The sequence below is a fragment of the Meleagris gallopavo genome, chromosome 3, assembly GCF_000146605.3.
Source record: "Meleagris gallopavo isolate NT-WF06-2002-E0010 breed Aviagen turkey brand Nicholas breeding stock chromosome 3, Turkey_5.1, whole genome shotgun sequence".
In the NCBI taxonomy this organism is placed as follows: domain Eukaryota; kingdom Metazoa; phylum Chordata; class Aves; order Galliformes; family Phasianidae; genus Meleagris; species Meleagris gallopavo.
This window is the reverse complement of record NC_015013.2, coordinates 43497953-43570041: the sequence shown is the minus strand read 5'-3', so window position 1 is coordinate 43570041 and position 72089 is coordinate 43497953. Positions and strand designations below refer to the sequence as shown.

Sequence of the window (72089 nt, the reverse complement as noted above, 5' to 3'; positions counted from 1 at the left end):
TCCCTTAAAAGCTGTTTTTCCTACATGAAGCAAGTTGGAAGTTGCAAATGAACAAGCAATGCTAGACACCAGCGAGCAGAAATGCTGTTCTGCTTCTTGTGACAGCTGTAATTTTTTTTAATGATTCAGGTGGCTGATGTGTAGCTTTAAGACCAGGAAATGACATTTGCCTTTCAAATCAAGGATATGCCAGCCTGGAGAATTAGCTACTTGCCAGTCTGAAATAGGAAGGGATATGGGGATAAGCAGCTACCTGTGGTTTGTCAGGTAAACTGCTTATGGGACAGCAGGGGTTGCACAGGAGAGCAGAGCAGGAAGGAGGAGGTTAAGCACACATAGAAATTCTGTGTATGACCTTAAAAAGAATCACATTAATTAAACATAGGTTCCTTTCTAGTCTAATTAGCAACTCCAGTGACATAAAAAATGTCTCATGTTTCTACTGGGCTCTTTAGAAACACCAGGGCTTTTATCTTCCCATACTGCTGCTGGTGAGGTTGGGGGATTTTTTCCACTCCCATTACTCCATCACTTTCGGTAATTACTAACATAAATCATAACATAAATAATGGGTCTATGGTCATTCTGAGGTTATTTTAAAAGATTCTAAGACAAAATAGAAAGCCTTTTCAGAAGGTCTGTGGCTCACTCCATGTCTGTATGGTAGCTGAATTATTGCCTCATGAATAATCAGGGCAGGAGAAGCCTTGAAAATTGTCACACAAATTAGTTTAAGGGGATCCAGATGCCTCTGCTATAGATTCTCCTGACAAGGCTGACAGAGATAGAAATCATAGAATCATAGAATGTTTTGTATTGGAAGGGACCTCAAAGCCCACGCAGCCCCCACTGTGCCATGTGCAGGGCTTCCCCTCAAGCAACTCAGCTGCCCAGGGCCCCATCCGACCTGGCCTTGAGCGCCTCTAGGGATGGGGCAACACAGCTTCTCTAGGCAGCTGTGCCAGCACCTCACCATGCTCTGAGTAAAGAATTTCTTCCTAGTGTCCAATTAAAATTTCTCCTCTTTTCTTTTAAAACCATTCCTCCTTGTCTTATCACGCTCAAACTGTGTAAAATGTTGGAACACCTCCTGTTTGTTAGCTCCCTTCAAGTACTGGAAGGCCATAGTGATGTCTCCCCAATGCCTTCTCTTCTCCAAGCTGAACATGCCCAGCTCCCTCAGCCTGGTAGGAGCGGGTATGCACTACCCATCCCAGCACCACTTCCGTCTGTGTAGAGGAACCCCCATGTATACAAGGTGTGTATCTTCCCCCCTTACTCTCCCGAATATCTGGAGCCCCCAAGCTGCCTCGTGCTCCCTTTGGAGGTACCACATCTCCTGTTTGATCTCTGTTCACCTGCTTTGACTTCCTTTGAAGTAAATCACTGCAGCCTCACAGAGTACTATTAAGCAGTTGAGTACATATAATTTTCATATGAAATGACAGCTAATGTCTTTTCAGTCTCCACATACCCCAGCCTGCTTTCTGGAGAGGCTTAATGGCTCTGAGCAAAGTCTGCTTCCCTTCCCTGTTTATCATCCTCTTATCCATCTTGCTGGAGGATGAGACACACTGCCCTCAGGTCTGGGTGAGGGAGATTACTGCCCTGCTATTGGTGTCTTTGAATTAAAAAAAATCAACATCTGTTGCTCAGAATGACTTTTTTTTTTTCCCTTAGCAGAGCAGAGATAGGACTTTGCCTTTCATTACTCATTCTTTTCTGGTGCACAAACACCTTCTGAAGGCGCCAACCAATATCAGTATCATCTGAAAAATTGGCAACAGAAATCCTGAGAACACTCAGTGATCAGGGCAAGATTTTTTGGGTGAGGGATGGCACAAACCCAGCAGGACCTCTCCACTTGGAGCTGGCACAAAGGAAGGCACTGCTCTCTGAGGCAGAGGAAGGACTGGGGTCGCACAGACCCAAGAAGCCCTTCAGACGTTCCCTGGTCTGGCAGCCACCAGATATGGGCTGGAGCTGCAGGAGGTCACGGGTTGGGTGGCACAAATTCTCCCCTGATTGTCAGCTGGGAACAGGCCCACCATATCCCAAGGCTGGTCTGCAGATGGTGGACTGAGATCTGAGAAGGGAAAAAAACCTGCAAATAGATGGATATCTTAATAAGAAGAAAAAAAGTTGTTTGGATATTGAGTTTTACACGTCTCTTGCTGGCAGTAAGTCTGGCTGAGCAATGTAAGCAGATACCACACTAGGGGAAGAGCGTAGCTAGGCTGCACAATGTGAATTTTATTAAATGCCAGGACCAGTAAATTTTGTTTTGTCTTGCTAAATCCCAATCTTTTTTTAATATACTATAATGGGATTTTTTAATCTCTACAGTAAAACTTTAGATGAGGTTTACACAGAAACTGTCGTGGACATGGGTACATTCCTCATTCTGCAGCTGCTTCTCTCCCTGCTGTAATCCCTCTGGGTCAGACTGCAGCACAGAGAGCTGCTTGCAAGTGGACAAGCTCATCCCAAAGGCACTGCTCAACTGGCTTGGACTTCTTGTGGTTTTGGTTGGAAGCAAACTGGCCTCAAGATACCACGCTCTGCAAGTAGGCACCATTTTTGGATGCTGAAAAAGCTGGAACTGGTGATAGGAGAGGAGCCACCCATAATTTTATCTCCCAAGAACTGCAATGCCAAGTTCTTAGGCAATTAAGAATATAAGTCTCACTGATTTCTTTCTCATGTAAGTGGCTTAGGTAACTTAGATGCATGGGAAATTTTTATCGCAAGTCTCCTTCCAGTACCTGACCCATAGGGAGTTTATAAGCAGGAGGGAACCAACATGTTTACATGGTCTGAGAGTGGTGGGACAAGGGGGAATGGCTTTAAGCTAAAAGAGGGGAGATCTAGGTTAGATGTTAGGAAGAAATTTTCTACTCATCAGGGTGTGAGGCGCTGGAACAGCTGCCCAGAGAAGCTGTGGTACCCCATCCTTGGAGGCACTCAAGGCCAGGTTGGATGGGGCCCTGGACAGCTGAGCTGCTGGGGGGCAGCCCTGCCCATGGCACGGGGTGGGACTGGGTGGGCTTTGAGGTCCCTTCCAACCCAAAGCATTCTATGATTCTATTATTCTATTATTCTGACTATGGCTCCAGACTGTTAGTGTTTAAAACATGGACTTAATTCCTGATACTGTCTTAGAGAAGACATGCATTGTATTGTTCTCTGCTAGATTTTCTGCACACTGCAATGGTAGGACAGGAAAAAATCCACTTTGCATATATGAATGAGAGGAAGAACAATGAAGGCCATGATTTTGTCACAACTATTTCCATGACAAAACCAAAGACTTCTGAGGGGGTATTTTCTTAGTACAATGTCACCGTGTTTTGTCATGGAAATCACATCTTAGGCAAAATCAAAGCCCTGCCTTCACAAATGTCTGTGTTTCCCTCAGTCTGTGATGCTTCTGACAACATCAGAACTTCACAACTTGCACATAAAATGCAAGTTGAACACATCATGTTCTACAGGCTTCTTAAATGTTTTACAAATAGGAATGGATGTGCAGTTATATTGAAAAAAAAAAAAAAACTTATTAAAGGCATTTTCTATAAGGTAATAGAGCAATGCAGTAGCTAAGAGAAAAGAAGCAATAAGAATTGTAGAACAGCAGAACTAACACGTGGGAACCAGCATTCAGGCTGTGTTTAGGGAGTAACAGGCCTAATGGTGGTTTCCCTGAGATCAAGCCTGTGACCATGGCTCAGTGGAAGCAAACCGTGAGCTGTGCTGCAGTACGTGAGACCTCATGAGGCATAGACCTTGCCTGCAATAGTACTGACAGTGACAGCATCTGTCAGAATCAGCCCCTTTGGCTGGCAGGAAACCCAACACTGACAGAGCCATTCCCTACTGGACTTGTTAAACAGCCTTGAGTTTGCACAGCCAGAGCTTGTCCTGCCAAGGGTGACATCCTGTAATGGCAATGGTCCTGGAGATGATTTCCCCTAGAGGGTGGGAGTGGGACGCCATTCCTGAATTACACAGCCTTTTCACATCAGCAAGCAGAATCATTTTCAGAAGCTGGTATAACTTGTTCACGTGCAGCCTAATCTGTTCTAGGTGTTCTGTTCATTGCAGGGGAGTTGGACCAGATGGCCTTTAAGGGTACCTTCCAACCAATTCTATGATGATGATCCTACATCAGTATTACCATCTCCCTTTTACTCAGCAAATAGTGTCTCTTTCCAGCACAGAGCTAAATAATTTAGCAGCAGTGTTTCCCTGCTTTGCAGAATCTGGCTGAGCTCTCTGTCGGAAGGGCTCAGGGATAAGTGATTAGCAGCCCCTTGAGTCAACTTAATCCTTCCTGAAGAACTGGAAAACCTCCACCCGCTGTGGACCCCCTCCTGTAGGCCTGATCAGCCACAGCTGGCTCTCAGTGGCAGAGCTGGTTGGTGTAGATGGCCCAGACCGCCTGGTTCCTCTCAGCTGGGCAAGTTACCCAGAAACCACCCCAAAGCCGTGCAGAGGATCCCTCCAGTGCTGGTTCTTCAGGTTAGGCAGAGGCGGCTCCCCAGTGAAGTGGGATGGGTAAGGAATAAGTCCGCTTGTCACCTGAGGCCACTTCTGACCTGAATGCAATTTAAAAAAATTAAACCTGCCCCAAAATTAAATTATCAGTTGAGCTACTTAACAAGTTAACTAAATTGACTGTGACCTACCTAACAGAAAGCATTAGATATTTGGAAATACTTCTTTCTGTGGGAGTCAGGTCACACAGTAAAATCTAGATTAAAAATTCACACGCATTTCTCTGAAGCCTGTCTCGGGCTTAAAGCAGAGAACGGCCAATTTGAAAAAGCAATGAGACATTTTTAACCTTGACGTCTATCAGGTCAGCCCTGCAATGATTTGAGTCTCTTGTCAGGGCAGCAGACAGCACTGACAGATGAACTGATTAGCCTTGGTACATATTGCAGTGCAGACAGTAATTACAGCCTAGAAACGATAGTTTAAACAGAAAATAATACATTACATGCAGAAAGTTTGTTGCCAGCCGCCTGGAGGCAGGACCTCCACAGCTACTGCTCAGAAATAAAACACATCAGGCAACACACTGGGACTTCAGTCTTTCTTAAAACATAAGCTAAAGAGCAGCCATTTATAAACAGCTGATCCAGCCACAGAAGAGAACACAATTAAATGTATATTTTGAAAGCAGGGTTCTAAAAAAGACAGATAAATATATATATGTCTGCCTACCATCCATCTATCTTTGTATCTATCTATTAATCTACCTGTCTGTCTGTCTTTATAACAGAAAGTCTATTTTATCTTTTTACACCTACTTACAGGACTGTTCTGTATATGCATACGTACAGGAATAAAAGCAGAATCTTTGCATGGTCTATGGCACATCCTTCTCCAAAACAGGGCAGAGGAGGTGTTCTTCAGACCAGTGCTGAAGAAGACCAGCTGGACTTCTCCGTAGCTCCTAGCCTTGCTTCCTATCCCATTCAGTATCATTCAACTTTTAATTGCAGACTAGCACAAAGCTGTTCTTCGGAAATTAAAGAGCTGAGTCATCACACAGCGCTTGTTCCCCTGCTTTTAAACAGCATTTGTGCATAAAAGCTCAGCTTAGATTAAGAAGATAAATAAATGCAGAGCTTTACAGATAAGTTAAATGAACAGTGAAAATTGCCCTTTAATCTACTTAGTAGGTCTTTGTGATTAAAGTCTAGTATTTTTTTCTGTGCTGCTGAAGGAGTAGTCAAGGTGGTGACTGAAGAAATGTCTGGGAGATAGCACAGAAGTCATGGCTTTTTTATTTTGTTGTCACTTCTGTTTTAAAATCATTTGCACTGATAAATCCCAATTCCTTTTCCGTATCCGGTCAGATGAAGCATACAGACACTATCAAAAGATACGTACATTGGCTTTCAACCTTCATCACAGCCTTACCCTTTTCCAGCCAGCATCTGAGCGTGCTACCACATTTGTAAAGCCGCTTTTGATGCAGGCTTTATGCAAGTCTTAGCTTTAGGGAACAGCAGGCCACGAGCTGGCACATACATCAAACAGCATGCAAATCCTTCCCACTGAAGAATCGGTTTATAGTGTGCCACTGGATTGTAAAAACACAAAACATCTGCTAAATGCTGAAGAGCTATGGCAGCTAAAAACAGCCGCTCATGCCAGTAAGAGAAGATACGTTCTGTAAAACCTCTGAGACACCTATACCCTCAGAAGTAATATTCAAAAGACATAGGGAACAGTAATTAGTCCTCTAAATGCTTTGCACCGACTTAGAATTCAGAGAAAACATGGAGATATCTCAATTTAAATACAGTGAAATGGGGTTTAGTTCATCAATTGAATTTGCTGGGAAACAGCTCGAACAGGAGGATAAAAATTGTATCAGGCAAAAGATAGTGCTGTTCTCTGAAATTTTGGAAAGCTCAGAGGCAATCTGGTTGAAGCAAATGCTGTGGGGGAGGATGCATCTCTTGAAGTAGTTAGCCCCATATTTTCTAGGTGAGAAATGGAAATGAAGACTTTTGTCCCAAGTGAAATAAAGGAGGCTTTGTTTGCTCACCTTCCCTGAAGATGTGGTTATAAAAAAACAGACACCTCCAAATGTATTTCTCTCTTCCATTTAGTCCTGCCACACTTAACACATGACTATTTGAACACCACCCTCCCATGGGCTAATGAGCAACATGACTAACATCTGTCCCATAACTCATGTGCTCATCCTCTCCCTCGGGGAAGACCTGTGTGAAGTGGAGACTGTTTATTATGAATGCACACAAAAAATACTTAATTATACAAGTACAGACATGTAAATATAGGTTTTTTGGAGAGGGAAAGATGAAAGGCAAGGTGTCTCCACCTCAGAGGAGGGCATGCTGAGGTCTGAACTGGCCTTTGTTTCCGTGGGAACGAGGCAGTGGGGCCAGGAGTGCCCCAAAAGGGTCCAGTTCTGCACAGGCACCTCTGTGAGTTCACTTCGCGTAACAAGACTTTTTTACAGGATCTTGTACTTACATGAATGCAGGAACCTCTGTTCAACGCTGTGCTACCAGAGTCATCTACAGAAAAAGGAGCTGTTTCCTTGGCATAGGAAGATGTTGCCATCGTAATTAAATTTGAGCAAGCAGAGGCAGGAAAAGGGTATTTCTTTGTCTCTCCATTTCTGGCAGTGAGAGAAAGGGATTTACAAAGAGGTTTTTGGAACTTGGCCTCTTTGAATAGGAAGAATTTATACCCGCTCCGGAAATACATCAACACAGCAGCAGTACTATGTAAGGAAAGAACAACTTAACAGTTGTTTTCATAATGCGGTCTGGATGCCCTCTAATTAGCCGCATTTTGGCCATTCTCAGAGGTATGCGCTCTCTGTCAAGATGTCTTTACAATTTTTAAATTTGAGTGTGAACTGAGAAGTGGGAAATCTGCTGACCCAGAGGGCCAGAATGGCCAGCAGATTGGAGCAGGAGGGGTCGGGAGCACCCCAGGTGGAAAAAAGAATGGCTGACATATGAAACTACAGTCTCATGTCCCATCTCCAGAACAGACCAGAACAACCAGAAGGTCTACATCTGACTTTAAGTCTTTTTTTTTTCTCAGTAACTGTTGGAATTTTGAAACTGCTTTCCCAGTTTGGATGCTGTGTGAGCCCAGACAATGCTTACACTGTCATTTGCTTCTTGGGTGGTGATGGCTGCTGTTTGGCCAGCTGGGAAATGGAGGGGTTTAGAAGTTAAATGTTGTATTTAATGAGGTGTGGCAAGGCTTGGAAAACAGCACCTTCCTGCTCCTTCCTGTGCTGAGCTGAGATCGCTAGGCTGCCTTTGCTCTTACAGTGGACCGATGGCAAGGTTTAATAATAAATTCCAGAGTCTGTGTGTTTTCCCATGAAGCACAAAGGGGCCATCAGGTTAGAGAAGACCAACCAGTCTGCATGAGGAAAGCATTCCCCTGGACCTAAGTAGATCTCTTGATGTTGCAGAGCACTTTAACTGTTAAGTGCCTTAAGAAAAGTTACTGAAACGTGTCTTTTACAACCTAAAATTAAGAGCAGACAAGGCATCATGGCCTTGGTGTCACCTCCAGCCTCTATAAGGGGACTCTGCTCCTGGTCAAGGAGAAGACAGTGGGGCAGAGGTCTTAAAAAAAGCAGTTCAACTCCCAAGGAGAGAAGTTGTAAACAACACTACTGCCCCAGCTGCAGCTCCCTGGTGCCCAGATTCACTTCAGTCAGGCTGCTGCCCAGTGGTATCAGCATGGAAGCAGAGTGGAGTAAGACGTGTAGGGCAGCAGGAGTAGAAGTATTGGTGATCTGCCTGCATTAGTGTTCCCTGCTTCTTCAAAGAATTACAAAATCATTAAGGCTGGAAATGATCGCTATGTTCATCTTGTCCACCATGAACTCATTCCCACCATACCCAACCACATCTCTCAGTGCCACATTCACACGGTTCTTGCACACCTCCAGGGACAGTGACTCCACCACCACCCTGGGCAGGCTGTTCCAATTCCTCACCATTCTTTCTGAGATTTTCCTAATATCCAACCTGAACCTCCCCTAGTACAGCTTAATATCATTATTTCTTGTCCTAAAATCAGCTGGGCTTTGCTTTCCTCTGGGGGAAATGGTGGCCAAGCTACTCCTGCAAAATGAGGGTTGTCCTCAGAAATGAGATGCTGGCTGTAGCAATACCTGAGGGTGACTTTGTGCATAGAATGATCCTTTCATGCTGTCCTGATTTCAGTTGGGAAAGAGTTGTTTTTTTCTTCGTAGAGTCTGGTATGATGCGATGGGCTTTAGGAGAAAAACAATGTTTATAACACACCAATGTTTTAGCTTTTGCTGAACAGTGCTGTATGGAGCCAAGGACATTTTAGTTTCTCGGGTTCTCATACTGTCCTGCCAGCAGGGAGGCAGACTGGGGGAATCACAAGGAGCTGAAGGGACAAGAACAAGGACAACTGACCTAAACTGGCCAAAGGGATATTCCATGCCATATGACATCACTCGGAAAAATCTTGAAAAATGGTGGGAAGTTGGCCTGGTGGGCAGCTTTTGTTTGGGGACTGGCTGGGCATTAGCCGGTGAGTGGTGAGTAACTGCTCATGCATCACTTGTTTTGTATATATAATTATCATTATTATTACCTTGTTTTTTTTTTTCTTCCTTTTCTGTTTTAGAAAATAGATTTATCTCTGCACATGAGTTCTACTTCGGTTTTTTTCCCCTAATTCTCTCCCAGTCCCACTGGAGTGTTGAGCAAACGACTGTGGGGTGCTTAGCTACCTGCTGGGTTAACCCACAACATATGCCTGCCTCATGAGATCAAAACTTTAATTTTAAAAGAGATGTTTCTAAGTAATACTGATATGGTTATGACTGAGCAGCTGTGCCATTGCAATCATACTCTCCTCCAGCATCTACACCAGGAGGATGAATTCTGCCCAGAAGAATGAGGAGAGTAGAAAAATCACACTCTGAGAGTCCTGTATATTATCTAATTTTGCTTGATTTATTAAAAAATGAATTCTCCCTATTATTCTCAAATGTCACCTCTGTGTTTCTTCATAACGTTTCACTGAAGTTTTAAACATACAAATTAGAAATAGGAAGAAAGCAGACACTGAATATTACAGATTGCTTATTCCTCTCGTGATTCAATAGCTTTTCTCAGTTGCACTGTTTGGGATCCAGAATTGCTGGCAATTCAGTCATTTCTTTATAGAAATAGGATTTTTTTTCTTCCTTGCTCTTGCACACCAGCTCTCCACCCGATGTATAGCTGAGGCACTTGAGGGGTTTGGACAAGTGGACAATACAGGATGATGGCCAGGGAGGTTGCATGACATGCAGAAACCCACTTTCCACTGAGCCAGCAGCTGCAGGCATTTGCTGCAGCTCAGGCAGCAGGGTCCATGTCTGCTGCAGGACAGCAGTGGCATGAGAGCAGGGGACAAGGCCACATGGGTCTGAGAGACACTTCTCACAGCTTATGAGATTTGTACCCAGGCTACTCATTAGTGGTGTCCTAATTCATTTTGCACTGCATTTTAAAAGAACAAAGACTATATACGCTCTGCTGAAAAGAAACACAACTGACTTGGCACATCTGAAACCTCCATCACTTCATAAGAAATGAAGTGGCAGAGGATTTAACTGTGCCTTTGGAAGCTGTGGTGATGAAATTAGGACCCTAGCAGATGCCTTTATTCTGCTGCTGTTCCTCCTCCCAGGTGCAACCCTCTTGTCCATCCAGGCACTTGTCCAGGCACTTCAATTCAGTACAAACTCTGAGAGGGGGAAAGAAAGCAGCACAGAATGGGGCACAGTCAGCCACATCTGCAGGACGTGCAATGCAAAGAGCAGGGTTTATCTAAAGCTCTATTCCCTTCCATTCAATTTCCAAACATAGCCAGAGGGACAAATCTTCCCCATTTTCATCATGATTAAAAGGTTAAGTTTTGATGAGAGGTATTTTAGAATCACAGGAAATCTGTATCCGATTTGCAGGGCTTTTTGTTCCAGGAACTGCCTCCTAGACTGTTAAATATCTATCAGTCTTGCATTATTTCAGTTGTGTTATACTAAATTTGTGATAATTCAGTGTGACAACAAATGCTTTTCTATAGTTGGGCCATTAGCCCAAAAAATATCTTGCCTTGGGAATGAAAGACACTTTGTCGAGGGGGGGGGAGGGAGAGGTTTCCACTGGAAAAAAGAGAGAAAGAGAGAAAGAAAGAAAGAAAAGAAAGAAAGAAAGAAAGAAAGAAAGAAAGAAAGAAAGAAAGAAAGAAAGAAAGAAAGAAAGAAAGAAAAGGAAGAGAAAGGTTCAAAGTGTTCCCTGTAGTCAAGGATAGTCAAGAGAAATGCTTTGAAGACTAGCTGAAGTTCCAAACCTTTTAAACAGTGGTAGAGCAATCCTGTTTCTTCAGTCAGCTTTGCCAAGGAACGGTTTTCATGGGCACCCACTCATCCTGATCCTGTTACAGGATTCTGGTTTCAAAAAGGAATAAGGCGGAATTATGGTGGAAAATACCATTACAGACAAACAGGTTTTGATTTTTGTTAACTCTTGATAAGAGCAAATGCACTGTTTTAAGGGATTACTTAAATACAAAGATATCACAGAGGCTCTGTGTTCTGAGAATATCATAACTATAAATAAGCATAATATCAGAAATAATACATCTAGCTATCACAGGAGCTCTCCCCCATGAATCAGAGAGAGGGGAGTGCTTAGTCCCACGGAGGTTAACATCTGGGAAAGTGCTCAACTTATAGAATCCACTGAATGACTGGCAGCCCACATTAAATTTGTTGTCTTGAATCAATTGAGAGACCCCACAAGGGATATTATTCTGTTTGGCCTTGAGCCACTCACTGGAAAATGTGCATATTGGAGGTGAAATAGTATTGCATATATTTGTCTTCTAAACATTCACCATATGCTCTCATAAAAAATAAGCACCAGCACCATTATAAAAATAAATTGTTTATTGTGTAGCTGTTTTCTTTAGGCTTTGTTTCAAATCCTCAGTATACAACATAAGTTCTATAAACATTTGTCAGATACTAGATGTTAAATGAGTTTATTCCAAATCTTTAGAAAGCAAGCCTTGATAGACTGAATGCTTGTTTGTACATTGATTGTGCTGATTTATGTAATTGCAGTCATGCTCCAGTCCTTCAGCAGTTTCGGTTTCTTTCTGTCTGTCTTAAACTAATTTGTAGTGTCTCAGTTATCATAAACAAAGGTAAGAAGAGACCTCAGTTCTGTTGGCATTAATAAACTTGTAACTCAGAAAAGTAGCACAACCTATTCTCAAGTTAATAACATCTTGTGTGGTCTATAGAAAGCTGGTGAGACAGACTGAGATTGTGAGCTGCACAGAACATATGTACAACTGCTATCTACTAAAACAATGTGAGTGTTTTAGTAGCTCCAGCTGCACTGAGTAGCAACACCAGAAAAACACTTTAATGACCTCAACACCTTGGCTACACAAAGCTAAAAGATGCTGCAGGGTCTCTGTGTGTGAGATGTCAAGGCAAATAGAAAGAACTTTCACTGTGGATAGGCTTGGCTTATGTTAAACTCCTACGTTACTCGTAACCTTGTCTCTGAGTCTTGTTAAAATAAGATTTGTTTGGTTTGCACATAATGTTTGGAGTGAGGGGAGATGTGAATGATAAAGAAACTCCATGGACTAATGGAGCAATGTCTTCCTGAAGCAGCTTGCAGTATGCCCAGCCAGAAGTGAGGAACTGACATCTAAGGGCATAGACAAGGATGACAGGTGCTGAACAGAAAGTCATGGATGCATGTACTTTCAGACAAGAGGTACTTGTATGAAGGAGCAGGCATTGTAGCTATTCTTGGAAGTAGCAGACAGTAGAGATAGTTCACATTTTCATGCAGAAATACAGAATGTCAAAGTTTTCCTTTCTGAAGCACTTCTAAAAGTTATCTACAAAGATTGGTGGGAGGCTGAACCCCAAACATCAGCTCCTGTGAGAATGAAAGGCAATTTTGTCTACCAGATGCCGAACATCTGGGCCACCTTATTACAAAGGATATTGGCTCTCTTTGAAGGAAGCCTCTAATGGACTCTGAGAATGTCTTGCTGCAAGTTTTAAGACATGCTTTGGGTGAAGAGTGGGCAAGGGCCATGTCTTGGGAAAAGAGATGCTGCTTCTTCCCTTCTACCTCTTCCCTTAAGTACAAGTAACAAAGCTTAAGACTTCATAAGTCTTTCTGCATGAAGTCAGACTAGGAATGCTTCCATATTTCAGGGGGAAACTTTCCTTTGCAGGACTTGTAGCCAACCTCTCACATCAAACACATCATATCAGTGTATTGTGCCTTGTGCTTGGCGGTTTTTGTTACTGTGATTCTTGACTTCTGGCACTGTTCTTGGAAGGCATTTCTCCTCCAACACAAGGTAAGAGTTCAGAAGCAGAGAAACAGGTGTTTTTTAATAAAAGAGGGGAGGTTATCCCTTAGAGGAACATTTTGCTTTATTGCACGATGCTTACTCTGCAAATTATTTGATATTTTTCTTCTTTTGTTCACCCCATTACTGAGAAGGTTCCCAGAAAAAACACTAAGAAGGATGGCTTGGGAACATTATCTTGAGGGGCAAATACTTGCCTACGTTGGTTCTGTTCTCTTTTTATTGTAAAAGATATTTTTGCTTATTATGGATACTAGCCACGTAGTATCTCTTGGTGCATTATTGAGCTAACATGTTTTACTTAGTATTCTCCTAATTCTCTCTTGAGAGCTTAAGTACTTAAAATATTCAACATCAGAAACAAAACAAAAACAAAACAAAAATCCACAACCAACAAAAAGCCCAACAACACTCAGATTTCAGAGCAACATCATTAGTAGAGATCAGATGATTTGCTTTGGGTCATCTGAAATCAGCATATGAATTGTCATATAGTCAAGTCAATTGTTAAAGTTATTGCATGGACTTCAAAATATGATGTTTTCAAACCTAAGCCAGGCAGATGCCTGTCTCCAAAAGGTGCTGTGTAGGTGACTTGATTTCCCAAGTTAGTCATCATTCTTGTGCCCAAAAACAATATTCGATCAGGAAGATTGAATGGTATTCCTGTACTTAAAGGGAGCTTATAAACAGGAGGGAGGCCAACTTTTTACACTGTGTGACAATGACAGGACAAGAGGAATGGCTTTAAAATAAGAGATTTTTCATTCAGAGGGTGGTGAGACGCTGGCACAGCTGCCCAGAGAGGATGTGGTTCCCCCTGGCCCCCCCCCCTCGGAGGCACTCAAGGCCTGGTTGGATGGGGCCCTGGGCAGCTGAGCTGCTGGGGGCAGCCCTGCCCATGGCATGGGGTGGGACTGGGTGGGCTTTGAGATCCTGAGTATTTCAAGTTCCTGAGTGGTGAAACAGAAGGAAAGAAATGGAGAAAAGATGAAACTAACCCTGGAAGGAAGTACCTTGAGCTATGAAGAGCTGAAGAAATGTTTACTTGATCTTCCTATTTCCTACAGAATGAAGACAAATAGTCTTTACAAATTTACCAGGAATGCAAGAGTGATTCACTGCACCAAACTGCCCTTGTGCAATCATGAAAACAAAATCTCTTTGAAAATGGAGAGAAGAAAAGATAAAGCAAGAATCCGAGGCTGGCACATAGAGCAAGGAGATCATCTCAAAAGACTAGGAAATTTGTGTGCAGCTATATTTATCTTCAATTAAATCTCACTTCTATCCATTTTACTCTGTTGAGAGGAAGGAAAAAACCACAGCTCTGTAACAGACTGAAGTACCTACTCATTTCCAGAAACATCCATGAGGTGAACATTACGTGATGAAATGTTCTCGGCATCAGCGCTGCCTGTATAACAGAAGGTGCACAGGGATTGTTCCAGCAAATTATTCATGGGCAATAAATAATGTATAACATGTCTCAAAGGCAAGGGAAGTGCACCTCTCTGCAATGTACACAAAATTTTGATTCCAGAAGGCGTTCTTACTGTGGTTTGTGTTATTTTTTTCTCAACATTAGCTAAATTTGGATAAGTCTGGCCTTGCATAAGGTTTTCTCCACGTCATCTGACCATTCCCCCATCTACTACATGAGCTGAAAGAAAACACATTTTCTTCTTGATCCCGACTGCGCTAGGATTTATTAAGTTAATATATAACCAGGCTTATTTGTTAGCTCTGTATGTACATGTGTTTTCCTGGGGGTAATATTGTCTCCAATACAATACTTCTGTTGGGATTAGTGGCAGTACTAGTGTTAACAATGTCTGTTATAGAGCAGGCTCCATAGTAGTAAGTACTGTATCAGCCTCATATAAAATATGCTCTCCGACTCTGGGAGCTTATCGACTAAGTTATGATAAGTTGCAGCTGGCTGATGAGGTAACAAGTGAACAAGATATCATATCCTAATTAAAGGAGTTGGCTTGCTTTCCACTTGGCTACTGTAGTAAAGGGAGTTATTCGGAAAGCTGCTCATTTTCCTACCTTGTGTTTATATAATCATTGCTGATTTCTCAGTGCAGTTCTTCCCCCCACACCCCATGAAACATGGGAAGGTCTTTCTCTTTCCCTTTTAGAATGAGGTTGGCAGCCTGGGTAACTCAGGGTGAGTTTTATTCTTCTTCATTTCAGGTGATGTGTTTACCACATTCTGGACTGGTCTGCAGACAGCCCCACCTTTCTTATTCAGAAACATGCTAGACTAAACTAATGGGTACTTTTGTCTAAGATTCCCAAAAGCTATTTCATTTTTATTATCTTTACAGCAGTTGAGAAGTGAGGTGATATAGTTCAGATACTCTTTCAGAGGGACAAACAAACTTACTTTGAAGACATAACTGTCCTGTAAGAAATTTTTCCAGTAGAAAGCCTCTAATCCAATTTTCCATTTCTTTAAGGCTCTCAGATATTAGGATTTATTTTGCCTTTCTGTTTATTTAGTACATCTAGGTAAGGAAGTGGGAGTTCTTTTGTACACCAATCTTAATATATTATAAATCTTGGCACAAGTATTTGAACAGTGTCTGACTACTCTCCAGAATTAAACTGGTAATCATGAGCAGAGCAGGCTTACAATTGTGAATTCTAAACTATGCTTAATCCAAACCTCATAAATGCCAGTGATTCACCTAGTAAAGACACAGCAACAATAATATATAACCAATAGAACGGAACAGAGTACAGATTTTTCATTTGAGAATACATCATCTGAATCACCCCATTTAAGCATTAAGTGGGTTGATTTTACAGGTAATTCCAGAATTTTTCAGCGTAGATGCACTGAAAAGAAAAGGAAAATTTATTTAACAAAAAGACAAAGTGAGTTGATTTGTTTTAACCATGAATTATTTGTTAATATTGAGTCATCAGACTGCAGCTGTAGACATCCAGGGCATTTTTGAGTTTTCAAATTTGTCTTTTATGAGTGTTTTGAAGACCTTTTCTCTTGCTGAAGGGCACACATGCAGTTAATGAGACTGTTGTCTCATGCTATTGTTACCTACTCCATGTTCCAGACTACTCTCCAATTGACTTGTTTTACACTCCAAACTTAGGAAAGTGCAAAGTAATTGTCATGCCTGGTAATATGAAATATCAAACTTAGTGGAATGTAAAAGTTTGAAAGAAAGGTACGCCTTTTATTAGAACAATGAAGTACTTCAGGTAGTTTACTTTGGTGGAACTGCTCTAGGAGAGAGTACTCCCTGGAAGAGCTAGATGGAAAAAGTACCTAATAAGTCGTTATACCTAAAAGTTATCAATGGAAAGTTAGATGGTAACCAGTAAGCATGTGCCTCTCCCACGTTGATAAGACTTTTACCTCTCCAAGACCACAAAATGTGTGACCCATCCTTTGCTTGTTCTAATAAGTCAGCAGATGCAAAAATACTTCCACAGGTTTCAGATATATTTCTAAGACTACATTATGGCAATCTACCATGAACAGGGTCAAAGTAAGAATTTTGATAAGGATCCAGTTTGGTCACTCATAGAATCACAGATATCAGATATCTTCTCAGTTGGCACCAAGTTCATTCCATCTCTGCTGACTGGGTGAAAAAAAGGCATAAAATGCGGCTCTTCGAACCACTGGCACACTGAACAGAAATAGTGAAAAGGCTAAAGATGATGATACTCCACACACAAATTTCAGACTAGGCAGTCCTTGGTCTCATTTTATCTTCTCACTCTCTATGCAAGCCTTGGCACAGCAGAATAGAGAGGCTGTGGGGTCTCCTCTTGGAGATCTTCAGAAGCTACCAGCACATGGGCCTGGGCACCTTGCTCTGGGTGGCCTTGCTGGAGCAGAGGGTAGGTCAGACAGACACAAGCCATGCTGCAGTTCTGGGATTTTGTGAAATGAAACCTCCCACCTCGTATTCTCCCGATTTGATTTTTCTCTCCTGGACTAATTGCCATCACTTAAATCTTGCCATACCTTCAGGCTACAGCATCACACCTACTCATTAAAAAGAGCAATCATATTAAAATCATCTTCTGCAGACGTAAAGACTGTGACTAAGTAACCTCTAATTTAGCACAATACTCCTATTTTTCAAATGACATGACAGCGCTAAAAGAAACTGCTGCTGTAAGCCCTTGATCAAACAAAAAATATTCTTATACCTCCATACTGTTTTTTTTTGGTCCGTCCTGGTGTATTCCATGAAGAGTTGTCATAACATTACCCAGGTAAAAAATTCACCTGGAAGATTTAACATACTGCATGAAAAACAAGCAGTGTTCAGCTAAAAACTGTCAAACTGGGAAGCTGTTACTCATAATGGTGAGCAGCTGCAGTAACTGCAATGATTCACACGAGTCAGTCACTGCTCATCTATGCTAGTAAAGATTTCACAATTTTGCTCAGAGCCCATGGAGACCTTATAGAAGATTTCCAACTCCTGATGTATGTGGTATGGCATGCTTTCGGAGAACAGATGCATGTGCTGCAGAGAGAATGGCTGGTCACAAACAGACAAACTGCTTTATTCAGTGTGACAGTATCCATGTTCCCGAGTACTCTTCAGCACTTGCCAGATGTTGTCAGTTCTCTCTTCAGAAGATGAAAGGACTAAGAAGATACATAAATCATAGATGATAAGAGGATGCGACTACAACCCTTGGGCCTGACAGTTGATATTAGGCTGCTCCCATGCCTTTGCCATCCTCAGTACATTGCTCTCCACAGGGCCTAATAACAGATCCTCCTGGTTTTCACACTCATAGAACAAATTCAGCTTGGCATGTAATTTACAAAGAAGTAACATACTAGTATGAGAATGAGCTTGTACCTCAGGAAAGTCAAGATTTTGAAATGAATAATATTTTTTCAGATGCCGTTGAGTTTCACAGCGCTTTGAAGTACAGATCAATCTGCCATGTATCAGTGGGCATAGAAGAGTAGCAGGACATGGCTCCCCAGCATGTTTTATCATTTGTTCAGACAGGTTAATTAAAAAATTCTTACTGAAATCTCTTTTGTGTGCTCTGCCTGTTGGTCATAGCCAAGAGCATTAGCATGAAATACATACTTATCTAGAAATATGGAATTTCATTATAAAAATGAAATCTATTTGTCCTGCAAGATCTGAAGCAACATTGGAAAACCTGGATTTCGTGTTCAGCCCTGAAGAAAACTGTGCTGGAGGGTGTGTTCTTCCTGACCATTCCCTCCCTTCCTCCATCCCGTTTAATGTGTCCTTGAAATTCCTTAGAAAAAATGACCTTAAAGCTAAAAGCTCATCATTTCATTTTGAGAATGAAATGCATCAACATAATGATACTACTGTGGCTCCACCAGCGGGTGCTTCTCATTGTCTGAGTGCTAGGGAATCTTATTTGCTATTTGTGAACCAGTAAACCCACTAATAAAGCTATGATCTATGCAAATCCCTTTAGTATACAGCGTTCTCCTCTCCTTTTCCTAATTCTTAAATATGTTTTACAGAGGAAATCAGTGCATGTTATGTATGAAAAAGGAGTATGTCACTCCCCTTATAGAAAGGGACAAACTGAAATTTCAAGAGAACTTGACTATGCTTTTATTTTAAAACAAACTTCGGATTTAATGTACCAAGTTACCTTTTTTTTTTCCCTTTTGTGCACTAGATATCTGAAGCCTGTTGACCTCTGTATGGGAGCTGGTGAATCACAGCCTGAACCTCTGATTGATCACCTGAGGCGAGCAATGAGTCAGCCACGGGAGCACAGGTGAAGGCAATTCTCCTGTGCTGCCGGAAGGGGTGGAGCCTGGCTCCACCTCTCCTGGACCAATTTAAGAGCTGACTGCCAGAGGGGAAGGATCTCTTTCTGGAGATTCCTTCTCTGGAGTTTTATTGTGAGCCCAGGATACAGGTAAGCTTTCTATCTATTCTTTTTAGTATAACAGCTGCTTAGCCAACCTCTCTGGTGTATTTTGTAATTATAACATCTGTACATTTATTGACTATATGGCCTCCTATCGCTTCAACACAGTGTCTCCAAACAGTCCAGCCATAGTCTCCAAATCTTAAACTTACCTTTCTTAGCTGTTTAGAGGTATGGTTCTGCTGATATGTCTGTCAGCTGAAACAGAATTAAGTAGGTAGTCTAGCAGCTCTTTATTTATGTCCTCAAATGTTTGGCATAAACAGAATTTCTCAGTGAAACTAGACAGAGCTAGGAGAATTCACCTCATATAACATCAGATGCAGTATAAAAGGGTGCATCTCACGGAAACAGAAGCTTTCAAGCTTATTTTTCCAAGCACAGAGCTGAGGTAGGGAGAACAGTATCTGATCCATCACCCCAAGGAGTATGGTTGAGGTTTTGCCCTTCACTGGGAACTTCTGATGTAGCAGCGAGATGTCTGGGGGCTGGCTGACTGAGGTGTGTCAAGTGTGTTGAATGTGTTCATGTGTCTCATCTTCAAGTGAGATTTGATGGAAATGTACATAATTCAAAACTAATCCAAGGATAAAAATAATTCACCTGGGGCTCAAGGTATACAATATATCAAGGTACTGTTTCTGAGACGATAGATTAGCCCTACATCAAGTCTAATTCCTCTCATACATCCATTATTTGTGTTAAAGAGACATTTTGCAAGTGAAAAATGAAAACATACACACCTTGTGCAGCAAAAGCTTTTCTCTGCAGGGTACGGTGAGTAGGGAATCTATCTTATTTCAAGGAAAGAAGAATCAGCATGGCTCAGATAGGGACAGATCCATTTTACTTCCCTGAAACTTGAAACAAAGACAAGAAAGAAGTCAGTGGAAGGGAATAAAGAGACACTTCAGGAAACTTAAGCCTACATTTTGTGCACTGTGGTGAGTTCAGAGAAGCAGTGTGCTTATCTCTGTGATGACAAATGACGATTAAATGAAGATATTCACCAGAAAATTCCTTCATGTTCCGTGATCTGAAACACACGCTGAACATTGTGGAAGTTGGCTTAGCACTTCTGGCTCAGTGGAAGGAAAGCCTGCAGCTCTGGCAGCATCAAGGAGCTAAACAAAACTAAGTCTGGAACATCCTCACTCTCATGCTTCCAGATTGGCTGAAGTCTTGCATGGAGCCTGTTCCCATGCTGAGATCTGTGTTTTCCATGGAGAAAGAGGCACATCTGGCATTGGGTGCAATCTGGAGCTTCCCAGCAGCTTCTGAGACTCTCAAACTTTTTGGTGCTCTTATAGCACTTAAAGCTATGGCACTCTGCACAAGTAGAAAACTTGCTTTAATAAAAAATATGGATAATAGGTTTTATTTTCATGGCCAGCCGCTGACTCTAACAAGGCATGCTTTCATTTTTGTGAAATGCATTTTGGTTTTGGGAGAATCCAGGAAATCCTACTATGTAACTCCCCTTTCTAGTTTCTTACCAAGGCCATGCTTCAAGGTAGCTCCAGGTTTAGCTTCAGCTATTCCAGCTGCTGCTTGAAAATTCATCTGTGCACAAATAAGCCTTTGGGGTGATCAGCTGAAAATGGAGTACATTAAATAACTGATAATTGAAGTTATTTAAAAGTAGTTTATGCCTGCAGGACTGGATGGGGCAATGGAAAGGAAGTTCAACAGATGGCACCAAATATAATCACTGCTTCTTATAGGTCTAGTTCATGGGAAAACATGGAAGATTTCTTTCAATAGATACTGAAAATTATCCCTTCCTCTCCTCATCCACATCCTTGTTTTGCTCCATATATGAGTTGCACAGGTTTGGGCTTCTCTTCCTCTCGATCTACTCTCCAGCTCCTGCCCATCCCTCTCTCCCAGCAGTGCACAAGGGCTCGAAGTCCCACTGCTGGCCTCTTTAAACAGTTGCCTTTTCATTAATCCAATCTGTGTCTGTGTGTGAGTGCTTGTGCATGAGTCTAGACAGCTGCAACTTGGCAATCTAGCTTTGACATTTTTTTGGAGCAAAGTTTAACTATTGGACATTAGTATCCAATTCTTCCCCATTCAGGTTTAAGGAAACAGGAATTTGGCCTCAGTAACTAAGACTAACATGATGTTAATTACTGAAAGTAAATAATCCCCTGCTTTTGCCCAGGTATCCTTTTTCAATAGGTACTTTTCTTGTGCCATACACGTATACATGTCATTTTCATTAGTATTAAAAATCTGATTTGGCAAAAAGATTGTTTTTGGCCAAACAGGTCACATTATTAGAGATGGTCACCCTTCTTTCTCTACTCATATCTGCTGTCTTCATCTATGCTGGACCTCTACCTGTGGTTTTAATTCCTCAGTGGTTTTCTAAGATAAATCTCACTACTTCTTTCTGGACAATAGATTTTGATCACAATTGTTCTGACATGAGTTCTGATCAGCTGTGCATTGAATGCAGTTAAATGTGGGTATAATGAAACTATCATTTTTCTGATGCACAAAAATAAGGTACCACAGACATCAGAAATGGTGCACTGAGTCAAGCCATTTCTGTGACAAAGAGCAAGCATTAATAACAGAAGTCATTAGTGCTGATTTATGGATCTGTAGTTCTCATTTTCCAAAGGAAAAGCAGCCAGGAAAATGTCACATTTTCCAGCAATCCACATGAAGCCTCAGCATACTCTCTGAAATTTGGTATCTTTTGATTTTCTGATTCATGAGCTCCAGCAATCCCTAGCGCATGCCCACAGCCAAGAAGAAAACAAGCATCAGAAAACACCACTCTTTGCATATGTTAGTTGGCCATGTCTCATCACACTCAAACCCAATTCATCATCTTCCAGACACTATTTCATACCAACCATTTTGCTGTCTCTTTAATGCATCTGTCTGTTTATCTATTCTCAAGCACCATCTGCCTGTCCTGCTCTCTTGCACTGCACATGTTCACAGCTACTACACCTCCAAGGTGACAAATGAGCAGTCGAGCTAATTTCATTGGGATAAACAAGAAAGCAAGAGCCAGATGGAAAGCCATGGAGAGAGCCAATGGCATCGGGGGGAGAAGAGAGAGTGCTGGAGAAGAAATCACCATAACAACGGCAAGTGCAAAGAGAGGGTTCTATTCTGCCTATACCACTAATTGCTATAAATATTTTATTCTTGCCCTGTGGTTTATCCATATCCAGAGCAATGATTTACTGCCATATGGTATAGTTCAAGGCATTTTCTTTTTTCCCAGTGAAGTTTGATTGCCATTATTTTCATTGTTATTTTCATGAGGTTTAGGGGCTTTATTCTTTTTTTGGAGTGTGGACTATTTTCTTCAGACATTCATAGAGAAGCAGGGCTCGGGGGAGTTCAGTGTTATGAATTTGGAAATTACCAGTTTTAATTACTCTAAAGACACAAGCTGATGATTGATAATATTAATCCAGATCCTGCCTCTTGATAAGCTTTTGTGTCTATAACTCATTTTTTTCTATATGGTGCTTTCAGCACTGGCACAGCATAAATATTCTACAGATAACCCTGACTATTGTGGTGGAAGTCCAGTTGATCTCAAAGCAGTGGGATTTCACTGCCTGAAAAGATACAAAGGTTGTACCTGATAAATTAAACTGATTTGAAAAACACTTCAGTTAAACCATCGCAAAACTGAGTGCATGTGTGTGTATAGATTTAAAGCACTTCATATTGCTTTAGCTTACCTCAGCAAATGACATATCCTGAAGTGAGAGAAGATCGCTTAAGATGAACTAAATAGGCCTAAGTAGGTCTCAGCATGAAATGGCTTTCTAAAACATTTTAACTCTGTTCAGTGTAGTTTCATTCAATGTATGTTTATGTAGCAGAAGACAGGTATGCCTTACCTGTTGTATAGGAAGCTAGCTTAGAGCTAGAAGCAAATGCTTTGCCCAGGCTAATAAGCCCCAACTTTGCTTGAAAGGGCATGGTGCAGTGTTCCACAGAGTTGCCTGTGCTAGGTAGGCATTCCAACACAGCAAAAGCCGGAACTCACTGCCAAGGAGAATCTGATTTATAATTCCTAGTGGCAAATGAATACACAGCTAAACCAGTAGACTGGAAAACCTCTCAAGTTCACTGTCATCTCATCCAATAGCAGCTCACTAGTTTTACAGTACAGGCTCTGCAAATATTTTCTTTTACTAATAGGAATAGGCTAGGCACTTTCAAAATGTCTCTCCTTTTCACACATTATCAGTGTCATTCAGTGGTAATTGGTTTGTATTTCTCAACATGCAATATTCAGAGATAAATAAGATGTGAAAGTAACATTATCTAACTGAAAAATCCCTCTCCCCTTGCTTTCCAAAGTCCAATCTCACTGCTGTGTACATTCAGGGATTTCCTCAAAGACCAATCTATCTGCAACAGAAACTCATTTCAGGCTTTTCAGGGTAATGCTTGTCTGAAAAAAAAAGGCTCCATTTCCCAGCGGAGTGTTAAGTTTCACTTTGAAGATACACTTTCAAACCATCTCCCCTACACCTATGAGAGTCGTTCTTGATATAATACAAGTGTTTATTGTACTCATTCCCTTTTAAAATCAGTTTTAGCCTCTGTAAGAATAAGGGGTGCTTTGTTCTCATCAAACCAGAGATATTCCGCCACATGGCACGGAATCTCACTGTATCCTAGAAGGCTTTATGCTTTGTCTGCCTTCTTCTAAACACATGGCTCTCCATTAGCTTGCTTGACCAGCTAGCTTTTGTTATGTTAAACAATCATGGAAACGCTGAGGCTCTGATCCATCCTATAGTCCCTTCCAATTGCACTCAATGCTATTTGCATGAGAAGCAACAGTAGGACACAGTTTGATTAAATTTTGGTCATGGTATTATATGATGCGGTTGCACATTAAAGTGGAGGCCTGTGCTTAATGAACAGAAGGGTCCTTCCTCTTCTGCAGCCTACATTCCATAAAGGAAGGGCACTCATGGGGGGAAAAAAAAAAAAGAGCTTCTCAATAAAATCCTCATCAATGAGGAAACTGCATCCTTAAATTCTTAGTTAAGACATTTCTAGGAGGTGTGTTGCAATCCACGGACAGCAATGCCATGGTAAATCTTAATGCATGCTCTCCTAATTATAAAGAAAACAAATGTGGTTTGCCTGGAGATCCTACCCAAACCAAGGCCCTTAAATTAATGTTTTTGGGACTGAGAATACTGTGTGTCTATAAATCACTTAATGAAATTCATGTTCTTTGCAGATGGAATTGAAGTGGGAGAAATTTGCCATAAATTTAGCTGCTGTACATAAATGTCTGAATGTGGCCTGATATTGTAAGAAAGAGACTCAAGTTCTCCTTTTTTAAGATGTATCTATAATCTCTGTAGCCATGCTGTTTCAAGAGAAAGGACACTTGCCTATGCACAACTTAGTGAAAACTTTCCCCCTTCCATGAGGTGCCCTAGGCCCTGCAAATGGAAGACCCTGCAGTAAGTCACAACCACTTCTGAGTGAACATCAGAAGCTCCAGAAGATAACATTGGCCATTGCCTGCCTGATGGGGCCTCCTGCAGCCTGCCAGAATGACAGCACGCGAGCCAGACATTTGCATCACACATCTCAAGGTGTTTCTGAGGATCAATTTTGGCCCAGGCAGCCTTGGGTATGTTTATAACCTCTTGACGACTTCTTCCTTTTTTAAGCTCTGTTATTTCTTCTGCAAATAGTCTCCTCTGTCCAGTGATGGATAGACCTACCACTGGTGACCTTCTCTTCATTGCCAAAGTAGAAAAAGTCAGTGTACTCATTAAGCAGGAGAAACTTGCACACACACTGCTTCTAGCAATCAGTGCATATCCCAGATAAAATTACCATAGTCCACCTTCTCCCTCTGAATGTACAAGGCCTTTGGAGGAGCAAGCAGCTCAAGGGTGAAGGGTGAAGAAGCTGCACAAGATGCAGGTGCTCTGGAGAGAACTAGATCTTTCCAGAGATGTCATGACTGCCTGATATACAAAACCCCACGGAAAAAGCATTACGGAGCTTTAAAAATATGCCTGTGCATCCATCTCTTTGTTAATCTACTTTCCTTAATGTTGACTGCACGTCCTTGAGGATATTAGCCAAATTTAACCTGAAACAAGATACATGTCTTTTGGCAAGCTCAAAGACTGAAATTTATGTTATGACAAGAACCAGTGAAAATTCTTGAAGAAGATCTATTTCCAATATAAAAATCAGGTTTTGTTTAACCTTGTCAGAAGGTTTATTTGACTAAGATTTACACGAATACACATTATTTCAAAATTGCTCAGCTCTCAATTCAAAGTACAGTCTTAATAATATCAATCTTCAGCTTTTGCTGCATCTCCAGTCATAGATACTGGAAAATCTACTGTTGTATGTACCAGGTTCTGAAAATGAGCCATGCAAAACAAACAAACCAACAAACAGAAAACCCCAAAAATAAAAAACCCAAGCAAAATTCTGCATTGAAGCTGTGACTGGAAAGAGATGCCTGCTGCTGCACTCATACCATCTTGAGCCACCTTTATTGGAACTCTGTACAAATATTGCCATCCTCCAGCCTACAAAGCTGGGGAAGAAGTTCTGAGCTGGGATTGCCAAACTAAATAAGGTTATTTTTCTAGTGGTCTCAGCATCGCAGCTTTAACTTCACTATTCCTATTCTAAATCCTATAAGACTTTTGGACTTTCTCAGCTTTAATACCTCCAGCTAGAAATACTGCCATTTCTCACAACAGCTTTGCAGGGCAAAACAGGTTAACACAAGCACAGCATTTTTAAGATATGCATTATGCTCAGCTTTATTATTTAAATGCTAGATGTTTGGTTTTCCTAAGAAAAGGTACCAGGTCTCCTAAATAAAATACTTTGATGTACTTTATGGAAATAAAAATTTAAAAATAGGACACTAAAGACTTGCTTTTGACTATCTTTTATCTCTGAATGCTCTCAACAGTTAAGCACAGCTTCATTTAATTATGCATTACCCTAATTGCTGGGTACCTACCACGTCCATCTGTGTGCATTATAATGAATACATGCACCAAGGGCTTAATGAGTCAGACACCTGCTCAGATGAAAAAAACAGCCTAGAATTATCACTGATATAGTCATCCATACATTTAAGCTGCCCTTAATTTTAAAGGAGTGGCAGCACATGTTTACGTAAAAACAAAACGAATGGAACTTATTAGACTATTCCAGTCAGATTACATTAACAAAAAATCATCAAGTGTCCCCAGGACCATCCTCTAGCAACCTAACTGGAATGCATGCACCCCCATTATTTAACTGTGAGAGCCTTCAAAACAGGGCAATCCTGTTGGGAACATTCCTGCTAAACGTGCCTGAAAATTTGGAAAGGAGATGCTAGTTGACCTGGATCACAGTGATGACAGGGACTACTTTAAATGTGTAACCCCATAAAAAAAAAAATCTGCCAAGGTTTAATCTACCAGTCTAATTTCCTAGTGAGCTCAGATCAGCAACAGCATCTGTCTGAAGAGATGTGCAGAGTAAGGAAGCCATTTCAGTTCAGCTCCTGTTACAGAGATATACCATCTTCTTGTTTTTGTATCATCAATACAATTTTCATGCAATTTTCTGTTCTCAGAAAAATTTGACTATTAAGTAGCCTACTTTAAGTAATTGCAGATGCTCGCGAGTCAAGCATCCCAAACAGCCTCCTACGGCCAACAGAGTTGTCATGCTTGTGTATATGGTGACATTTCAGCAAAATACTGCAGGGGAATACTGAACAAAAGCATTGATACAACAGGATCATAAAAGCCTACTTCATAGTCAGTACGTAAACTGGCATTCCCAACCTCATTATCGTTTATGCTACTTGAAGCATTTAGCTGCCATTTCTCTCAAGGCCTTTTTAAAGCTTGAAGGAACACAGCTTCCAATACAGGCCTTTTTCAAAGCCTAGAGCAGATTTTGCAGCAGTCATTTCATACCCTCTTTTCCCCATTGGTGATATCCCTGTTGCCCCAGTCTGCCAGTACTACTAACTGGCATTCTTTAATTTCAGTTCAGCTCTACTACTACACAGCAAGTTCACTGAGCTATCTTCTTTTTCCATAACACCTTCTTCCTTCATCTTTCCTTCCATGTTTGCAGAGGTAGGAGAGTCCTGGTGAGCACTTTCTTCCCACTACTTGAATATTTTATCCTCTTCCTTCGATTAATACCAGCTTTAGATGCTGCACCTATGGGTTCTGACATTTCAGCAGCTCTCATGCTACAATACCAAACTTAAGTCCCTTTTTATCTTAATTCCTACTTGCTCCCATTCTGTCCCACTTGAAAGTCATATCTTTCAATGTGCTGAATCAACCTGCTGGCTTCCTACACCTTTGCACTTATACCAGTCTGATCATTGGTTACTAATGGGAAAAAGAAGCATGCTTTGACCACTCACATCTGGGTATGTTCTTCCACAACTACTGTTCAGACACAACTCCTGCTCTTCCACCAGAAAAGCCCTTAAGTAATTAATAGAAGTGGAAGGACTAACTGGGACTCTTGATATTTGGTAGGTTTTTGATATGAAAATGAGAGAGTACTGTTGAATTCTTGCTGGTACATGCTCAAACACACAGGTTAGAAATGTGTATGTGTGTACTTGATGCATATAAGTGTATCTACCAACCAAAATTATTATTCCTGTATCTTACTTCCCTTTTCACACATTACTCATTGCATTCCATTTTTGCATACTGTAATGCTTCTTTCTTTTATAATCAGAAACAGCATCTGTCTCAATATTACTGAAGTCTCAGAGGGGCTTTTAGATGTTATGTCATCACATTTTGTTTTAAAAGAGGCTGCAGAAATGGCTTACTATAAGATAACATGGGCAAGTGGAATATGCCTAAACAATGTTGTTGTTCCTTGATTTTATCTAGTAAGAGCACCGAAAGGTTCTATCACCATTAGATAAGACATTACTACCAAGAAGATGTATTTCAAGTATATTATTATTAGTAATATATCATCTAAACTTCAAACATTTAAAAAACACACCAAAAAAGTCCCTATTGTATTTATCACAGCACTTTCAAGAGAAAATATCTTGAGACAAAACAATCTGAAAAGCAAAGCCAACTTTTAACACTGAAATTAAACATATGAAAATACTGACAGCTGGTCAAAGATCAGCAGTTTTTACATTTCTATAAAGAAGTCATTCAATAATACCACTGTCTTAATACATGTTAAATAATTCAGACTTCCTCTTTAATGAGTGATTTGTTTTACAGAATGGATTTCCAATATTCAGCCTTTCATTGGCTTTTATGCAGCTATAAAACCATGACATAAATCAGAACACAATCCATCATGCAACATAACATTCTGTAAATAAGAGGCATAGTTTGGTTCTTATTCTTCAAATATAAAACTGGGTTACGAGCACTGAAGTTGGAATGCCAGTAACATACAGCTTTTCTTTTTTTTCTTTTTTTTTCTTTTTTTTTTTGTTGGCAGAAGAAAAAAACATCCACCTTTACTCAAAATTGAATGAGATTCTAGTCTGACGTAGTGCTTCCAGACTATGTATGCCACTGATAAGCCAGAAAAAATAAATCAATAAACAAATAAAATTTAAACTTTTAACCATATAGTATCATTCAAACATTATTTTTTTTTTAATTCTTGGCAGTCTTCATGTGTTAGAAATCCAACACTGGTTGGACATTGGAAAAGGTTTGACAGTGGGCACTGCAAAGGGCAGTAGATGAAAAGAAAGAATGGGCTGGTGCAGAAAGGACTAGGTTACTCAATGTACAACTGGGTATAACAGAACCTGGTAAGTATGATATTTCCTCTACTAAGGTTTCTATTTGCACTTTTATTTGGGACTGTAAAATGTTATTTACTCTACTGTTGCTCACACCCCTGAACAGCATGAGGAAATGAACTGTATTTCAAGTTGAATGAAGGCATTCTTCTTCCATCCCTACTGGCTCGGGGATTTCTCTCAGATGTGTATATATATCCTCACAAGCGTCCATACTGCTGAGGGACCCAGGCAGCTCAGTGCAAAACAGAGCAGAATACAGTCACTCTGTAAGCCCTTCTAAGCACTACACTAAAGGATAAACTAAGTTTTAGCTGTAACATGCATGCTTTCTGTATTGCATTAGCTTAATGGATAAAATGAGGAGGCAATTTCATCACAATAGCGACAGTCTTCGACACACTGCCTAATCCGAAGCCAGGTTAATTGGAATGAAAATCCTTTTTCTTCTGCCACAGAGGAGAACAGAAATATTTGGGCTTCAGAGTCCAGCATTCAGCCTCCTGTTGCCCTAGAAAGAGAGTTTTTAACTGGAGACTGCAGAACTTGTGGCAGAGAAAAGCTTAGGAACTGTTATGTCTTATCTAAAGAACTGTAAATAAAGTGAAGCTTAGCATAAATGTGCCTCAAGACAAGTCTGGCCCTACTAGAAATCTGAAGAATCAGCACATTTTTATGGAAGGTAAAAATTCCTACAGGACGTGAATGCAACTTCTTTTTATTACATTATATGTATATACTCAGCTGTACTGCTATAGACAGTATATAATGGAATATTTGCTACATGCTCAAGACTGCCAAATGTTTTCCATAACCCCTCTTTTTATTAAAATATTCCAAATACATCTGTACTGCACGAAATCATATGCTGCTATTTGGCATAAACTGTATCTTCAGACTGTTCTGCAGAGTTAAACCATGCCAAGACTGAAGTATTGATTGCTACTTATTGCACACTGCATACTAATAAATCCTATCCCTGTGTCCTAGCCAGCCGCATACATGCAACTCCAGAGAAATCACTTCTACATTTTAAGACTCCTAGCTATCTTCCATAATTATGTGAGATGAAGAAATTCACCAAGATCATTCATGCACAAACATGCAGGAAGCAAACCAACCAGCTCCACATGTCCAGCTCAGCTCACAGTACTACAACAGGGGCACCTGCACCAGACTGGACACTGTGTCCTCCCACAAAGAGAAAGAGAAAATTTTCTCAGTGGTCCATTATGAAAGCTAAACTTTGTACTGCAGTGCTCACACTACATTTTCATATGATTCTTTTTTTTTTTTCCCTATACTTAAGCAGACATTGTATTCTTCTTTTCTAGATAGTTACTGTTCTAATTGAACAAACAATCCATGGTTCTACGACTCTATTAAACTGTAGGGGACCACTCAGAAGAACAGCTCTTGCATGCTAAACTCTATAGACATACACCTGTGTTTCAGGAGGACTGACTCAGGAATCTGGTAATAAAGAGACTTTACTGTTAGATCACTCTGTCCTGTTAAGCTTAGGACTAAAAGTTGTTATCTTCCTTTAACTTCACTCTAAACATCACTGTTCTCCACCTAATTGTCTGAAGATGTACACCCACTTTGGAGCGACTATTAACATACTTGTATTTTGTCAGAAGTCTGAGATTTTGGTGTGAGTAAATGGAGAACGATGGAGGGATCATTTTCCAGTGTGTTACTGCAATTGACTAAATGTCTGAAGCAGCTCACACAATGGTATTTTTGTAACTATAACAATTGTCAAAGCTCAGCTGAATAATACTCAAGGACTAATTTAACCCATTGTTTCAAAAGCCTGGCTCTAATATTTCGTAAATAACGACATATTGATGTGCATTCTTAAATCCCACTGTGATCAATGGACCATAGCCAGGACCAAGATGGTCAGACCCAAGAGTTTTATTGAGTAATTCCAGCTCAGTTTTTAAGGACAGCTCCAGGTTCAGCCTATTCTAAGCTTCCCACCTGCAAATATATGTCAGTCACATGCACTGTGTCAGCTTTGTCTGCAGAATTTAATGCCTCAAAAGCTTGCTAAAATCCCTTTATCTTCTTTTTAAACTAAAAGCTTAATGCATTTATTCACTTATTTCTTTGGCTACTCACCCTGAGGTACCCCAGAATTCATCAGAAACTCCGATGAAAGTGGTAGAAATGAGAACAGGAGATATCAGAATGATCACCATGAGGAAAATGGTGACCAAGGTGTCACCTAGCATAGAGCTATGGCCCTGAAGTTTTACACTAGCTGCCCCCACACCTGGAGAGACAAAAGCAGGACTGTGGGCCCCAGGCCATAAGATACTATGCAAGGGTACACAGAATCCTGGAATGGCTTTGGTTGGAAGGGACCTCAAAGCCCACCCAGTCCCACCTCGTGCTGTGGGCAGGGCTGCCCTGGTTGTGCCAAGGATCACTCAGCAGCTCAGCTGCCCGGGGCCCCATCCAACCTGGCCTTGAGCACCTCCAGGAGTGCAGCACCACAGCTTCCCTGGGCAGCTGTTCCAGCGCCTCACCACCCTCTGAATAAAGAATTTAATTCTAACATCTAATCTAAACTTCTCTTCTTTTAGTTTAAAGCCATTCCCTCTTGCCCTATCACTACTAGACTATGTAAAAAGTTGCTCTCCCTTGTGCTTACAAGCTCCTTCAAGCACTGGAAGGCCTCAATGTGGTCTCCTTGGAAACTTCTCCAAGCTAAACAAGCCCGGCTCTTTCTACCTTTCTTCATAGGAGAGGTGCTCCAGCCCTCTGAGCATCTTTGCAGCCCTCCTCTGGACCCACTCCAACAGTTCTGCATACTTCCTGTGCTGGGGTCCCCAGGCCTGGACGCAGTACTCCAGATGGGGCAGAGGAAAGTGGGGCAATAACCTCCAGGCAAGAGCACCAGAGATCATCTGTTAAAGCTGAGGGATTACATGTGTTCCACGTGTTCTGGGAATGGAAATGGGTGTAGAAGTAACACGTCACTCTTTATCTGGCTCTTACACCTCTGACAAATAAAAACATAGCAACACATTCTCATCCATTTTGCGTGAAAACTCTGAGTGCTTTTCTACATGTAGCTGCTTAAAATTGCAAATTTGCAAAACTGCTTGTCATGGTGTATTTGACTAAAAAGAAATAAAAGCCTTGGAACTTGTGTAACTGCAGTGCTTTCAATGATTCTCACTATCTGCAATTTGCAGCTCTCTCTGTCATTGCTGATATTTAGTTCGTCTCTTTCAAAGCCCCCAGTGCATTAAATCACTTTGTAAATTAAAAGAAATGTGCTTTGTCCAGCAGACAAATAGCGGATAGGAGATCTTCCAGGGTAACACCAAGCCTGCAAAAAGCTTTTGAAATCTCATTACTCAAGCGCCTAATGGCCAGAGTAACAGTCGCTGTGCGGTCTTCTCTGTTTATTGTGCATTGTAGATGACCGGCACACAACACAACAACACTCACGATGTTAGTGGACAACTTGCCAGGTTTGATTCCCCTCAAATACAATTTTCCATAAACGTAGAAAACCAGTGCTTATGTATTATAAAAATACTGAATGCGGCTTTAGAGGGTTGACATACTGTGTATCACAGTATTTTTAAATACTATGCCCAGAGTCTCATCTCAAACACCTCACCTTGCTCACTGCTTGACATACTGTTTATAACATTTGTAATTTTTCCTTCATGTCTGTCTTGGAAATCTAAAGTAACATAAGCATGACCAAGGCTTGGATTCATTAATGGCTAATAAAGAACGAGTGCCAGCTGTTGCCTTGTGCAAATCAGGATACTGATAATCACTTTCTCCCTCACTCCTCCTTTCCATTCCTCTCTCTCCAAAATGAGGTCTGACTTCACACTAATGTGTTCTTGACAACAGACACTGATAGAACCAAGAACTTCAAGCTGCCTTCTGTAAGATCTGTCTGAAACATAGAACAGATTCAAACTGCATAGCAGATGAAAACATTACAACACATACATAATTCTGACCTCTTGAATTTCGTTTTCTTACCAAGCTGGGTTAAAAATTACTTCAGTATGCCCATTCCAAAATTAATACACTAGCATTTGGCAAAATGTACTGAGATACCACTACATATTTCTTATGCTTCCAGAAATGGAAACCGCAGAAAGACCAGTGGCAGCATTTTCAAAAGCACACATTTATCTACCTGTCCCAACAAGTCAGTAGTGAAGCAGTGAATGATTCCAACAGGGTAACTCCTGAATTTGGTTTGAGTCATTACCAAAAAAAAAAAAAAACAACAATAAAACCAACCACCCAGACTCATTTGCCTTGAGAGGTGTACGAGAGCAGGTGAGGAGCCATGGGCCTATATAGAGAGGAGATGCATTTCAGGCCCGGAGAGCTTTATGCAGAGCAGATGGGATCAGCAGGGATGAGGAAGCACATTTAAAGCCTCTGCTGTAGGGAACTACTAAGGGATGCAAATCTGAGCTCAGCTCTGAAGGCAGAACCAATGAGTCCACTCCCTCTGTTCAGAAAGAAGGGCTCTTTCTGTGTAGGCATATAGAGTGATTAAAACTGGAAACAAACTTTGGAACAAAACCAAACATCAAAAAATAACATTTTTTCTGTGAAGTGTTCTTATTTCAGGGAACTGTGAACAAATGTCTTCACATTCTCCATCCATTATTTATCTTCCAACAAGGAATCCGGCTGCTCCAACAGTCCCAAACACAGATGCTGAACTATTTATGCTGACTGAAGAAAGCGATGAATCAAGAGCTGAATGACATTTGTATAGAGGAGCAGGCTCAGAATCGTGACTTGTGAGCTGTATTATGCTGTAGTCCCCAGTGTCACAATTGAGTCCCATGGTCAGATTTCACTCTAATTAGGAAAGCAGTTTGAACACAGTGGTTTGCATCTTCCTTTGGAACTAACCAAAAGAACATGGAGAACTACCTTTGAAAGGCAAATGCACAGATTTGTTTTACTTCTCAGGTGTCAGATTTCTAGTTCAGCGGAGGACTTAACGTATTTTAAAAATCCACAGTTTAGCTCCCTTTGTTTGCTCCCTTTTTCACATCCAGCTCTTGAGACATTTGGTTCTTTTTACATGCTTTTGAGATTCACATGCATTCTTACTGACAAGAATGACCTTAAATTCCCTAGTGGCTGGGTGGCTCATCAGGACTTCTTTATGACTAATGAATTCTTCTCACTCTCTTAAAGTTTCATCATTTAGGCTATTGTTTCCCCAAGGATATGTCCTTGTGCATTAGAAAACTGCATGAGATCCTTCCCACATGTGCTGTGGCTGATGCAGCTGACCTCCAAGCACGTGGAGAAGCTCAGCAACTTTGTGTCTTGGTATCAGCAGTTAGCTGCTAAGCTCTTATACAGCTATAAGGATAACAACTGCTCAAGAGAGTACCCTGTTATTCCTCCTCTTTTTCTTCCTGTTCTTATTCAGTAGTGTTTATGGCAAAGTTATTGAATTTCCAAAAATAAAAAGCTATGCTTTGCTCTCCAGCTGAGAGCCATTAGATGCAGAGGGGATCTACCTGTGAAACTGTAGGTGGTGACCAATGGGGTTGATCTGCATCCTTGTTCTCACCTTTCTGCTGTTCAGCTGCCTCTGACCTCTATGCTACCTCAGCATTCCCATATATTTTAAAGGGAAAAAAAAAAGCTTTTTTGAAAAGGAGTGACCATGTTAATAGCAAAGATAATCTTTTCTTCTCAAAAGGCAATCTTTTCTTCTCTGTTCTTCCCAGAAAGTCCATTTGCTCTCAACACAAAAAGCTTTTTGTTTGTAAGTTTGAAAGTTTGTGAGAGTGAGAGTGAGGAAGTCAGGAGATGTTTAGGCTTTTGCAAGTCTTGAGTGATGACAAGTGAGAACAAATATTTTTCCATTCTCCTGGATTTACTTGAAATTCTGTGAAGTTCTTAAGGTTTCCTCTGAAAACATTGGCTGTTCGAAGTGGCTTTAAGTGACAAAATGCAATCCCTTTCACCTTTTTGATGACATAAAATTAAGTAATAGTTACGATTTTTAGAAGTGCCAGAAGAGGACATATCCTCTTTCCCCGTATTTAGCTGTTATACCAGCTTCTCACACTGTCTAGCACCTTGCCGTTGCTATTGTTAGTGGTTTTTAACATGCATTCTTTATGCCTCCTCCCTTCCTACCACAGATCTTCCTCTTTCCAGATGCCAAGCCTTCAGGCTTACACAGATTCACAGCTTAGCACGAGCGACCAGGGTTTGGTACAAATAAATATCGTTCTTCTATCGTTCATCCTGAGAGAGCCCCACTAGGGCAGCCCCGAGGAAGAGCTCAGTGTCTCCCACCACCCAGACCCCCTGCCCACCCAAATCCTGCTCCTGGGCCTGATTGCTGAAAACAACCCCCACCCCTGCTCCTTTCTGCTCTCTGTACACATTTCTGCAAGCCCATCCTCTGCCAGGCAGAAGAGATGCAGCTGACTCTGGGACATAGCCTATTGCTTCACAGGAGGACTGCTTTTCTGATCTAAGCCCACAGGTTTTGGGGCCGGGGGCTATCCAGTGACTTCTCTCTGCTGCTCTCATTAGTGATAAGGGATCAATGCTGTCCTTTGGGAAGGGAAACACAGTCCGTCTTCTCTGAGGAGTTTGCAGAGTAAGATGCTGGCTGATAGCTCAAGGACTTCTTTCAAGACATAACAAAGAGTTTAAAAATGACGGGTGTTTGTGTGGGTTTGGGCGTGGACGGGGAAGAAAGAGGCTTTGTCAGCCTTTATTCTTCATTCCTTCTTGTCTTTATTGCCCAAGCTCTCTAACTACACACAAATAGGAGCAGCATCTTATACACAGCTGCTGTTTGCTTTCTCAGTGCTGCTCGATCTTTGCTTCCAGCCACGGCATATGCAATTCACATCTACAGACCACTGACAACACTACAAAGGATTCTGGGAGAAGTCAAGGTCAAAATTAGCCGAGTCCCTTCAAGTTAGTGGAAGGATAATGAATGCCAGAGTGCTATCTTAGCCGTTCACAAATCGGTGCCATTAGCAGGAGAAAGTGCATACTAATCAATAAGTGTTGGCACTTAATGGCTCTGAAGTATTGGTGGGCTGACATTTACATCTGCTTACAGCATTGTAGGCACCCACATTTACTGTCTTCTATCCTGTTGGAAACCACCTATGTAAACTGTCAGGCAGGCACTACATAATCCTTCCAGTCTCAGAAATGACTCCTATAAAGATCTGTGTTGAAACCAATACATCTTATACAAGGAATAGGTGAAGAGGCGGAGTGCTACTAATTAAAAGGTAACTGTTATAAACTAAAATCATGATGTTTTCCTCATCAGATTTCCTTGTTCCTCAGAATATCACTCGAGGTATACACACGCCCTTCTCAACTTGAAGAGATGAGTTTCCAATCTATTCAGCACCTAAAGTGCTTGTGTTCCCCAGGTCTCCTGAGAAACTGGGTGCATCCTGGCCAGACAACTTGTCTACAAGCTTTCTAGTCTAGAGATGGCAAACCTTGCCTGGAATTCTTTGCCTCACTCAGTATGAGATATAGAGAGAGGGCACAGTGCAGTGGAAGTTCATGGTATTCACACAGCCTAGCATCAACACAGAATCATAGAATTGCAGGGGTTGGAAGGGACCTCAGGAGATCGTTCAGTTCAACTCCTCCCACATCTAGTTCAACCACTCCACACAGAAGCAAAACTCAGGTCGGGATTATTTACTACAGAAACCAACCTGTATTCAACCAGTCCAGAGTGTGCTTGCAACAAAAAAAAAAACAAAACAAACAAAAAAAAACAAACAAAAAAAAACAACCAACAAGTTCTACCCTGGCTACCACTGCAAACAGGCACCTAGTATGGCACTCAGAAGTGCCAACTGGTTTTGTTTGCTTTCCTGTCTCTGAAATTCATCTTTAGCAGAAGAAATACAAGAAATGAGGCACATCACAGAGCCTCTATACACCTACCGCAGGCCATTTACATTTATTTGAGATAAGATATCAATTATTGCCATAGAATTGAGCATTTAGCTTTGGGACTTTCCCTTGGACTATCTTGCTTTCCCATCCATGCACCCATTTTCTAAAATACAACATTTTTTGGGGTTGGTCAAATGAACTCTGGTCGCCAGATCCTAATGGTCACTGTACAGACATGGGCCTGGGCTCCCTGCTCTATGTTGCCTTGCTGAAGTGGGAGTTGGACCAGATGGACCCAGAGGGCCCTTCCTCAACTCTCCTGTGATTGTCTGATTTTGTACTCTAAGTGGAGGTACTCACTGAGTGACACAGTGCAGTAGGCACCAAATGTTTGGCACAGCTCTAGCAGCCGCTCCCTCCAACAGGCACAGAAGTGCTGAGACTGGAGTAGTGGTCGTGCAGCCTCCTGGTAGGAAGCATTTGGTGACTTGAGAAACCTGCACATGAGGAATGTGTACAGTGTTGCTGTGTACCTATGAGAATATGCCCAATGCAGTCAATAATTTGCTTTATTTTTCTCTATTCATATACCGCCTATTCACCCACTAATAAATACTACTTGTCAACTGCATCCAAAATACATCCTCAGTGAATCAAGTTAAGGTGCACTGGAGGTACATTTAATGTTCAGATAAGCTAGTTTAATTGCTACTATAAGCTAGTATAGTTGCTACTATAGCCTCATACTTCACCCTACTAGCAGATTTATACCTAGGGTTTTTGTTCATCCATTATTCCTTGCACTATTCAGCTCTTCTTGCCCTTATTATTAGCAGATCAGTAATGTATACAGATCCTTAGAGCCAAAGACACTTTCAATTTTTCCTACTGCATTAATAACACACACAGACAACTTGTCTTCTGAGGGTTTTCTACGGTATTTTGTTGCCTCATGTTCTAAGAAAAGATATACTGCTCTGAAAAATCTCATTGTAGTTGTTTTCTCCTACTTCACCCTCAGGGTACCGTCACTGTTATCTGTTGCCTACGGAACAGCCTGAGCTTTTCATATGCCTTTACAGTCTTTCTTCTATTACTTACTGCTCCTTTTCCTGGAATATCATCTCATCTCTGCCCTTTGCTATGTACTGGGCTTTAATCATAATTTTGCATTGTTGTTTCACCATCTTCCATAAGAGCACTCAGAGAGGGGAGAACCCACAACCCTTATGGCTGTGGAAAACGCAGTTGAAAATGAGCGGAGTTACCCCAGTGCCAGGGCTGCCGGGCGGTGACTCAGCAGCACGAAACTGATCACAGGGCTGCCTGATCCGTTTGTTTTCTTAATTCCTAATCTACCCGCAGCTACTCCTCTGCGTATCGTTTGTCCTATCTTCTGAACAACCCATTTTCTCCCCGCGTTTAAATCTCAGCAGTGCCCTGACGGACGTTCCATATGCACAGGTATCCATACGCACAGCCCGGCCCAGCGGCGGGAGGAGCGGGTCTAGGCTCCCACACAGGCCCGCCGCACCGAGGCGCTCCCGCGGCGCCATCTTGCGTCGTCCCACCGCGGGCACCGGGCCGGGCCCTAGCGGAGGAGAAGAACTGCTCCCCTCAGGGCCCGCTTTTCTTCCAAGAACACCGCTCAAGGAGCTTGGGTTCCTCTATTATGTGATATCTGGTTGTGATTATCAGGAGCTTCATCTTAAAAAGCTATCAAATGTATTTCATTGATTTTGTTTTAGGGAAGAAGGATCAAAGGCTGCTGGAACAAGACAAGGTTATTTTACATGATGCTCCCTGTATCAGCCATCATCCTTACTCTATGCCAGAATGGCTCTAACCAAACAAAATCCCTAAAGCCTCATTCATTCTCCTAGACTAAACCTGCTGACATGTTCATGTACGTGAAGAAATGTGGATGAAGGTGGTTTCGTTTCCCCACCTATTGCAGGGAACCTGGACTTTCTGATCTCCAGAGGTCCCTTCTTACCTCTACAATTCTGTGATGCTGTGATTTCAGTAGTGGCAGAGATCACAAATGCTCAGCAAATGTGTGATCAGACTATTAATATTTAAAGGACGTAAACAGGAATTTGAGCATCAAATCCTTTACGTGATGTTTTGGAAATTGTAGCCAATTCCTTAACTAATAGCACCTGAAAGGGTTCAGCACCTCTCCTTGAGTCAGATAGGTGAACAGATTATGCCTTGGTGCCTTGGGCAGCAATAGTCCATATCAGCACTGCATTAAATGGGTGCTGAGCACATCACTGAGTGGTAAAAACTGTATTTGCTGTCATAAATCTGTAATTATGTGTTGGTGTAATCAGCATGGCTATTGTGGGTTACAACTTTATGTGGTGGGGGATAGATTATATTTTATTATAACCTTTTGGGAGACTATTTTCTTCTTGGGCTCCTTGACGATAAAACTCCATGGAGATGGACTACATTCTGCTGCTAAATATAGAGAGGGATGGTAGCACTGGCTCAGCTCCACCATCAGCTCTGCATAATTAATAAATATTTTTATTTGCTCTTTTCAGTTTGTACCATTGCTGTTTGGAGCAAGCAGATCCAAATGTACTTTTGATACATGCATTAAGGAAAGAGAGGAAGCAACTCAGTCATAACTCGGGAGTGCTTGTCACCCATAAGATCAATGTTGAAAAACAAAAATAGAAAGAGTAATAAAAGAAATAAAATATACAATAATGGATGTCAGCACTAAACAGGCAAAACAATGAAGGCACTGCTTTACTGTAGATCTGGTGTGAAGCAAAGATCACAAAGATGGACTGTCAATTGGGCAGCACTCTATAATGGTCCTCTGTGCCACCAACATATCCATTAGCATGAAACTATCACACACTCTAAGATGCAGAAAGAAGGAGCTGAATAGGCTAGCTCTGCAATCAGCAATAACTTTGTTATTTTCTGATTTTTTCCAGCAGATGTGGCATTAGAGATCTTTTGTGATGTTTACACCTCCCTGAAGCCTTTTGTGCTGTCATCAGCTTTTTTACTTGGAATTCCTGAGTTTATGGATCATATTACCTTACCAGAGTGAAAAAATTTTATCATGTCTGATTTTCCCCCTTTTCATACTCCCTACATGCAACAGATAGAAGCTCCAGTGTTGATTAATTTGTTATCGAAATACATTGTCAGCTCTTCGGGGGCTCAGGGAGGTTTTTGCTTTATATTCTGAAGTCTGTAGAACCCTACACACAATCTGATTTTAGTGTGAATTTCGCAGTCTTCCAGAGGACATGCTGTCTTCACGAGAGCAAGCCTAAAACATGATCAGGAGTGTGAGCTGGCTGGCTGAAATCCCCAGTTGGCTCAGTGTGTGATAGCACAGGTAGACCTCTGTATGTGTGTCCCTCTGTGTATATGTGTGCATGCATAAGATGTGTTCATAAATAATATGTTCTAACTGTTAGATAAAGCCAAAAGATAGCAGCTGGTAGGAGATGGTAGTTTTATAACTGCTTGCTAATTTTTCCATAGCTTATTACAGAGCATTTTAGAAGAGTGATCTTGCCAGTAAGTGCCAGTTCTTTTCATTCAGTTCCGTTTAATAGCTTAATAATGCATAATTGGAGTTCTTGGGTACTGGTAGTAAAAGGACACTATGCTCCATTAAGTCCAGGATATTTATTTTGAGAAAATGAGTGAGTGCACAATTTTCTGGGAGCACTAATAGACTTAAATGGATTTCAAAAAGCCTTTTACCATTACAGAATAAGCCTCAAATATGGGTCACATGCTCTGCTCACAGGATGCATCCAGGACAGAGTCTGTCACTCACTCCTTCTTCATTAACGAAATTCTGTGGCTCTTGCTGGCAGTGCTCCTGATTTGTCCATCTCTGAGTGGGTTCAGCCTTAGGCCTGCTGCGTTTAGAGCAGACAGTACTCTTAATGTAAAGGACATAAGGTTTTGAAGCAAGTTAATTCAGCATTACGGTTGCAAGACTCCTTGCTACAAGTGCCCCTAGAAATTCTGTTAGTGTCTGAAGATTCATCCATGCAGAGGGATGTTAACCCCAGGGTGTTTTTAGAGCTGTTTTATTGACTATGGGTTTTGCATACAGACTTCCTACACCTTTTCCTCCAGATCACAGCTTCATGCTGCTTCCTATGAGCTCAGCACCATGATTAGGTGGCCAATAAGTTACAGAGGTGCTTACATGGACTGATGGGTATTTGGAAATTGTTTGGTATTTTCCATGTCTGTGAAGCACCACACCCTTCCCACATTTAAGTCTTCTTAGTCTTCAGTCTTCAACACAAACACCAATTCAGCAGTTCTTTCCCAACTTCTGATATTTCTGAGTAGTTGGTATTTTGTGTGGTGCATCATCACAGGCCTCCCAGATTGGCCTAACCTTTTGGTGCGGTAAGTAAAGCAAACTCGCTGGGAACAGGAAGAGAAAATCTGGTCAAAGAAATGTGATGTACACAGTATATCCCATGTGGCACTGTGTAAGTTTTACTTGTCATTCCTTCATGTCACTGGGGGGAAATGGGGAGAATTCCTATTGATCTAACATGGGAACATTATTCCCTTCTGATCAGGTTGGCTCATCATTTATCTCCCCAAAATCTCTTAGTTATATCTTGTTAGATAACTAGATCATCTCCTCTTCTCCTTCCTGATTTCTAAAAATAATGTCCTCCCTGTTGAGGAGATGGAACCTTTTTTTTTCAAAATGCCTTGTATAAATGCCCACATCTATTCCAGACTGTGCATCTTGCTTAAGCAAAACAAACTGTTTTCTCCATTGCTACTAAAATTAGTATATATATATTTATTTAAGATCTACTCATTTTATACCTATATCACTCATCTCATGTCTAAATAAAAACCAGATTAAATTAGAGAGCATGCTGTATATGCTGAGCTGATACTTGGCATATAAACAATATAACTTATAAACAATACTAGGAAGACCTAAAAGCCTTCACATTTCACTTTTTATGACATCTTATTTTCACTTGTAGCATGCATTTGTAATATTGTCCCGCAGCAATATTTTCATTTTCAATTTCATTTTTATTGACTGTTTTTTTTTAGAAATCCCACGCACATAAATATGGTAATATGAGTTGTCTATGGATTATTCATTTATCCTGCTGACAACTAATCTGTCCAATGAATTAGAAACAATCACAACTGTGTGACATCTAATTATACTTTCCTTCTTTTTTTCTATGCTTTAGAGAAAAGCAAGGTCTTAGTATGCAACATTGCATATAAAAAAAAAATGAGTTAAAATATTTTTCTTTTAATTTTCTAGGCAGATATCATGAAGATACATGATCTTCTGCAAAATTGGAATTGTGACATAGCATAAAGTTAAATTAAACATGTGGATTATTTCTGCCCCTAGCTACAGTTCCTCCATATGTAAAAATGCTTATATCTGAGCAGATTACTTCATCCAGATGAGGATTTGGTCCATAACCCAATCTTTCTACCTTCATGGATTGTATGGATTGTATTTTTCTCTTCTCAGGAAATTTGAACTCCCTCAGCTCTTGGAACTGTTGACCTGGAATCAACCACTTAGAGAAGCATGGGAGCAGCATTCATCATACACATCACCAATGAGAGTTTTTTAAACATGGGCCTGAGGACTGATGGAAAACAAAATTTGAACCTATAGTCCATGACACTTCTGACAGCAGGAAAAGTCCTAAATAGCTTCTTTCATCACTAGCCATATGGGGGACAGGGATGTGACTCCTGGTTCTTGAGTATGCTTCTGGTGCTTATGCCCTCCTACACATCCAAGGGCTACCTCTGAGAAACAGAATTTACAAGTTGGGAGCTGCAGTTTCTATATGAAGAAAGTCAGTAGAAATAATACATGTTACAGAACTTCAATGTGAACTGGAGGATCTCCTCCTTGCAAGCTGTATGGGAACCACTGAATCATGGCCTGAACCTCTGATTGACCACCTGAGGAAAGCAGTGAGTCAGCCACGGAGCACAGGTGAAGGCAATTCTCCTGTGCTGTCGGAAGGGGTGGAGCCTGACTCCACCTCTCCTGGACCCATTTAAGAGCTGTCTGCCAGAGGGGAAGGATCTTTTCTGGAGATCTACTTTGCTGGAGCTTGGTAAGTGAGCCCAGGATACAGGTAAGTGTCCTATCTTCTCTGTTTTGGTGTAATAACTGCATAGCCAAGCTCTCAGTTATACCTCATAACTATAACATCTGTACATTCATTGATTGTATGCTTGGTGAGCCAGGCAGGCTAAATATACTTATGTCCTTTCTGTGGAATTTCTATAAATGGGTCAGAGAGGAGAAGATCATCCTCTTAAATAAAATGATCTCTGGACAGATCCCAGGGTTTCTGAATTTTCCTTATTATCCATTAGCAACCATAGTTGAGAAATAGGGTCCCCTACTTACTATGGGAAATATTTTTCTTTTCCTCATAGTGACTTTCAAGGATTAGACAGAGACATCCTAACTACAAAATAAAGGCAGCTAGCTGCCTCCACACTGGCATGACCACTGTTAAATGCCTTAAATCAAGCTGAGATAAGAGCTGACACCTTAAAAAGTAAAAATCAGCTATTGAAAGATTGTATTGAAAAACTGGAACAGGAACTTAATGTATTAACAGGCAAAAGATCAACTTTACATTCCCTGATAGGTCAGGTCCACAATATTTCAGTAGATAATAACCACACCTCTGAAATAACAGACCTGGTTGAACAGGAAAACAAAAACATTATTACTTTTAACTCCTATTAAGACATTTTGCACTAACTGAACTGTTCAAATATTGGTCTTCATCTAGCTAAGGACAGGGGAGAGAGATGTTTTGTTTAGTTCCACATTCATCCTACAGATCAAGTCCTACAAAATCTTATATTTGCCAGCTGGCAAAAAGCCATGAACCTTATTGTTTTATCATGCCTCCAGTCTTTGTTGAATGCTATTGCTGACACCAAAGTCATTGTGCCCTTGTGCGTGCTATTGCCCCTTTTGCCAGCAGAGCTGTGAGGTGCCTGACAGTCCATCACAGGAAAAGGATGTGATGGAGAGAAGCAGTAGGCAAAGGTAAGTCCTGCTCCCCAGAAGTAGTTTGGGCTTTGGAAGAGGTGTCAACATCATCAGTAATGTTCTTAAAAGCACATGTTCTTTTTCTTGCATGCAGTATCTTTTCCCACTGTCAACTTCATGTAGAGATTTCTGCGCTAGTTTTCACTTGGGTGACTAACAAAAAATTTCACCCACTGATGGGCAAAGCAATGCAAATTGTACTATAATCCATCTGAAGGAAGTCAGGAAGAAAATAACAAGATTGTTGCAAATCTGCATATGTCTTAAACTTAATAAAACACCAAGTTTTATTAACTAGAACTAAGTGTGTTGTTAATAACAGCTCAGAAATTGGAGGCTAAGAGCCATGAAATCAAGATTCACAGTTATGATTTAGCTGCTAAGCCCCAGGATAATTGGTATTGATATATTTGCTGGTCAATCTAAAGCAGATGTTGGAAATTAGAGGCTAAATCATGTAATCCTGGATGTCGAAAGTTTATCCAAAAGCCCTATTTCAGGAATGCCATTGTTTTGTTGTGTTTTTTTACTTCAGTAATAATTGAAAGATGTGGTTTAGAACCATAACTGACAAAAGCAGATTTTTAATAGCTATTCTGGGCTTATCTCAATGTGTGTATAAGAGCATGCTTATTTGGAGGATTTCTGGCTCTTACATACTCATCTTAAAATGCTTGCTGATTTTTGGCAAACAGCCCTGTAAAGGCAAATATAAAATTTTCCTGTGAGTTTCCCATAATCAGTTATGCTAAAGTTTACAATGTTACATACTTTAAGAGCATGTTTGTTTTCAGAGATATGAGACAAAGATGCAGAATTGTCCCCAGAAGAATCTGAGTAAGGAAGAAAAGCTCTGGGAAAGGATTTGGTCAATTGCTTCAGCCTGCCTCTGGTCACAGTGGTCCTCACTTATATTTTTAGAGGATGATTTCCAAAATTTGGACTGAATACATTAAAGTATTTCAGTGGCCTTACTGGCTTTTGAAACCTAATGTGGCCTAAGATTTCCTCAAGGTCTAAATGAGCACTCTGTCATTTAAACTGGACTTAAAAATATACCTGCAAAAACACTGTCTGACAGCTCTCATAATACTGAAGTGTTCAAGTTTTCATGGAACTTGGAAGAAAAAGAGACAGAAGCTAATTCCTACCAGAAAGTAAAGGACATAGAAGGTCACATTTCTTTGCAAGGTATAATGCGAGAGCAAACGGGCTTCATTGTAACACTAGAGCAAGCAAAGTGTATCAACACCAATTCTCTCTTAAAAGAGTGATCCCAGAGCAGATGCAGCACATCACTCATGCTATGGAATTTGGAAATCTTTTTGCCAGAGACACATCAGCTCCTGGATAGCTCAGTTGGCTTTGAAAGTACGTTTTAAAAAAGTTTCTTCATAAAGTGTTTGTTAATTTTGAAAACAAACTGATTGAATGTGAAACTGTGAGGACTGCATTTTACATCTGTCCTTTGACTTTGTGCACAAAGTTAGTGTAGCAGCTAAGGACCAATTATGTAACCACTAACAAGACAGCTGCTGGTTATAATTTCTTCACTATCCCTGTAAGCTCATTTGTAGTTCAGAAATCGCTCATAGTCAAGGGGCTGATAGAAATCTTCCAAAATCTGTGTGAAAAATACATTAAGCCATGTTCTGTGACAGTCATCTGCACAGCAGCACAAGTAATTCCAAGCGCCTCTTGAAGAACCCTCTTAAAAATAGGGTTTCCCACAAATATTTTGCTGGCTGAATATATGGAGCCTGACTGGGCTTTTCACTTACTGGGAAATAATTCCAGCCCCATCTACTGAGCCATTCTAAATTTGCAACAGATTGTACATTTAGAGAAAACACACAGCAAATGTACAACATTTGTCATCTTATGTAAATTGTAAGTTCTTCAGGGAAGAGGCATTTTCTTGCTGTAATAAAAAGAGCTCCAGTAGCAGTCTTAAAGCATTACAAGGCTCTTAATTAAAGAAAAAAATGTGCTAAAGTTCTGAGGCACACTGAGCCAGTGGTGCCAGTGGTCTTTCACGTTCCTCCAAGCTCATGGGAATGTCTGTAGCAAAATAGCACAAATATTACAAAATGCCTTCTCCTGCTGATTATTGCTTGTCATTTTCTAACCATTTCAAGAACAGTTTCCAATGACTTTATGTTACTTTCAACAGTTGCAACCTTCAAGTACTTCACACTAAGCAGCAACAGGGACATAACCAGCCTTTTCCAGAATTTACTCTTAATCTCAGTTGAGGTAAAGCCTTGGTTTATATGAAGTAGTTCACATCTTGCTGGTGTGCATTTGTGAACTCATAATTGGGGAATACTTAAGAAAACTGAAAGAGGGTGGAGATACAGTTAACTCAGACTAGCAAAAAATATAATTAACTATGCAATCCTTTCACTGGGGCAGCATTATTTTTTACATCTGGAAAAGTCCACAGAAAGGGCTAGATCCCATCCTACACCAAGGACTTGCACTGCTTCCTCCATCAGCACAAAGCTGCTACGAAGACTTTTGGCCACACCTTAACTGGATGCTGCAGAGTTCATCTTACAGCTGTTGTTGGCAGACAGTCCCTGCCTCATTACTGCTGGCCTTCTCCATCTTGGGCAGCATCCTGGTACCTGACATCCACTTGCAGCTATTCCTGGAAGTCACAATCAATTTTAGAGGTAGGTGTCAGACCAGCTGCCAGATATGATAGATCTGGATTTTGAGGACCTTATACCTGGAGGACTCAGAGGCAGAGGGGCAGCTCCTGTGAGATACCATGCGGGAGCAAGCTGTATTTTTGCCAGCTAGACTATGATGTGAAAATTAAAGCTCCTGATGCTAGGAAGTGGGCCTTTTATGGGCCTTTCCCCTCCAGCAGTGGCAGATGAGTTCTTGGTGCCTTGAGTGCCCTTTCCATCAGTGAGAAATGAGTAGCTCCAGCAGCAGAAATAAAAGTTCTGTGAAGCACTGCCTACAGCTTTAAGCTGAAATAGGGTATTGCAGCCACAAGCTGCACATTAATAGCAGAGAATAACTCAAGATTCAATATGTGTCTGCCCAGCAAATCTCTGAGGAAGGAGATACAGCTTGCCAGGTCTGGTACGCACTTGAGTCACATGAGAATAATTATGCTAAGTACCTTCAAAAAAAACTTTCTAGAAGTTAGAAGAAATGTATGCAACAGCCCTTGTTTCAACACAGTACTATACTGCAAGAGAGTTATATGAAGGTGTTCCTATTCATTTGTTTCATAAACTGTGTGAAACAATGCCAGGAAAAGGCTCTTTTTTTTTTTTTTAACAACCAGAAATATTTCCTGAATTTCTTTGATTGCAACTAGCATTGCTCATACTAGCTCTTGTACTATTTTGAACGCTTTTACATGTGGATATATATGCAGATCTCATGCAGAGTACTATACCAAGGAGTTAACCTGGAGCTTTGCATGATTCGTGTAACATTGGTGCTGTATAGTGAATTGTTTAGACTGAAGAATCATCTCCAGACAGAACAAATCCAGCTCTCTTGGTCTTTTTTCATAGGAGAGATGCTCCAGCACTCTGAGCATCTTTGCAGCCCTCCTCTGGGCCCACTCCAACAGGTCTGCATCCTTCTCATGCTGTGGGCCTCAGACTTGGCTGCAGTACTCCAGATGGGACATCAGGAGGGAGAGAGGGACAATTCCCTCCCTATGCTGGCTGGCCGCCCCTCTTTTGATGCAGCTCAGTTGCTGCTGGCCTTCCAGGTTGCAGGTGCACACTGCTGGCTCATGTCTAGCTTTTCATCGACCAGAATTCCCAAGTCCTTCTCTGTTGGGCTGCTCTCAACGAGTTCTTCTCCTACTCTGTTCTCATATCTGGGATTGCCTGATCTGAATGCAACACCTTGAACATGGCCTTGTTGAACCTCATTAGGTTCTCACTGGCCCACTTTTCATGCAGTGCAGGTTCCTCTGGTTGGTGTCCCTTCCTTCTATTTTATCAGCAGCACCGTGAGCTTGTGTCATCAGCAAACTTGCTGAGGGTACACTCGATCCCACTATCTAATCATTGGTAAAGATGTTGGAGAGCACTGGTCCCAAAGCAGACCCATGGGGGATATCACGCATGACTGGCCTCTGCCTAGACATAGAGCCATTGGCTGTGACCATCCAAGCAATTCTTTATTCACCTAATATTTCAGCTTTCAAGTCCATATCTCTCCAATTTAGAGAGCCTTTTCCATGCCGGTTGAAGCCAGTTCTCCCTCCCAACTTGTCAGAAGGGTTATGTTCTCCTTTGTCTGTCTTCTGACCAATGTACCTACAGAATCCCTTCTTGTTGTTTTTTCCCTTCTTGTTGTTTTTTCCCTTCTTGTTGTTTTTTCACATCCCTTGCCAAATTTTGTTTCAACTCCACCTCGACTTTTCTGATCCCATCTCCAGAAGTCCAGGATGAATCCCTGAATTCTCCCCAGGCCACTCATACCTGTACTTTTCTTTCTTATCCCTCAGTCTGACCAGCAGGTCCTTGTTCAGCCATGCCAGTATCCTGCCTCCTCTGCTTGATTTTTTTCTGATGGTGGATGGAGAGTTCTTATGCTCTCAGAAAGCCATCCTTAAAGAGCTACCAGTTCTGTTCTGTTTCTATGTCCTTAAGGACAGTTTCCCAGGGGATTCCATCTAATAATTCCTTAAACAGCTGGAATATCCCTCTTCTGAAGTTCAGGGTCCTGACTGTTTATTGCCAGGCCCATATTCCTTAAGATCTTGAACTCAACTGGGTCATGGATGCTACAACCCAGAAAAAGAAAGCAGCCTTGGTGCTGTGATTAAACTGCATTTATAAGACATGATTCAGACACCTAAATTTAGGTGCGTACACTGTAGGTGTCTATGACAAGGCAGCTCTCTGTGGCACCATTGTCATAAAGGTGATTAAAAAATTGATTCAGTTTCCTAAATCTTAGGGAGCCTGTGTCATTTGAGATTCTCATTTGACATTCTGTTACTCAGTTCACGTGGAATTTGTGGCCTGCTGCAAGGCAAACATCCCACCAGAGACCAGGCAGGATGTACTTGGGCTGGGACTTAATTCAGCTGCTCACACACAGGCATTTATTACCATCTGAAATCCCTTCAGAAGTCCAAGAAGCACACAAGGCTGGAAGATATGGCACACAGAACCTCTGTGAGCAGTTAGATGTGTCCTGGCCTCCTCAGCTGGATCTAGGTAAGTACATGCCTATGACCAAATGGCTGTGCAGATATCCTTGTCTAGGCATTTGAATCATATCCCTAGTCAATACACTTGGACAAGAGACACTGACATTTGACACGTTCATTAATCTAGACTCAACTGCAATGAAAGGTTCTCAAGGAGGCACAAGCAGGATTCAGAGGATCCAGGACCTTGTATCATCTTTGGAAGCATGAAGCATATTGCTTTGTGTTGAATGTTGCTGATCCAGAAGAGGAGGAGTCCACCACTGCTGGGGCCTTGGTCTCAACTTCTTCTCCTGGCTATGCTGAAACACAAGTAGTAACTAAAACACACTTCAGTTCTGAGAGAAGACCAAACCTATTCCTTTGATGCTGAGCAAATCTAACTTCGGGGAACATGCCTGCCAGCAGATTCCCAGAACTCTGCTAGTTCAAGCCCCCCCAGCACCCAGGATCACAGGGCTGTGTGGAGAGGAGCCCAGGGGACAAAAGAGGACGAATACCTCTCACTTGAGAGCTCACTAGAGAGTATCCTCAGATGGAGTCCTCCAAGTGTTCTTAATTCTATATCTGCTCAGTGTGCCCATGGTATCATCTGATTTTTAATTTTTGCACAGTTTCTGATGGATCTCATTATTACCTTGGCACCTGAGGGCTGTGATTCGCAGTACAGGGTCCGTACTAGACCACACTGAATTATATCAGAATTCCAAGGCATGTTTGGCAGCTGTTAATAGTGGCCGGCTATTTTTAGGTTTATTTTTTATGTACTTCTATCAGTTCAGATCCGTCCTATTTAAACTCTATTTAAAAATACAGACCAATTTCAGACCAGCAATATTTTTCTTTCAATTTTAGGGATATATTTCTACTGCTTACAAAAAAGACCTTTTCAGTTACCTTGCCTCCAATTCAATTTTTCTAAAACTGTGTTGTAATTATTTTGAGCCTCAATCTTTATCTCTGTCTCACCAGGAACTGCGTGAAATTGTCCCTCAGAAAGAGGATTGAATTCCCTCTTGAACCCTTTGCACAAAGGGAAATTTTTTTCGCACATCCAGTGATATCTATTTCTGTAATTTGAACATAAGCAGGTCAGCAGATATCAGATTTTTTATGGCCCTGCCCCTCAGTCTTTGCTGTTTATTTGAGTGCTGTTGGATTTGCACTGCTCTAATTCACAAAGCCAAACTCAGTGACCCCCAGTGCTTGACAACGGCTGGGGCCATTTGCTGCAGAGGGAGTGGGATTTGGCAGCTTCAGTGCCAGTAGCAGCAAGCAGAAGAAAACTTTTTCTGTCTTATCTCAGCTGAACCCACACAGCTATTGCCCTTCATGGACCTAATTTTGTCCAAAACTCATTGTTTTAGACAACGATAGGGGGGAAATATCAAGGGAAAACGTACAGTAGATTTTCCAGAGCAGCTGTCAAAACTGTCACAAACATATACATACAGAGGAAATAATCATACAGTACTAGTGATGCTAGATCCTCTCTGAAGTTGTTTTTAGCATTTTGCTGAGTGATGACATTCCCAAAGGAAGGAGGTGTGCTCTGTAGTCTATCAGCAAAGTATGAAATGTATTAATAGGTCATGCAAAACCGATTTGGCAAAATCTCTGATGTGAACACAGTTATTCCCATTTTTGTTACAGTTTCAAGTTTGTTGTAACATAGGAGCCACTTATAGAAACACTTGACAAAGTGATAGATAACAAAGGAGGATTCTGCAACATGTAGTATTATCACACTTTCTAAAGTACTGTCTCCACAAAATAATTTTCCTAAAACATTTAAAGCCTACTTGATTTCTGACTGCCAGAGGTATCAGCTCCCATTTTCTAATGCTAGATTTCTTTGGAATGTGCAATGGAACATGACAGCAGGTGAAAAATCTGGCCTGTTTAGTGGCATGGCTTGGGGTTGAACATTGGAAAGGGGAACTAGCCTTTTTTCTTAGTAGCTTCACTACTTGAAGCTTCCTCAATACTGTGAAAACACTTATAATGATTACAATTGCAACTATTGCAAATAAATGTACAGAAAGAGAAAAAGAAATCTAGAAAGGCAATTTGAATATAAAGATCTCCAGCTGGAAACATGGGGATAGACTCTTCTCTCTCTCTTTCTTGTATAAATTGGAATTATTCTAAATTTTAAAAGGAAAAGAACTTACCTTGTTACAAATTTGTGAGGTCAAACAGTGGCTTCTGATTTGGAAGTGTGTAAAATATTTGATTTTTTAAAAAAGGAATAACTATTATTTGTCTGTATTTACTTGAAATATTTGTAAAGTGAATGAATGCATTAGCTAGATTATCACAGAATCTCAGCATTGCTGAGGCAGGCAGGGCCCCCAGTCCCAGCCCCGCTGCAGCAGGGCCACCCAGAGCAGGGTGCCCAGGCCCAAAGCCAGGCAGCTCTGGACACCTCCAAGGAGGAGACCCCACAGCCTCTGGGCAGCCTGTGCCAGTGCTCCGTCACCTGCACAGCACAGAACTGCTGCCTGCTGTTCAGATGTGCCTCTTGTCCTGGTACTGGGCACTACTGAAAGAAGCTTGGCTCTGCCTTCCTTGCACCTTTCTTCAGGTACTTACAGACATTGATGAGATTCCCTTAAGTCTCCTCTTCTCCAGCCCGAACTGTCCCAGCTCTTTCAGCCTCTCCTTGTAGTAGGCATGTTCCAGTTCCCATTATCTCTGTGGCACTTCAATGGATTCTGTTCATTAAGTTCATACCTCTCTTGTACTGGGAACCCAGAACTGGAACCAGTACTCCATGTATGGCTGCACCAGTGCTGAGGAAGTAGAAGGAATATATTTATCTTGCAATAAAATCAGAAAATCCACATGACTGAAAGGTTTGTCTTTTCAGTCATGGTCCATATCTGTGGTAATTCAAACAGCTCCCTTTTCTCATCTGCGTGAGAGAGGTCCATATGGGACATAAAAGTTTGTGTGACTCTTTGGCTAGCAAAACAAAAGAAAAAATGGAAAGTTTATTTGTTTGGCTGACACTGCACAGATAGTTGCAACCATTTCCTAGCTATATGTTTGATGTATTTTTGTCTAAAATAAGCACTAATCATGAATAGGCAAAACTGTCAAAACTGCCTCAAGAGTACTGTAAGGACCTCTGTCTAAACGCCTGCAGAGAAAAACCCAAAGTGCTGAAAACCCAACACAGAATTATGCTCACAGCTAGCTTCAAAGGGGTTGAAATTGTTAATAAGAATGTCTGGGGCACTGAAAAAATCATGTAAATGTTTGCTACCATATCAAGACTATTGCAAGAAAGAGATCATCCTTTTTCTGTTTTTTGTTTGTTTGTTCCATTATTATTTCTTGTTTAAGTTATACTCCATCTTCTTAGAGGTAAAGGAACTAAATCTGCACACACTATTCATGGATTGATGCTGGAGCATAGCAACGTTTCCTATTTTGCTACTTCGTCCTTTCTCAGTAATTTCTGTCATTTGATTTGCTCTTTTCTTTCCACTGATGTTTTCAAAGAGCTAAATGCAGAGACTGCAGGATTTCTTTCCCAGTCATAATAGGTAATGACGAATCTATCTCTGTGCAAGTATAGGTAGGATTATTTTCTCCAATGCATTAGTTTGCATTCCTTAAGTTAATCCAATTTGAATTCATTTCCAGACTTCCTCAGCCCATGGCTCCTGCTTCTCACATACACATCTATCTTTCTCTCCTTCTTCAGACACAACCAAATAATGTTGGCTTCGACAAAACTTACAACAGTGGATGTTTAAAATCTAAGTTTATTTCCAGCAAAGCTGAGACTTGAGCTCCTAAAATTCCTCTGTCAGGTTTCTTCTCTGTGCTATCCACATCGGTGAGGCATAGCCCCTCAGTATCAAACATAAAGCACACAGCTAGTTCTGAGATATTAAGCCAAACCTGCCAAGAGTGCAGACTGGCGGAGAAAAACCTGCAGGGACAAGGCAAGACTGAAGTCAAGCTGGAAAACCAAGTGAGTCAGACAGGGTCAGAACCACCAAGGCATCAGAGTGGTACAGACCTACCTACAGATAGCTCAGGTAAAGACCAAGGGCCTTTAATGCAACTCCCAAGTTAAGGAGGGGAATGTTTTTGAAGAGAGTTATTCCAGTTTTCCACACAACTCTTTTCATAGCAGTTCAGCCCTAGATTAGATGGCTAAGCTATATCAGAGCTGGCCTTTAGCGCAAACAAATGAACCACTTGGGTGGTGGGCAAAGAGGCTGCAGAGCCTCCTACTGTGGTCAGGGCCCCAACACTCATATCTGTCCTTTTGTTCCACAAGAGGCTTGAGATCACTGGTACTGAAAAACTGGTGCCTGGATATCAAATTCCTCAGGAAAGATGGAATTGCATGGGAAGGTCACCAAGTTAGCTCTGGAACAAGTAGCACCAAGCTCCTGGCAGAGCAGATTTCTTGAACCCTCCTGGTCTCCTCTGAGGAAAGAATGCAATTTCTTGCTGCTGTGCATTGCTTATTCATCGAGGCAGCTATGATGATTTTCTCATTCTCTCACAGAAACTTATTACAAAAAAAATTTGGGGGGGTCTGTTGTCAACATCTCAGTCACTATCAGAAGTAACGAAAAACACTGTGTTCCTCTCTGAATAATCTCAAACTGATAGGAGATAACATAAGGTACAGATATAACAGTCATAGCAATAAAATTCTATATTCCTTCATTGGGCAGTTTCTTAAAAAAAAAAAAGGAAGATTTTTCATTCTGTGTTATCAAGGGTTAGTTCAACTAGCAAGATTTTCTGAGTTTGCACAAAAGGAAAAAGTGCAGTGTATTATTCTTATGAGTAGAATGTTCATTGTACCAGGAAATAAGAGAAATAAGGTTAAATTTATGATTGTGAGACCAAGCTCCTGAACTACAGGTTTGATTTAATTTGCTTTGTTCCCCTCATTTTAGACATAATTCCATTTTAATGTGAACAACACTTTTGAAACCAGAGTGGAAAGGCACTTGAAAGCAAGCTCTCCCTTTCTCCGAGGGAGGCTTCCTTGAGAATCTGAATCATGGTGTTGGAGGTAGTCACTGAATTCTTAATAGCTCCACTCTCAGGCAGAGCTGAGTGGGCTGAGGTCAGGTTGTGTAGGGGCAAATATAACTGCCTACATGAGAGTGATTGTAATTTGAGCTCAATACCTTTAAAAATGGCTGAATTAGGCACAATGTTGGCATAGGCTGTGCTGACTGCAAATCAACACCAGCATTATTGTTGGAAAATAATTATTATCCTATTTGATTTTTTCACATTACCATTACAGTGGGAAAGATTGTGTTTACTGCTTGTGAAGCAGTGCAGAATGTAAGCTGATGATTTTGTTCTTCTTTTTACTTTTCTTCTCCTGTTTCTTTTTTTTTCTGACCAAGTTTATGTCACTCTGTTTTAAATTCCAAAACAAGGTCACAGCAGATTTTCTGCATGTGAGAGCTTCTTCCTTGCTGCTCCAGTTGCCAAGAAACGCAAGCAATTGTAAATTTCCATACAAAGATGAATCCAAAAACAACAGTTCAGATTTTCCATAGCTCCTGTCAGGAAAACAGCTATATCCACTGACTTTAACAAACAAAAAGCTGTAACATGGAGCACTCTACATATTGACTCCAGTCAGAACAGCAGTAAGCCAAGTTTGAGAGGCTCTGACTGTCTCATATAGAAAGGATAAAAATACCAAGGAAAGAGGAACTGTCTGGAAAGACAGAAGTACTTAACAGCAAGGAACTGGGTGCTAAAACTGAAGAAAATCTAGAACAGTCTAAGAGGAAAAATATATATTTTAATCATAAGTGAACCGTAGACTGACAATACATACTGTTAAAATGTAAAAGCCCATTGCCTGGGATGGTTCCAGCTCAGGAAACAATCTTATGCTAGCAGATGACAGTTCATCATAGACTTTCCTGTCTGGCCCATTCACCTCTAGGCATAGAGACTGATTTTTACTCCTTCCGTCCTTCCTTCCTTCCGTCCTTCCTTTCTTCCTTCCTTCCGTCCTTCCTTCCTGTCTGCCTGTCTGTCTGTCTTCTGTTATCTTACAGACGTTCCATTGAAATAAGGGTAGAAAAAAAGATGCTCTGCCATCTCACAAGTGACATAATCTATTTTTAATTCCCTCCTTCTATTTCTTCCTCCTAGTAAATGATTAGACTAACAAGCCTTCTGATTGTTTTCTAAAGGCAGGACATATTTTGATAGCCATATATCTATAGTAGGCAGCTGGCTTTATTCCCAATTGGTCAAGTTAGTACATGTCAAAATTGCTTCAATATTGCCTCATTAGATTCTGACCATTTTTCAGCTGGAGATCCTTCTTAGAAACTACAGTGAAAAAAAAAATCTGAAGAAAATATTGTATATCATCACTGCTTAAGACTTTGTTCTTTTTTTTCTCATCATCATCTTTTTAACCGGTTAAGTGAGACAAAACAGAAGTTACCAAATATGGAAAATAAGATGAGTGACCTTTGCAGTTTTGAATAGATCGCAGATTTTGATAGAATGTCTTATTTAAACATACTCAGGAAACAATATACTCAGAAAAAATACGAAGCATTGTTTCGATACTCATGCTGTCTAGAAACTGTAAGATTTCTTACTATTTAGTCAGAAGCATATCTGAGTTGTGAATACATATCAGATTTTAAAAGGAGCAAACTTCCTCAAAAGATGATTCAGAGCCCATGGATATTGATGGAGAATACTCATTTATATATGTATATTTTCTGATGTATTGTGATCTTTGATTATCTTCCTCCTTTTCTCTAATTTGCATTTTCTTGTATAATTCCATCATTCCTCCTTTTTGCTGTGATACAGTTATCAGTAGATGATAAATGTAGTAGAAACTTTACAAACAACAGATATTATAGCTAAATTCTTATAAAATTCTTACAGATGGGATCCTTGTTATTTCAGTACACAGGCAAAGAATCCAAGGACATGGAAATGAACTGAAAAATGTAATAGACAGATAAATTTTGACTTGCACTTCCTTTGTCCCAGTAGACAGAGGGTTTCAAGTTACAGAAATGTGACTGGTAATAAACGTGACTCTTAATCAACACCAAATTCTTCACTCAGAACTGTTTTTAAAATGCAAAAGTGACCTGAAGCGTTTCCCTTAACATTTTGGTTGTCCCCAGCCCAACTCTTTTGAAAAAAGAAAGGAATCAACAACTCATTTGTTTCTATTGCAGGCTGAGACGTGATGGTATGCTGTATGGGAAATACTGAATCACGGCCTGAAGCTCTGATTGATCACCTGAGGCAAGCAATGAGTCAGCTGCGGGTACACAGGTGAAGGCAATTCACCTGTGTGATCTGAAGGGGCGGAGCCTTGCTCTACCTCTACTAAACCCCACTTAAGGGCTGACTGCTACTGAGGAAGGAACTCTCTTTGGAGATTGCTCTTCTTGGAGTCTTTCTTTGTGAGCCCAGGGTACAGGTAAGCTTTCCATTCATTTCTAATTATTCCACTCTGATGTGATGATCTTTCCAGCTTAACCTCTCTGTTTGCTTGTTGATTATGCATTTCTATACTTGTTGATTATACATATGCCAACACTGTATCACAGACAGGGAAGAAGGTAGTGATGTCTACAACAAAAGCCCAGTAGAGCATCCCAAACAGGTGAGGTTAATGCTAGGTACCTGAATTTTCATGATGTCTCCTAAGAAAATGGAAGGAGGACAATACCAAGGAGTTTTCATGTAGAGATCAAACTGAAGTGAATAGAAACATGTTTATTTGTCTAAACACCTTCATTTGTCTAAATTCCTCTGAAGGATCAGTAAGACACTGGCTGTAAGAATGTGGCTAACACATGTACATCATATCATGCCTCTTGAAAGAAGAGGTGTAGACTGGCTTAAATAAAATAACTTAGCCTGCTATCAGCACAGCAAGTCATAGAATGAACACCCATCCTTCACTCTAGGAAGTCAACAACTCTTTTAATAATCCTGCTTCCCCTTCCTCATGGTGAGATATGTTTGGTCCTAAGTTACACTTATGATTTTTCAGTTAAGTCAACGCAGTCACAGATAAAACCGGGAGCAAGACTTGATCCACTACACTCATTTCACATTTTTGCCTTGATATCACCCCAAGCAGTGATGTTTCCTGATAATAATAGGTTCAAATCTAGTCTAGGATATTAGTTATTTTTAGTTATGTTCTAAGAGGCACAGGAAGCATGTCAGATATCTCAAAGTCCAGGATTCCTCCTCAGAAAATTCCACCACTTTACTTAACTGCAGTAGAAGAATTGGAGGCAGAGAGGATCTTGGGTAGCACTGAGTTAGTGGCACTCCTGTGAGATTTGTGCCCCACAAGTAAAAAGTCCTAATGTTGAAATGCATTAGGAAGATCACTTGTGAGAACCACAGGAATAAATTGTTCATTTAGCTCTGTGATTGTAAATTCATTCATATACTTATTCCCAAAGTGAGCCAGAACACATTCTTTTCCTATCAGAGGCTTACATCCTAAATTTTCCTTGTATATACATGTACTTTACAACTCTGTAAATCTGTCAGAACAACTTACATTTACAGCAGAAGGAATAGGTGGCTAAACTAAACCTGAGATTATTATATTCTGACCAAGAGATCTGCAGTGCAAATCTCTGTGGGTTTATAATGGAAGGGGAAGAAACTACTGCAGCTACTACCCTGGCTTTAGGATGGCACTTCAACTATTGCCTTGCACATAAGTCTTAATTCTCCAGACAGAAGGAACAATCAATTCTTATGTTCCTTGCATGCTGGCAGCCTGAACTGAAGCCTGCAGTCCAAGGATAAAGATCTCATCTGGGTCACCTTTATCTAAAATGAAAACATGAGGACTTCTGCTTCAAAATCTACTAGGGCATTAAGCTAGCAGGGGGGATGGAATACTTGTTCAACACTTGTTGCTAATATTTCAGCACTAACAACTTCATCAAAAACACATTCTGCTTTCAAATCCTTTAGAGGAGAAAACAGGGAAGGTGCCGGGGAGAACTGGAAGCCTATTTTTACCTCCAAGCAAGAACAAAACTCTTCCGTCCTCCTCTGCCAGCTCCTTCATTCCCCATTCCACCTCATATTGTGATTATGGCTATTGAGGCTGCAACACCATACACTCTGCACCGCAGCGTGTTACAGTTGCATCTGCTAATCACTTAAGGACCAGTTCTGTGATTGTGCCAAGCTGTGCAGCAGGCAGTCTTCCAAGTTTCTGGGTTGGAGGTGATAAATGAACATGGCCCAATCTTCTTCAGAACATCTTCTTCAGAATGGCAATAGGATGCCACTACAGCATGTTGTGGCTGCTTTCAAACCTGGTTCTGGGGAGTGGGTTCTGCAGTGTGAGTGTGGACTTTTCTCTGTTTCTTCCTCTCTTGTATATATGTACTTCCCAACTATTAAGAAATTTCCCGAGGGAAATGAAGGAGCACTGTTTCTGAGATACGCCTTGAGAGCAGACAACAGATCTCTCAGAGACAGGAGTTGCAAGTGAAATTGATAGGAAAGAAAGTAAAATCTAGAATGCAGAATCACTCTGACTAGGTTAAAATAGGATGGGGGGGGATTGGGGAAACATACAGAGTCGAATACATGATGCCGTGATTCTACATGATTGAGATGAGTAAAAATAAAAGAAAGAAAGCTGGACTGAACCAAAAATAGGGAGAAGGGAGCATGAGCTCAGATAGAAATCTGACACTTCAGGGAGCTATTTGTTTTTCATATACATATGAGAAAAACACTCAGTGATAAGAATGTTCTAGCATCCTAATGTATAGACTTGCACAAGATAAGTCAACCATACTCTAAACACTGTCCCACTGTCTTTTGCTTTCAATTCCCAGAGCAAATTTGGTTACCAAGCTTTTAACTAATCTGTGGACTTCATTCAGTTTTATCCCCAGAAAAAGGAAAAAGCTTGCTTATTTCAAGTGGTACTCTTCTCAAGAGGAAGCCAATACCTGCTGCTAACTCAAGTGCCAGATGGTGCACTGAGATTTATTTAGACATGACCCACTTCACAAGAAGGAGTGTTGCCCACATTAGATGATACCTGATAAAGGATCAAACTACAGTAGGCTGATGAGACTGAATGTAAAGTGATGCTGGGCCCAGCACCACCTTTCTGGACTAGATTAGGGAAGAAAGGAGTGCTGAACCAGAGTGGGGAAAAAAGAAGCTTTATGTATTTTTGTTTGCTGTGACTATCTGAAAGTGGGTTTTTGCTGGTCTGCCTGAAAAAGATATCATAGATGCTGCCTTTGAAACTTCCTCTTGTCATTTCTTAGCTAAAGGAGCTAGTCTTCTCTTCAAAAGATTGGGATAGCATGTAGCCTTCCATGCTGTATGGGAACTGGTAGGTCAGGGCTTGAGCTGGTGATGGAGCATCCGGTGAAGGGGTGTGCCTGGCCAAAGGGAACACAGGCACATTGTTTGCACCTGTGCTCCCATGTGTCCAGAAGGAGTGGACCCAGGGCAGAGGCATGCTGGGCTCATATAAGGGCAGCCACTGAAGGGAGAGCAACTCTTGGGCCTGGGCTGCTTCTTGAGGGGGAGTGCTGTGTGGCTAGAGGGCCCCTTCACCAATAGGGTGAGTTCAGCTCTTCTTTCTGTATATGATTATTGGCCTATCTGTGAATTCTTTGCCTAATATCTCCAAGGATCTGTCAGAAGCAATGTTGCTTCTTTGTGAGCAGAGTGCATGCACATGATAGATAACCCAGGAATTCGTACCATCTCTCTTACATAGCTGTGTGGAAAGATATATTTGTGAAGCTAATCTGAGCAAGTAGCATCTATTTATTTAGTCACAGCAATAAAGCACAAGCAGTGAGTCAATGTCCATAAGGACAATCAAAATTCTTTGGATTCTTCTTAATTAGAGGTGTTTGCCAAAATGATATTGTCTTACTGTAGTTGTTTTTTGTAGTTGTTTCACTGCTTAGATCTCTTTGGGAAACAGTTAAGAAATTAATATGTCATATCCAGATCAAAATGTCTGACTACCAGGGTGTAAGTATCAGAAGTAGTATCCTCAACTTACTGTGTCTTCAAAGTTATTAATAATCTGTTACTGGGCCCAACCAGAGGGATTTTTTTTATCTTAAAATTCTTTCAGAGTAACCATGCTTCTAATTGAGTAGCAAACCAAATTTCCACAAAACTGGTATTACACCAACTGCTGGAGCTGTCAGCTGATCCAAGCATGGCATCTTACTTGCTTGGGACAGCTGTCTTTTGTCCCTGCCTGCTGTGGCTGCTCTCAGCTGGCCTTTGCTTCCCAGTGCTTTAGAGCTGCTTACCTGTGAGGCTACTTCTCACCCAAGCTGTGCTGCTATACCTGGCTGGGACTACTTAAGTGTTTGAGACCTCAGCAAGTATCAACCCAAAAAGTCAAGTCCTTGTGTCAGGAGATTCTTCATGTGAACATTGAATTTTTGGGTACTATCTGTAAATCAGTTCAAAGTAGCACAGTGCCTAACTTACAACAATATTCTGTCAAGATGCTGTATACTGAGATTTTGTTTGCTGTTCATGCATTTTTAGCTCCTTTGGGATGCTCTGAAGGGCTTGGTTTTCCTTAGGTTGTTTGTTAGGTGGATTCAAACAAAGTGTCTTAACTACTCAGATCCTTTTAGCCAGGGTTTGTTTGCCACACCAGTCAGTGGCAATGAATCATGGAAGAGAAATCTTAGTATTTAGGATGTAATAAGCTGGAGGATCACTAATAATTGTTTCCAAATCATTTTTAAAGACATTTAAAGTCCGGACTCCATGGTGTTCTGCAAATTTGAGTTTAATGACTTAATTATGACCTCCATAGAAAGAGAACTTGCTTTTGTTTGATCTTAAATTTGATACCTAATAATTTCCCTGAGTGTTCTGTAGCTTCCATACTGTGAGAAATAATGATTTGCCACTCCTTAATCACCCTCTTTGCACCACTTATGGTATCATATTTATCACATTTCCTCCTTCCCTCTCACAAATGTTTTCCAAGTTGAAGAGGTCAAGACTGCTTACTCTTTTCATGTGGAAGTTATTCAACTTTTGCATATCAATTGTGCCTTTCTTCTTAGCTTCCTTGCTCAGGCACAATCCTTGTGAAATAAATGTCAAGAACTTAATGAAATGTGAAATCTGATTGTAAAAACAGGACGTTAATTCTTGGCATTTTTTTCCTATCTTTTGACACAGTGTTAATCCCTGAGAGATCTTCTGTCTTAGATTGTGACAGCTTTACATGTCTTCTGCAAGGATTTTTTTTCTGAAAGGTTTTTGAATACCTGTAAGTTTAAACAACTGTAATCATCTGCTCATTGACACCTTCAAACGACCGTAATAAGTTTGTAAATGAAATCTGTGTTGAGTTTCCTCTATCTCATATTTATACTTCAGTCACTGATTTTAGTCTCGGTTATAGTTTCTACAAATTTGCTTGGTACGAAAAATCAGGCTTACTGGCCTCTGAACACACTCTCTAGTTCTTTTTAGGACTCTTGACAACTCTTCTTTTAATATATAGAAGGGCCTATCGTGGATACATCCAGCTCAACCTTTACATTTGTTAAAAGAAGCGTGTAGGTTTAAGAATATAAATAATGAATTAACCAATAAGACACTATACAGTTCATGACTGGAAAAGAGTTTCCGATAAAGATAGCAAGGCATAGTTTTCAGTCAACCATCCATTTTTCTTTTACTTTCCCTTACTTCCTTTATGCTTGAATCTTAGACTTGGTTCTCAAGAAAAGAATATTATTTCCAGGGCAACACTAATAATGCATGTGTTTGGGGATTTATTTTCCCTTTAGCTTGAGTAATTCTGGTCTTGGGGAGAGGTTGCAGGCAGTTCTTTCCACCATAACCTGAAGGCAAATGTCATTCTTCTCCTATGGAAGTAGACAAGAATAATGCGGGGTACAGTCTTAACGTGAAAGTGATGAGATACTCATGTGTCCTTCATTCCACTCACAGAAACCTGCCAACTTCTGGGAATGAACTTCTTTATACAGAAGAAAATACATTTATATACTAAAATCTGATTTTGAAAATAAAGAATTTATTTACTTAGTGATTGATTATGAGATGCTTTCAGACTACTCATAAGTATGTACAAATTATTTATTCCTACTCCAGAACAAAACGCACACAACAGTCTCTAAGCCTGAAACATCTCAGAATTCTTAGTGTTACCAAGAACACTGGTGTCACAGCACTGAATGGATTTCTTTTTTTCCTAAAGGGATCAACCTTCCTGCTCACAGGCTTCCATGGTCATGCAAAAATCTTTTTTTTTTTAAGATCCTCTTTGAGTTCCATGTGGCAAGAAAAAGGTTAGTAAAGTGACAAGCTGGAGAAAAAAATTGAAGTGAGCTGTTTTTCATGGTTAAATCAACAGCCATATACAAATCAACGTCCTACTTTGCAAAAATGTTTGCAATGATGAGCAAGATCCCTGGGATTAAAAGATCTTAGGACAGTAAGAGGATGAAGATGCTAAAGATGCTCTACTAGTAGTTGGACTCATGTAAGTATAAATAAAACACTGTTCATTTCCTTTTTTTACAGAACACTTTCTCATCTTACTGAAACAGAAATATTATGTTATCCCTAAAATCATCAACTGCAGACTTATGTAACAATAGAAGCTGTTTTCAGGAACAATATTAATTGCAGTCTATTATAAGTCATGGAAAACATTTCTCAGTGTTATGAGTCATGCTTTTTCTCATCAGGCAAAGTGCTGTGAACTGTATTTCCTGAAAACAATACTTTTACTCAGTGCAGGGGCTGTGTTAGCACTGACATCTGATGGCTTTCCAATGTTTTATTCTGAAATAGAATGGGCACTTGTGGAAGGACTGGAATCGTATCATCTTTATTTGGAGTTCTGCAATGGGCATCTGATGCTGCCATAGCAACAGATCCCTGAGTTGTTTGAATTTGGAGCCACTGCATCTATATTCCCTGTTGTGATGGGAAAGAGCTGTATTGATGGCCTGCGTTCACCATAATTTTTGCCACTCCAGATGCCTGCAGCAGTCTTCATTTCTGTCATCAGGGCTGTATTTCCCTAGGGTTTTACATGGAGGCTTGTTCTTCTTTAGTTCTTCCTCTCTCCTGACCTAAAATTTTGCCAATGCCAGATTCTCGGAAGCTAGAGCTTCATGTGCATCTGTATTTACATACCCAGACACCAAAGCTGTCCTTGAAGTCTGATAGTAGTGTCTTGATATTGTTATTATTTGTTTGCAAAGTATTATCACTGGATATATAAATATACATCAAAATACAGAAATACTTATATGTATATATTGCACTCCCAATCACAAATGAGGGACAGTAAAATATGCCTTTTACCAGACATATAGTGATATTCTTCCTGGGCTTAGCAGAAGTCTGATGTAAGAGATTAAAACATTGTAACTTCTAAGTAGAGAAGTAAATTTTCATAGACGAGATATTTAAAATTCAAGGAATCAGATTAGATTATTTTAGTGGTTATTTCTAGTCCAACCATCAGACTTTTTTTTTTTGCTAATTTCCAACCTGAATCTCCCCTTTCGCTATTTATTCTCTCTCATCCTACTGCTATCACCTGGCAGAAGAGGTGATTCCCATTTTGCCATGATCTCCTTTCAGGGAGTTGTAGGGTGATAAGGTCTCCCCTCTTTTTCTGCGAACTCCCAGAATTATAAATTATTTGAGTTGGAAGGGACACTTAAGATCACCTAGTTCCAACCTCTCAGCTATATCCAGGGACACCTCCCTCTAGACCAGGTTGCTCAAAGCCCCATCCAACCTGCCCTTGAATGCTTCTAGGGAGAGGGCATCCACAACCTCACTGAGCAATCTGTTCCAGTGTCTCACCACCCTCACAGTAAAGAATTTCTTCCTAATATCTAATTTAAAATTACTCTCTTCCAGTTTAAAGCCTTTTCCCCTTGTCCTGTTGCTACATGCCCTTCAAAAGATTCCTCCCCAGCTTTCCTGTAGGTCCCCTTCAGGTACTGAAAAGCTGCTATAAGGTCCAGCCTTCTCTTCTCCAAGCTGAAGAGCCCTAATTCTCTCAGCCTGTCCTCATAGGGCAGGTGCTCCAGCCCTCTGATCATCTTCATGGCCCTCCTCTGGATGCTCTCCAACAGCTCCACATCCTCCTTGTGCTGGAAGCCCCAGAACTGGACAGAGTACTCCAGGTGGGGTCTTACAAGATCAGAGTAGAGGGGCAGAATCACATCCCTCAACCTGCTGGTCACACTTCTCTTGATGTAAGCTAGGGTATAGTTGGCCTTCTGGGCTGTAAATGTGCATTGCTAGCTCATGATGAATCTTTTATCAACATGATTGAACAATCCTAGTTCCCTCAGATGCTACCAATAAGACTTGTGCTCCAGACCCTTCACAGCTTCACTGCACTTCTCTGGACACACTCCAGATTTTCAATGTCTTTTTTGTAGTGAGGGCACTACATCTGAACACAGCACTCAAGGTGCAGCCTCACCAGTGCAGAGTACAAAATTATTGCCCTTTTCAGCATCCCTTTTCTGTACTGAGTGCAATTCTGGAGTTACATCTTTTCTCAATTGTTAGCACCTTCCCAAGTAATACTGGTTTTTCTCTCTTCATTCACAGCCGTTTCTGTTCTAAACTCAGCTCCATGTGCTCTCAGGTCAATCATGTCACTCTGGTGGAGTAAAGGTCTAAAGGTAAATTATGTTTGCATTTCCTTTTATGAATTTTTGTGCAGAGTAATTGTATTGGGTATCTTTGTGGTGACTGAGAATCAGGTGTCCTAGAGTATTTTCCAGTCCTTCCGTAATTTGCAAATGCTCGCAGTCAGAAGTGGTATTATTACAAAGAGCTGCTGTCTATTAAAATATCACCAGTGGGAATCCATCAGTGAAATTTTACGTTCCATTAGTGAAATTTCCGTTAGTGAAATTAGTTATACAGCCAACATAACCATCTATTACTTGTTGGATCAACACTCCTTTCCCTTCCTGCCTTGGAACAGGCACACAATTCATGGCACTGCTACAACAGGGAAATAAAAAGGGAGTGTTTTTGGATAGAGTCTCTGCTATAAAATAGAAATTTGCCTGTGAAGGGAAATACATCCATAGGAATACTGTTAAACAGCTATTACTGAAACAGTGTGGCAATGTATGTAGGTAGCTTTTCACTGTATTTAGAATATCACTTTTCAGTTTAGCATATGTCTCTTCGAAACCATTTTAAGTCGAAAATGAAAACATGCTTGAAATCATATAGAGGTTCACAAAGGGGCTAAAATTAACTTACTCTCAGTGATATAATTAAACCAGTAGAGATGATAAACTTCCCCGGAGATAAACATCCTTAAATAAACTCCAGTTCTGCAATAGCATATTTTTTTTTTCCCCCACAAACAACAAAACACAAACGCACAATTGAATAAGCTGCTATACCTCATGGCGCCCATTGAAAGAGAAGACTCAACAGTGGGTTAGGCCAGCATCATATTTGGTTATGTTATCAGAACAATTCTGAGTATGAGTATCTCAGAAGAACAGTTACCCCCTAGCAAAAAGCACTGGGGAATATTTCAGTTCTGACACTGAGATCCTAATACCATTCAGAGAGCACTGGGCATATAGGTTGCTGCCTTTTCCCTGTCTGGCACCTCAGTGCAATAGTGTGGAAAGTAGGCTGTGAAGCACAACCTTCAATCATGTTGTTAAAAATAAACACATTTATATTTTGTGACTGGAGGCTAGCACTGGCTTTATTGCTCTCCATAAACTTTCCATCACTCCTGAAGATTAACCAGCTTAGGAGCTTTTAATATAACATCATCATTACATTTGCTTTGGGTAAATTTACCGAAAATGTCTTTCCAGATAAATAAATTGCAAGATAGCAAGTGAGATGAGAAATTACTATTAACAAGCTACTGTTTTGCAAAGCTTAGCTTATAAAAATGTCTGCTGGGTTTGGCAGTACTCTTCATTCTCATTTTGGGGAATGAAGGTTTGGTTACATTAAGATTTCTTACTTGTTCGAAAGTGCCCTCACATATATAAATAAGAGGAGCTGCCAAGTTCTGAAAATAAATCACCGAGTTTGCTTGGAGAAATTTAGGAATCTCTTAGGGTTGTGAAGATTGGAGAAAAAAAAAAAAAACAATGTGTAATATCTATATTTGTCTTAAGAAAAAATATTTTTCAGTAGGTCATTGGATATTCACACAATACTTCATCAGAGCCATCTTCCAAGGACAGGCTATTGCACTGAAGAAATGAGTGCCAGAGTAAAGATTGCTAGTTGTTTGTCAAACTCAATCCTGGAATAATCAAGTATCCAACATCTACACAGAGAGCTTGGCCTGCTGATGAGAGGTTTTTTTTTTTTTTTTGGAGTAGGAATGACAAAGGAATGCAGCAGCAGGAAACCAGAGTTTCATGAGCCAGGCAAGTAAAAGCAGTGCTGGGGCTCAGTACTCATCTTCCAACGTTTTGCAAGACATCCACTTGCTTACCTACAGGACTGGAGGAGAAGATAGAAAGATCCAGTGCTGAGGTAATTGCTTTGCCGGGACTTTACAGTCTTCCGACCACACTTCAATTCTAAAATGCAAAAATCATGTAGAAAAGAACCTTTACAGATGATTAAGTGACCTGAAGTCTCATGGATGCATTCAGATGTTATGGGAGTCATTAACATGTTAGAATGATAAAGAAAATGTCGTGAATTTCTCCTGGAGATACAGGATTCTAAAATGATGGTAGTATGTTCCTATTATATTGTTTACTTTATATTTTTATTGTGTGAAAATGCACATCCCTAGAATTTTACACGCAAATTGGTGCCTCATGATTCTTCCTTCCATGTGAAAGAAATCAATAACCGAGCCCTATTTTCAGTAAGTTGAGCTCCATAGGTATACATCTGTCCTTATGTGTGCAAATCCCAAAGCTATCCTTGTAGCCAAATGTTTTGATGTCTGTTATTTGAACAAAAAATGTTGCGGACAGGGATAAAAACACAAGTGTGTTTTGTGCCAAATTATAGGTCTCAGTTTCCTGGAGAACTTGAGCATATGAATTCAAATTTATATGAACAATATATCTATTGATATGTTATCTCTCTTTGGGCATATTCAAGTGAGAGACACTGGCTCTGCAGTTGAGAAGCTCCTTATCATTTAAATGATCAGGCACCCGGACATAATTTTCTGTCCTGAAACACTGCGGTGTCATTGCACTCCTTCCTTGAACCACAAAAGACGTGTTGGATTGCTTCAGGCAGCATATTTTGCAGGGACTCTTCAGCATGCTCTTCTTCTTGCAGACCTGTTATACATTATCAGTCTAGTCACAAAGAGGCAATAGGAAAAGAGTAAGCTTTGCAAACAGACGTGTCTGACACACAGCTCTCCCTCCGTTATGTGGACAATTTTATTTACCAGTTTACATTTTGCATAAAGTTCTTCCTCAGCATAAAATCTCTTGCTGCAGCCCTGCAGAGCAAGGGAAATGTGGACACATTCTCTTTAAAGTTAGGAAGTTCTTTCATAGAATCACAGAATCATTTGGGTTGGAAGGGACCCTCAAAGGCCATCTAGTCCAACTGCCCAGAAGCAGGACACCTACAGTTAGGGCACGAGCTTCCCAGAGCTTCTCTTCTTGCCTGTCAGGGCAGGCAGGTACCTCTATATAATATGTCAGCTGGTATGGATTGTGGCAAAAGTTACCTCAGCTCTCTGGCTAAAGAATAAGCAAAAAGCTGTCCGTTTTCCTGGCAAAATTCAAGCTGTGCAAACAGACCTTTTTTCTTGCAGCGATTTCTGCTAACACCTTTCTGACAAAGAAGGATGCCACAGGATGATGAGGAGCATCTGGAGCCTTCTCCATTCTGACTTGCACATTGTCATTAGAGAGTAATTTTATAAACAAAGATTTTTCAGGATGTATTTCAGATTTGCAGAGCAAGGTATTATCTGCATCCTCCTTCTAGTTACATGTTCTGCACTTTGGAAAGACTGCACGTTGTCTACTGCTGACATCTGTTTTGCATTTCAATACATGATCAAAAATGTAAAAAGATGGATTTTTGAACTGGGACGGTTCCCACCTTTAGCTGACTTTCCAGAATGCAGTGGAATTGACCGACTTCATCTCTCAGAGCAGGAGAGAGCACTGCCATCTATCGACTGGGTCGCTGCATAATGCTTCTGACATTTAAAGTGCTTTGGGAGTTTGGCAATGCTTCAGAACCCCCAGTAGCGTTCTCAACTTCCTGTTTTAATGCACCAGGCTTCGATGACACGTTCCCGAGATAGAAAATAGCTACTGCCCATAACTCAAAGTGCGATGCTTTTAAGCGCTGCAATACTAAAACAGTGGGGCGAGGGGAGAAAAAAAAGCCTTTCAGTTATTTCTTCCTAATATTTGACTTAGGTCCCTTCTGGCATTTGACTAAATGCTAAATAAAATGCAGATGCATATAATAAACAGAATTATCTACTCCCACACACACCTTTTGTTTACTAAGCATATAGAAGCAAGGCCCATTTGTTACCTCTTGTACATATCTTCACATTTCATAGAATCATAGAATTGCTCAGATTGGAAAAGACCTTAAAGATCATCAAGTCCATCCACAATCTAGCCATACTACCCTAACTCTAACAACCCTCTGCTAAATCATGTCCCTGAGCACCACATCCAAGCGGTTTTTAAACACATCCAGGGATGGTGATTCAACCACCTCTCCTATTCCAGTGCTTAACAAGTCTTTCTAGAAAGAAGTTTTTCCTGACATCCAACCTAAACTTACCCTGGTGCAACTTGAGGCTGTTTTCCTTCATCCTGTCACCAGTGAGAAGAGACCAGCCCCGCTCTCACTGTAAGCACCTTTCAGATATTGGAAGAGAGCAATAAGGTCTCTCTTCAGCCTCCTCTTCCCCAGACTAAAAAACCCCAGTTCCTTCAGTCACTCCTGGTAGGGCATATTCTCCGAGCCCTTCATAAGCCTTGTTGCCCTTCTCTGGACCTGCTTCAGCACCTCAGTGTCCTTTCTGTACTGAGATGCCCAAAACTGAACGCAGTACTTGAGGTGAGGCCTCACCAGTGCCGAGTACAGGCGCACGATGACTTTCCTAGTCCTACTCACCACACCATTCCTGATACAAGCCAGGATGCCACTGGCCTTCTTGGCCACTTACTGGCTCATATTCAGCCAACTGTCCATCAGTACACCATGCTGCAAAGGTTAAATTAATTCATTTCCAGTAGTTTAAAATCAATGTATCCAACACCAGAATGAACCCCAAACTAGATATCAGTGAAGAATATCAGAAAGGAATGCCAACAGAATTTTTGCGTAGTACACCATTTTGCTGCCGTACACTCTATTCAGGGTACTTCAGATTAAAATCAGGAGTTCTGAGCTGTTTTACTAGGACATTCACAAATTTATGGAAGCTGCATTTTCTTCTATCAGATGTATGATCTAGTATATACATAACAGAAAACCGCAAAATATTCCATGACATCCATTAGGGCAATAAGCATAACTCATGCAACTGCTGTTGGCAAAATAGTCTTTGCAAGTCAAGACCCGTTTGGCCAGTAGTTCATGCTACCATTTATTTCCTATAATTGTGCATGTATTTATTTTTTAATGTAAGACATAAATAATAATTTTAAAAATGTAATATCTGCCATCTCATTAAATATCTCATGAAAAAATCAACTTTCCAACAACCACCAAAGTCAGCTCTACCTGCTCAGTATGCCAATATGGTTTGATTCTGTACTTAGCTACATAGGTCGGTCTCTTTTTCTCTTTCCTCGCCTACAAGAAGTGAGATTCACATTTAGAAAACAGGCATCGCCTTGTCTGGTGAGTTCAAATTCGGCATCTTGTGGAGACCACACACCCGAGCAATTGGCGTAGATGACCACTGGGTGGCACTAGATAACAAGGCTGAGGAGCCATTCCCGCATACACGAACTGGTTGTCAGATATTTTAAATGCTGTATTCACCATAAGGAAACAAAGAAAGGTAAGTGCGTCACCTCTAGGAAGAATTGACATCTGCTACTAGATTATAGTGCAGTCTTAAAGATGTCAGCTTTTGAACCACCATTTTCTTTAACTTTCAGATGATCTTTTAAGAGGCAGTAACTCCAAGGCTTTTAATTTTCCCTCTTGTGGCTTCTGAAGTGAACTGGGCATCTTACAAATATCCTCACTGGGTTTCAGTGTTTACAATTTTGCCTGTTGAGTATGGTATCAGTTTTGTGTTTGTAAGTCAGATGTGAGGCTGCCTAACCAAGCATACTGCTTGTACCAGATGAGATAAAAAGAGCTGAGATTATTTTTTATATACTTTCTGAAGCCAAGTGACCTCATTCCTACAATGACAGCAGCTGTATGGCTCAGCTGTAAAGACTCAGACCTTTAGAACCCAACTAGCATGAAGTTAATCCAATCATAAAAATGCTATGAAGATAAAGCTCAGTATCTCAGGACTTTCCAGACTGAGGAGAAGGTGTTATATTCATAATGACACATGAGAAATGCAGTGATATAAGTGCTGAGGTGAGATGCTGTGCTGTGAGAGAATGATCCTACAGTACCTTTGGATTTTAAGGCAATTTTAAGGGATGTAAGTCTGAGATCTGCCCATAGTTTAAACTGTTTAAATCACCCTGGGACATCCCAAGGTTTATAATACTGTATTTAGAGACAGCACAAGTTTTGGCATCTTTACGCTGACTGTAGATTGATTCCATTAAGAAGGTTTGTGGTTCCTCCTTTCAACAATTAAATCCTTGTGTGTTGCTTCCCCAGGAAGTCAGAGCAATTGGACACCTATGTGGACACCTGCATTGTTAAAAGGATGGGAAAACCTCTTCCTTGGAGATCTTAGCCTAAAAATTGATGGTTGAAAGATTTCATATAGAACATACAACAAAAACCTCAAGATAAGTAGCTGGAAGCTTCCTACACTTATGCAAAAATGCCATATTTTACAAGTGAAAAACAGGCCTTGGCATTTTCCAATCATAAGGTCAGGCAGTCAGAAGCTAGGCACAGATCTGGTTTTAAAAGTATTCCCTAATTTTGAATAAATCTGTAAACAAAATGGACTGGACCAAATTCCTGCTAGCCACAACTAAGAGAAGTCTGCTAAATTACATCAACGGGAAAACAATTTGACGTATCTTGTTTATAAAAAGTTGTACAAATATGACAAATGAATCATGAGGAAATAATTCCAGAAAGAATGCATCATCATCATCCAAAATATGTTCTAGAAGACATAAGGGTAGCTGGAGAAATACTTGCATCATGGGGAAAAAACTAAATGAGGATTAAATTCTGCTCATTTAGCCCTGCTGCTCCTACTTATTTCTCTAGTCCATTTGTTGTGGACAGTAAAAAAAATCAGCTTACCAATCTGAGAGGACCAAATTCACCTCATCCGTCTGTTAACAACTAAAAATCAAGCATTAATTAAAGATACTAGTGAAGCCTTGGGTTTACTATACTGCGGTGCTGCTCTATGGTTTCTGACGGCTGCATCACCTGTCAGTTCTTAGATTCCAAGGCTGAGGTGGATGAGTTTGAAAGCTGTCCACAAAGAGAAGCCAGAACCAGAGAGCTCTCCCTTCTCTAGGCCCTGCTGGGTGTCACTGGTGGATACATACAGTTTTTCTATAGATTGAGGCATATCTGGTCCAAAGCTTTGCTCCCTCTCTCTATAGGTCAGGGCCAGCCTGTTCTAACTTGTCAGGCAGATCTTAAGACTGTTCTGAGCACCATTCCAGTACAGCATTTCAGATGGATGTCAGTGGTTGCAGACTGTGTGCTGGGCGTGTGAATTCCTTTAAGTTTTTGCAGGCCAGGAACAGTTATCTTAGCTCTACTATTTTTGTCTAACTATACCTAGAAAAGAGACATTACACGATATTTCACTTCCTACCCTAGAGCAAACTATCTGGTGCTGTGTCTGGGTACAAGGCAAACAGGATTCCTCACATTTCTGTTTTAAATCAAGCCAGCTTGGGGCATAACTTTTTTTTTGCTTGGGTGCAATGCAAACAAATACATTTTTA

General features: G+C 40.8%; 2 long non-coding RNA genes across 3 annotated transcripts; both read left to right on the top strand.

Moving 5' to 3' along the window:
* Positions 1-42706: 42706 nt before the first annotated feature.
* Positions 42707-48441, top strand: LOC109366729. Its single transcript, XR_002113264.2, has 3 exons — positions 42707-42798; positions 43669-43733; positions 44531-48441. It is a non-coding gene; the product is annotated as an uncharacterized LOC109366729 (long non-coding RNA).
* Positions 48442-56171: 7730 nt separating this feature from the next.
* LOC109366730 lies at positions 56172-68551 on the top strand. 2 transcript variants are annotated; one of them, XR_002113266.2, is made up of 5 exons: positions 56172-56413; positions 62284-62509; positions 64615-64688; positions 66384-66540; positions 67802-68551. It is a non-coding gene; the product is annotated as an uncharacterized LOC109366730 (long non-coding RNA). The 2 variants fall into 2 exon arrangements; XR_002113265.2 differs by lacking the exon at positions 67802-68551 and having other exon boundaries at positions 66384-67792.
* The last annotated feature ends 3538 nt before the right edge of the window (positions 68552-72089 follow it).